We start from the raw sequence: 72,089 nt of genomic DNA, 5'->3' as shown, positions 1-72,089 counted from the left end.
TCTCAAATGGTAATCCGTGAAGGGAAACACTATTGAGAAAGTTTAGAGAAACAACGTTTGCTATAAGCTGCAGGACGCGTCTACTGTCATCGTTGTACATCTTGAATGAGGGCCGCGAAGATGAGATAAGCGAAATCAGGACTCGTAAAAAAGTATACAGACAGTCGTTTTTCACTATGCCCATATGGCAGTTGAACACGAAAAGGAATGAGTAGCCGTGGTACGATGTGCTCTCCAACATGCACCGTTTCTAGGCTTGAGGAGCATGTAACAGTAGTTTTAAACTAAAATAAGAATTTAATTCGTAACCCACGTAATCCTCTGACTGAAGAGTGGTTTTATCCATCGCCGGCCACCATTGGCAATGAATTCAAGCATTATAGAGAAAAAAAATCCTTTCTGGTTTTGTTGTCAGGCAGGGCGTTTCAGTCTGTCAGAACCTACCACTTCACGACTTTAAAAATACGTTGTTCCTCTAGAAGCATTAAAGGAGGAACTACAGTGTGATCTTCCTGTGTGAAACGGGTTTGGAAAAAGGCGATTAATATTTGGGTCTCTTCTGTGTCACGTTCTATTTCAGTTGAAGTATGGTCACTGAGAGTCTGGACACATGTTTTCGATCCGTTTAACGATTTAACGTAAGACCAGAACTTCTTAGGATTTGCTGTCAAGTTCGTACCCATAATTTTACTTTCGTTTCGTTTAACGCTTCACGTATAGCCCTACTTATGCTAATTTTGGTTAAGTTAATTTTTTTGAAGCTTCTCTCTACGTTTAAATGAAGTTCTCTTTGCTTCCGTAGCAGCTTCCTAAAGTGTGCAGTCTTAGCTTGGTGACCATTAGTGACGTTTAAAATTGTATTAAACCTCAAGTTCGAATAACTGCTGCTCATTTACTGTTCCTGTCCAATTTCAATTTATTGCATAAACCAATTATCACTTGTGAGACGTTAAATGTAAATTTCCAGCAAAGGGGCACTTTAAATTGCACATCATTTAGAACTATGATGGGGTGGGATTACCTAATAAATTGGAAAAGTGTATCAGAAATTCTGAAAAAGACATAATGCTTCAAATTAATATGTGATAAGCAAACTGTGATAGGTAGTTTTTGTAATTTGAACTAAGAGATTGTCTGTTTAAGAATCGATGAACCTTTTATTCTCTTTGTTCTTCATAAATGATACGAAAGAGCAAGAAATATGAAGTACGAAGAGCCGTTTGTAATTAAAACATTAACCACACAGAAAAAAGAAATTTTATTATATACATTTTAAAGGTACACTTTTAAACTATTTTTCTACCCGACTGCCGGCCGCGGTGGTCTCGCGGTTCTAGGCGCGCAGTCCGGAACCGCGCGACTACTGCGGTCGCAGGTTCGAATCCTGCCTCGGGCATGGATGTGTGTGATGTCCTTAGGTTAGTTAGGTTTAAGTATTTCTAAGTTCTAGGGGCCTGATGACCACAGCTGTTGAGTCCCATAGTGCTCAGAGCCATTTGAACCATTTTTTTTCTACCCGACTGCCATTAAAATTAAGACACTTATCACATCATGCCACAACTATTCCGATACCATCTCTGTACAGATCTGCACCTGCGATTGCATCCAATGATTTACACCGGCATGCAGTTCGGTGTCAGTAGCAAAGCGTCGAGTAGCGAGACGTGTCTTAATTCTTGGGAAGAGACGGTAGCCGCTGGGGGACAAATCCGGGATGTTTTCTGGATGATAAAACACTTCCCATCCGAAAACCCGTAGGTGCTCTCGCGTACGACTGGCCATGTGTGCACGTGCTTTGTTGTGAAAAAGCAAAACTTTTATGCTAAGTTTTCACCGAAGCTTGTTTTTTATCGCCCGCATTGAACTTGTCAGTGTTTTATGGTACGTCTCTGATTTAATTGCTACAGCAAGTTCAAGGAAATCAAAGAGAATCACTCCCTGAGAGTCCCAAAACCCAGTAGCCATGATCTTTCTTGCTGACCGCGTTTGCAAATATTTCCAAAGTTTCGTGGGAGACTCTGTGTGTCCCCATACCATCGACTATATTATTATTTCACAATTGACATGCTTCACCCAAGTCTCCTCCCCAGCTACGATACGATTGGTAATTTTCTTAACATTTTTCTCGTAATCAGAATGTCAATGCTGCATTTGGTCTTGTTTTCTGTGGTCGTTCGTCTGGATTTTTGGATCACATTTAGCACGAAATTTGTGGTAAACAAGCTACTCCGCCACTGTTTCAGCACCATCTTCCGTTAAATTTGGGGGAAATGTTCCGAAAGTTATGCAGTCGTGAAACGACGATTTTAGTAAATTTGTCGATTTTCGCCTTCAGTTCGTCAACCACAAGGCTAGGCCTACAACTGCGTTCCTTATCGTGAACATAGGTACGATCATTTTTAAAATTAACGCACCGTTGCCTCACTTGGGTTTCTGTCATTATTCCTTTACTGTACACATCACAAAGGTCGCGATAAATTTCATTTGGCATGCAGTTTTTTGCTAGCAAGAACTTAATCATAGAACGCACGTCAGAAGTGGTGGGCTTCTATATTGCAGTGCACATTTTAAAACGTCACAGACATTAGAAAGACAGACCACACGCTACCATTGCTGAATGCGTATGGATTGTAAGAACGTTATGGCAGCAAGTGGTAGCCACGCCCTCCGCCGCGATTGACCACAAAGTCTGTTACTTTCTGGATTGCCCTCGTATTAATCTGCCGAGACAAATACAAGTGTTGTATAGCTGACAGGGGTTAGTGTTTACTTAAGTACGCGACCATTCGGATAAATAAAGTAGATTATTTTGAACAACGTCGAAATTAAATGAAACAGTTAATGGCATTTTGGGATAAGTATATTTAAAGGTAAACTTTTGAGATCCCACACTGAAACGATTGTAGTGAAAATTAAGGAGTACAGTTGCTTCCTTCAAAGAATGCGCTATTGATGACAACCAGTTTATATCTTTTTATTCTATATTTAGATTTCGTACGATGGTCTCTCCCGCACAGACAGTGTGGTACATCCTAACTATTATTATTTATCATTGTTGTTACTTTCTATACACGTGCAAGTATCTAACTTGGTTTAAAAGATGAAGAGGGAAAGGAGGAGAAAGAGGCGAGCAGCTGCACTTCATCATAAGTTCCCGTTTCTCGGATGTGTTTTCGATTCCTTTTGCTTCTCGAGAGCAAGAGTTCTCGATTCCTTGAAGTTCTCGTTTCTATTCATCTCTACCCAGCGCAGGCCGAAAAGGCAATGGCTGTACTTGGCAGCCCCGCCGTGTGCAAACGTGACGCTTACGACGTTAATTTTGTTTCCCGCCCAGGTGTAGCGGTGTTTGCCGCCCGCTCAAAAGCTCATTTTCCGTCCAGATCAATTGTAGCGCCAGTGACGTCACAGCGCCCTGGCTAATGGGTCAACAGGCGTGACGCATTAATGACCGCCCGCCAAGCTGATCGGATTACAATTATCCGCGGGTCGCGCCGGAATGCCCACGAGGGATGTTTCTCACCCCTTCACTCCCCTTACCCAATCAACCCTCCCCCCACCCACACCCCTTATCCCACCAACAGCCTGCGGCGCTGGCCATCGCCTATTGTTGTTGATTTATGCCGAAACCGTTGCCCGGAACGCAACTTTGTTAGTTCAAGTTCCGGTCCGGGAGAGTATGGTCGGTATTTAACGGTTCACAGCTATGCGAGCTGCGGCGGTTGTAAATTGAATAAAAGGTCTTTTTGCGAGAGCTAATGTGTTTGGCCGCAGCGTTTCTCGCGGTATTTGTCCGGCATTCCTCTGTATTCACTGCAAAGCGAAGTAAACCGTAATCGGAATATCGTTATTGCGATTTATCGCCCGCGGCTCTGTTTGAAATAATGGGCGTTGATTCGATTCCGCTCCCTCCCGTCGTATACGGTACTACCTCGCAAGTCAAATTTTGTTCTGGTGCTGTACTTTATGCGGTCATACATGGAAAGAAATACCTACATTTCACAAGGTCGTCTCTTTCTGCTTCACAGTCAATTTACTGTGTTCATAAATACTGTTTGCAGACGGAACATGAAAAGTTTCTGTAACGCAGTTAATTTATTCTCGTGTCATAGCACAGGGACAAACAAAGCTGCTTTGATTATCAGAGTTGCTGTACAATCTTATTACGCATATCATATACCTGACAGAGAAAGTGCAGGTACAGGGAAGCAAGCAATCCAGTGATCGCTTTAAGCACTATTTCATGTGTTTAATAATTTTCCAAAACGTAACTATTGCTAATTACAATCTCACATAAATGCAATTACATGATGATCTTGTCGAAATGTGGAATACACTTAGTTTATTTCAGCATTGCGCAGTAATATACTACCGTTCTTTTTTTGTTCCAGCTTGCTAAAGTCCTGTAAATGATTATGCTTTTACCAACTGCTTGTTATTTACTTCATTTGACAAGAACATCCTATTTAATATTTGAATTTTCAGGTATCGTCATGTTCATGCGTCTTACGAGACTTGTTAGAGTACGAAGTGAATGTATTATCTAAATGTCATATGTTTTACATGTAATACGAAAAGAAATATTAATTTTAAGAGGATAATGATGAATGGTTTAGAAACAGCAACTATGTGGAAATTACAAAAGTATGTCTAGAAGGAAATGAAATAACAGAGCATGGCATGGTAATTCTACATGACTATCGTTCAAAATAATAAGAAAATCATCTTTCAGTTGTGACGCTATAAAGTGCTTGATATCTATCTACTTCCTGTAAACGTAACTCTATCAACATTTATTAAGCCCAAACCCTTCCCCACCAAAAACCCATAAGATAAATCAAAGCAAATTCTGGAAACAACACCTGGAGAATTTCTGCGCCCCGCTGACGCGTTCCCAAACACACACACACACACACACACACACACACACACACACACACACACAGGCTGTGTTTTCCATCTTGTGGCAGCAAATGTACAATATTCACTCCTCGACTTTAATTACGGACGTGAGAGTGAGGCTGGAATAACAGCCAGAGGGCTTACAAGAGAGGTGCCCTTAGACCTGCACAACGCTAGGCACACATCGCCAGAGATGTAATTGCTCACCTTGTGACTTCTGAAGCTGAGTCCCTGTCGCAGAAAGTAACGCATCGTCGTGGTACCGTTTATGGTATAGTACAATGAATATATCATAGTGATATGCAGTTCTACGTTCCGGTAATGAGTAGGTAAATTCTTTCAAGGGATGTGATTAATTTAAACAGGCTACGATGCCTGTCATAATATTTTTCATAAACATTCACCATTATCTCTTGGTAAGAACATGTAAATGACTGCACAACTCTTATATCTTCATATAAATAACTGCTTCGTACTACCTTCTAACCGGAACGTAAGCCACGAACTAACCGAGATAATACAACTCTGAATGACAAAGTATTGAATTGAACTACCCTGAGAACTGAACACACTTCTACTCTGGCCATAAACAGTCACTCTTGACACACATTTCTCTGTTGTCAGTCGGTAGCAAAGTATTTGGCTTCATACGAGTACTTCTGGCCATCTACGCGCCAGTAAAAGCAAAGCTCGTGTATAAGTCCATTCAACGTTGTATTATCGAGACATTCCCGCTATATCTCGTGACCATACGCAATATGCTACGTAGTAGATGTGGCGTGTGGTGTGTTGTGTTATACAGGTTCAGCAAGATTACAATAAAACTAGTTACTTATTATTAATGTAACATGAGGTTTTACTTAATGGATGCTTTTCCCGGCTAATGAGCGTTAATTTGTTAAAGAAATCGCCACCTGGGAACGTGTAGCAATGTTATCTGTCAAGCAGTCTAAATGTCACTAAGTTCATTCACAAAAGTAATCATTTATAACCAGCAAACAAGCTAAATGTATGATAAGTGGTCTGAACAAAAACAAGATTAATTATTTTTAGTAATTTTAGTAATGTTGTTTAAAAGACTCATTGCTATTTGCAGATCGTATATCGAATTTAACGCTACTGCTACTCTAGGTGGCAACACTTTTCTTTAAGGAAAATTAAGTTTTGTCACACTATACAACACGTATTCACTAATGTATTTTCCTGTCAAAATATTTCATGTTGTTATAAAATAACCAGGCTTCATATATCAGCGGATAAGAATTTATATGTAAAATGCTGTTTGCATTCATAGAAATTCATATATTCACATTCTAACTGGAATTTATTACCTTAGAGTGGGTCCTCGGCCACCAAGACACGATTATTATCGCAATTATGACCAACAACATTTTAAGCCTGTATAGAAAATCGGTTTGAAACTGCCGCTGCAATATTTCACTAAGATGGTGGCCAACATAAGGCTATCACTTACCGATTCTGGTTCAGGCTGTGTATTACTCCCAAGAAATAATATATATGTATATTATATCGTTTCGCATCTTCACTATATGCATTACCATCTGAAAATATTTCTCAAAGTTAATGGTTAATATTCACCATTTACTAATAAACTGCGCTGTAGATCAATAGCGCTAATGGCTGCGCTTTTTTGTAGCTGAGCAGAAAACTTAACATTTACATAGGTGAGAATTAGAATGAAATAAAACTCCAAACAAAGAGGATTGATTTCAACAACGCAAAAACTCTAGTTTCAAATATTGGTTAGCTACAGAATATAGTTTTTTACAGACCTCCGTGTTACGAAACATCAATGACATCTTATGAGTACAACAGTTCGAACAAGAAGATGGATTTTTCTACAAAAATCATAGATAACAAAACATTGAGATTTTCTTTACCTTTCTACATGGGTATCGCCTGAGATATAATTTTTTATAAAATATTAAATTATGTCGTTGACAATAATTATTTATTATTTTATTAATGATGAAGTCCTTTTTTATAGGATCAAATTTCAGTCACATTACACATTCAATGCTGTTGTGATTATTATTTTGAATAAAATATAGGTGTGGATATTATACATAGAGAGACTTTAGCCATGTTCCACAACATTACAATTTGCACCGTATCACTTAGCCATAAATGTTACATCCAGATGAAAATTTTCTTTCGATTTCTTCTGCCCGATAGGGATTCTATTGATATGTGAACACCTTTATTACTCACGAAACGAAGTGGAGATTAATGAGGAAGCTGTTCAGACGTGATGGTAACATTTTGTTAATTTATTTCCATCGAGAGCAAGATTATTAGAGATGAAGTAGCAGTTTATGTTAATAGTTACTCAGCCATGAATTGACCGCGACGACCGTGAAGGAACCAGCATAGTAATTGTAAGAAAACTAAGGTCTGTTCGTCATGACGTCGGAAACCAGAGAAAATGTACACTGCGAAACGCAGGCAAGCACACTCTTATTACCACATTCACTTCAAAACATGGTTATAAATGGGACTTGATACAAATAATACTGTTGGCTGCCATTTCACTGTTTTCTCCAGGGTATCAGTTGTATTAGCTGCAATTCCTGTAACAAACAAAAGGGTGGACATCTAGTACACATACGATAAAGGGTAATGCAAATAAGTACGTTGCACAGAACAAAGTTTTGGAAATAAGGCAGAGAGGAAAAGATCAGAAACTATCGATGGAAATAGATCACTGAAGATGAAGAGCTGCTACAGCAAGGTTACACCACATAAGGATAAAGTAAGCAAAAAAATTATGGTAGCAGAGGCAAATATCTTGGATGCTGCTGAAACAAGGCTTTCATTATAGCACGGCTAGATGATAACAGACGGCCGAAGAAGCTATAGAAGAGGCTGCCAATGGAAGACAGAGAAGACGTCCAGCGCCTAAATGACGGATGACTGACGTCAAAGGAGCTGTGGACTTTAGGAATGTCCAAGACAGTTATTGCGGAGAACGTAAACTTTTATAAACCACCTGCCTCAGGAGCCATAGTGGCCTTGCGCTTTCACGATCAGCTTGCGTCCGGAACCGAGCGACTGCTACGGTCGCAGGTTCTAATCCTGCCTCCGGCATGGATGTATGTGATGTCCTTAAGTTAGTTAGGTTTAAGTAGTTCTAAGTTCTAGGGGACTGATGACCCTTGTTGCTCAGAGCCATTTGAAACATTTTTTTTTTCACGATCAGCCAACTGAAATAAGGAGGAACATCAGGTTGCCAGCCTTACAACGGGACAGTCACACTGTTAAAACTGGTGCCAGAGGCAGGGATTCATGTGAGATTATTTTGAACATTCTACCTGAAAATTACTTCTATCAGATAGAAAACTGCTCGTGAGGCTAATATCCTAGCTCCCATAGTAACAAACAGACCCGAGCTTTTCGAAACAGTTCATGTGGTCATAACGCTGTTATAGAATCAATGACTATAAGTGCTAAAGGAAACGTTAAGAAATGTAGGGAATTATTTTTGCTTAGAAAATGTGAAACGAAACGTACAGAAAAGTATCTGAATTTTCAGCTTTGATTATTCAGATCTGAAGCCGAAGACGTGAAGGAAAAATATAAGAAATTCCGAAGCGTAGCTAATAAACAGAAGCTTAATGAGGCCGATATAAGGATTAGGAGACCGACGCTATAGGCGTTTAATGTTCTTTGAAATAAAAGTTTGACAACCTATCTAAATGGAAATCCTAAGATGTTTAGGTCTTACGCAAAGATAGTAGCAGGTCGAAATCATCTGTTCAGTCGCTCAGTGGCCGCATTGGCACTGAAACGGAAGAGGACAGACAGAATGCTGAAATACTGAATTACGTCACCCAAAATAGTTTCATCGTAATATGGTTCCTCCTCTCTTTCATCACATGAATGTTAAAATGGCAGATATTAAGATAAGAGGTCGCCAAGTATAAAATGAACTTACCGCGGAATAGAATATTAAAATCAATATTGGAAAGGTATCTGGACCGAATGAGATGCTTATGACATTCTGCAGAGATTATAGCAAAGAACTTGCACCCCTTCTAGCATTAGTTTACAGTACGTCACTGTAACAACAAAGGTTACCAAGCGATTGAAAAAGAAACGTAATTCCTGTTTTCAAGAAGCGTTGTCTAATCGATGTACGTAGTTGTGGATTTACATCACTGTTGTCAATGTGTTATGGAATACATTCTACGCTTACGCATTATGCCTATTCTGGAGAACGGAGCTTTCCAAATTAACAAGCAGTACGGAGTCCATAAACAAAGATCTCGCTATGTTCGTTCATGAAATCCTGAGCGCCGTAGACAAAGGCGCCGAAGTCGATGTCTTGTTTCTTGACTGCCGTAAGACATTCGATGCAGTTCAGGACTGTCGTTTAGTGAACCAACTACGAGGCTGTTGAGTGTCGAACCACCTTTGTGACTGGATGCAGGACATTCTATGACTTACGAATCAATATGTCACTCTTAAGGAGGCGAAGTCAGCAGATGTAATGGCAATCTCTGGAGTGTTATAGAACCATTATTTGTTTACTGTACATACAAATCGTCCTGTGGATAACGTAGGCATCTCCTGAAGCGTTTTGCATACGATGCTGTTCCCCTTAGGAAAGGTTGCAATTGCAGAAGATTGTCGCGAATTGTAAGAAGGCATGCGGATTGGTGCAGGAACTAGCAGTTGGCCTCGAACGTAAACAGTGCGGTAAACAAGGGAAGACATCCGTTACTGGTACTATTGGTAAAAGCTCACTTCAAAAAGTGAGAACAATAAAACATTCATGAATAATCGTCCGGGGCGACCTAAAACAGAACGACCACTGAAAAGAACTGCGGTAAAAGCAGGTACCAGGCTGAGATTCTTTGGAAAAATCTTATGGAATTGTAATTCATCCACGAAAGACGTGACTTACGAACACTTATCGATCACTTCGTATCTATTGTTCATGAATTTGGGACCTTTACCAAGTAGGATTAGCAGAAGAGATCTCTACCACTGAACGGCTAATTGGTCTCAGCTGCATTTCGCCTAACGGGGGCTTCGTGAGGTAATAAAAATTTTGTTTTCAGTATTTAATGTTTTTAATGAGCGAATGAGAAATGCTGTCACGATCTATTCATTAAGAGTTATAACGTAACAAACTTTTAACACAGCAAGTAAAGTTTTAAAACTATAAATTATGTGTATGATTTTAGACAATGTAACTCACAGCGCGTAAGTTACCCAGTCCACGTTCATAAAGAATTTGAGAATGATAGTGACTTCGAACAAAGTTTACACGTAATTTTAAATCTTTCAGAAGCTTTTTCGCGCTGAGAACCCTCAAAAATTAATGGTTCAAATGGTTCAAATGGCTCTGAGCACTATGGGACTTAACTTCTAAGGTCATCAGTCCCCTAGAACTTAGAACTACTTAAACCTAACTAACCTAAGGACATCACACACATCCATGCCCGAGGCACGATTCGAACCTGCGACCGTAGCAGTCGCGCGGTTCCGGACTGTAGCGCCAGAGCCGCTCGGCCACCCCGGCCGGTCAAAAATTAATGGAAGGAAAGAAGTTTTATCGCTTGCTGTATTTTTGCTGTTTCATACAGTAAAGCTTCAGCGTCAGGAAAGAGGTTTTACTTTGTTACTCATTTACTAAAGCTCTATTTTTGCAACCAGTATACAGGTATGCCGTTGAGAGAACTTGCAAAATTGTAGCGTTGTACGACTCATAGGTCAGTAGAAATGACGGTATAAACCTCAGTTGACCTCTACACCGAGATGACAAAATCATGGGACAGTGATATGCATATATACAGATGGCGGTAATAGCGAGTACTCAAGGTAAAAAGGGCAGTGCGTTGATGGAGCTGTCGTTTGTACTTAGGTGATTCATGTGAAAATGTTTCTGACTGATTATGGCTGCACTACGGGAATTAACAAACTCTGAACGCGGAATGGTAGTTGGAGACAGACGCATGAAATATTCTGTTTCGGAATTCGTTAGGGAATCCAATTTTAGGAGATCCACAATGTAAGCAGCGTGCCGCAAATACTAAGTATCAGGAATTACCTCTCAGCACGTACTACACAATTTCCAAGGCCTTCATTTAACGAGGGAGAGCAGCGGTATTTGCGTAGAGTTGTCACTGGTAACAGACAAGCAACATTGTGGAAACGACGGAAAGGCTTCGTCCCGCCGTAGCCCTGAGCGGTTGACAATTCCACAACAGGCCACAGCAGTCCACCCACCTCACCGCCGCTCCACACCGAACCCAGGGTTATTGTGCGGTTCGGTCCCCGGTGGACCCCTCCGGGAGCGTCTCATACCAGACGAGTATAACCCCAAATGTTAGCGTGATAATTGTGGTGTACACGTACGTGGAGACAGTGTTTGCACAGCAAGTGCCGACATAGTGTAACTGAGGCGGAATAAGGGGAACCAGCCCCAATTCGCCGAGTTAGATGGAAAACTGCCTTAAAAACCATCCACAGGCAGGCTGGTACACCCCCTAGACACTAATCCGCAGGGAGGATTCGTGCCGGGGACCGGCACGCCTTTCCGCTGGTGAAGCAGCGCGTTAGACCGTGCGGCTAGCCGAGAGGGCAGTGTGGGACGTACTAGCAACATATCCATTAGGACAGTGTGGCGAAACATGGCGTTATGACAACAGACGGCCGACGCGTGGGCCTTTGTGAACAGTACGACGTACCCTGCAGCACCTTTCCTGGGCTCGTGAGCACATCGTTTCGACACGAGGCTAATCAAAAGCTGTGGCCTGGTGAGGTGAGTCCCTGTTTCAGCTGGTAAGAGCTGATGATAGGGTTAGAGTGTGGCGTAGACCCCACGATTCCAAGGACCCTAATTGTCAATAAGGGACTACGCAAACAGGTCGTGGCTATACAAGGGTGTGGGTTATTTTTATATGGCATGCAGCGGGACCTCTGGTCCAACTCAACCGATAGTTGACTGAATATGTTTATTTTCGGCTACATAGAGGCCATTAGCAGCCATTCATATATTTCATGTTACCAAACAACGATGTCCAGCCAGTTGGCCACAATTGTTCACGACTGGCGTGAAGAATGTTTCGAAGAATTCGAGCGGATGAATTGGCCACCCATATCGCCCAACATGAATCTCTGGCGCTGACTTTATGTTTAGCGCTTGACAATGCCACTATGGCTCTAGTGCATTAGGACTGTTTTTACAAAACAGATCTGAAGACGGTCATTATAGACCGAAACTGGTAGTGTGGGGAAAAAAAAGTTTGTGACCGTAGACGTAAAGTAAAAGAATATTTTTACTGGACTGTGCCCGTAGTAACGAACCGTTAAACTGTACCACAGCCTGGCGGAACGTACATATGGGAAAGCCGAGGTCGCGTGCAAGACAGAAGCTGGTGGACCACACAAGAAGACGTTGCAGAGTGTCTCGCAGCAATGGAGCTCAGGGGTTTTGTGAGCGGCCGGCACCTCACATTACTGTGCCTACAGCTGAAAAATATAGTTCTGATATCAAAATCCTGCATTGTCAAGCAGCTCGTTGCCGCTGGGCCATAGAGGTGGCTGTTTCCTTTTTGCCCCAGAGTTTTCCTAACTTAGTGCGCCTCGGCCGTTGGAATAGTGGGCTTTTCTGTACTCGTGCGCACACATGAAAGTTTTTAACGGCCATCTCATATTGAACAATTTATTAATTGCTTTAAAAATGATGGCAGCTGAAATCTGTTTACGGATTTCGCTTCCTCTATATCTGTAAAATATTGTTATAAGGCTATTTTCCGTTTCGTAATAATTTTGACACTTTAAGAAATAAAAATACAGTCTTGTTTTCGGAGGCTTTTATTTTCAAATTCCTGTGACATATTTCACCAGTAATAGACTTTTTCAGATTATAGAAGTTGGTCACGGAGCTCGCCGTCCATAAAATGATTACACGACGCTAATGCATCCGCAAAATCGTGTTATCATTTTTATGGACGGTGTGCACCGTGAACAGTTTCTATAACATGAAAATGTCTACTACAGACGAAACGCGCCATTGAAATTTCAAAATAAAAACCTCCGCAACCAAGACTGTATTTTTATCTCAAACCCTACACTCGTTTTATCAGCCGAAACGACAGAATGAAAGATATTTTGACACTTTAATTCGCGGCTGAATGGTTACATAAGTCGAAGTTATGGTTCAAATGGCTCTGAGCACTATACGACTTAACTTCTGAGGTTATCAGTCGCGTAGAATTTAGAACTGAGTAAACCTAACTAACCTAAGGACATCACACACATCCATGCCCGAGGCAGAACTCGAACCTGCGACCGCAGCGGTCACGCGGTTCCAGACTGAAGCGCCTTTAACCGCACGGCCACACCGGCCGGCGTCGAAGTTACATTGATACGCAAATCATGCCTACAATACCAGTTTTGTCCTCATAAAATGGTCCCGAAACTGTCACCTGATTTGACATTCATTAATCACGTCTCCACTGATCCTTTGTTTCTGGCCTTGCGCGGCGACAACGTGTTCTAAGATTTTCCAGCGATGAGGACGGTCACACAGCGGTTGTCTGATGGTTCTGTGATTTAGACGTGGATTTTTATCGTCAAGGAATTGAACAAATGGTACAACGTCCCGACCATTGTTTACAGATACTTGGTGACTGTGTTGAAAAATAATGCATTGTACTCGTGTCTTTTTTGAGTGTAGCATTCAATAAAAGCATTCACTAAAAAGGTTCATGGCCTTGTATGACGATCTGTAACTTCATTTTTGAAGTCCACTCATATAATGAGGACAGCACACAACAATTACTAATACATGCACTTACGGGCTTAACCTGTCTGCTGATAGCACCGTTGAAATGATCCATCTTCCATTACTTTCCTTTTTATGCTCATAACACATCCTTAAGACAGCGTATCCAGATGCCGAGCAGTTCAGGGTGTTGAATGAGCCTATATTGCCCCCGTGGACAGTGTCGTGAAACTAAAATGTCATCTTAGTGAAATGCTGACTCTGCCCTCCCAAAAGAAACTGTGTACTCGGTGAGAACTATTTAACTGAAAGCCAATACTGAAGTGCGTTACGGAAGTTACGTATCATGAAGCACAATGTCTTACTTAAAATATCCACAAAATAAAATACTTCTCAAAATAAAATACTGTCAATTAATCTGCTTACTTAGAATAACACCTCAAAATTCTGATTTCGTACTGTTTGCTCTCAATAATGCATAGGGAGATCTGCTCAGAAAAGAAAGTGGTTTATCCCATGCTCTGCATGCTATTTTGTGCCTGATTTACTGACGTTCTCTAAAGTAAGTTGAAGTCAGCAAATGCAGCAGCTAAGGAAAAAGACCCTACTCACTGCAAATTTTCTTTGCTTCTCAGAAGCAATCTGTAGTTGTGTGTGGCGCAAGGAGCAATGTTGACACGGTAAGATATTTATAACTTGTAAGAATGATGTAGGAGAGATTTACTTTAAAAGAAAACGTTCTTGAAAAATTAAACAATGACAAGAAATTCGCCATGCCAATGAAGCGAGTGACATATTTCTTATTTTGGGGAGGGGGAAAATCCCGTAAGGGCTTGGTTCCATCCTGGACGATGCTTACGCCTTTTGCAGATACCGCATGGCCTAAGAAAGAAATCTGTTGTTTACACATGGTGATCTTAGATGGTTGACGGTGAGGCCATTCGAACGCAACCTTAGGAAAACCTGCTCCAGGTGAACAAGGTGTTCCTCAAAGGTGCGACTGTAGATAACTTTTTTTATTTTGGTCATCAGTGTACTGAGTCTACTGACTGGTCTGATGCGGCCCGCCACGAATTCCTTTCCTGTGCTAACCTCTTCATCTCAGAGTAGCACTAGCAACCTACGTCCTCAATTATTTGCTTGACGTATTCCAATCTCTGTCTTCCTCTACAGTTTTCGCCCTCTACAGCTCCCTCTAGTACCATGGAAGTCATCCCCTCATGTCTTAGCAGATGTCCTATCATCCTGTCCATTCTCCTTATCAGTGTTTTCCACATATTCCTTTCCTCTCCGATTCTGCGTAGAACCTCCTCATTCCTTACCTTACTAGTCCACCTAATTTTCAACATTCATCTGTAGCACCACATCTCAAATGCTTCGATTCTCTTCTGTTCCGGTTTTTCCACAGCCCATGTTTCACTACCATACAATGCTGTACTCCAGACGTACATCCTCAGAAATTTCTTCCTCAAATTAAGGCCGGTATTTGATATTACTAGACTTCTCTTGGCCAGAAATGCCTTTTTTGCCATAGCGAGTCTGCTTTTGATGTCCTCCTTGCTCCGTCCGTCATTGGTTATTTTACTGCCTAGGTAGCAGAATTCCTTAACTTCATTGACTTCATGACCATCAATCCTGATGTCAAGTTTCTCGCTGTTCTCATTTCTACGACTTCTCATTACCTTCGTCTTTTTCCGATTTACTCTCAAACCATACTGTGTACTCATTAGACTGTTCATTCCGTTCAGCAGATCATTTAATTCTTCTTCACTTTCACTCAGGATAGCAATGTCATCAGCGAATCGTATCATTGATATCCTTTCACCTTGTATTTAAATTCCACTCCTGAACCTTTCTTTTATTTCCATCATTGCTTCCTCGATGTACAGATTGAAGAGTATGGGCGAAAGGCTACAGCCTTGTCTTACACCCTTCTTAATACGAGCACTTCGTTCTTGATCGTCCACTCTTATTATTCCCTCTTGGTTGTTGTACATATTGTATATGACCCGTCTCTCCCTATAGCTTACCCCTACTTTTTTCAGAATCTCGAACAGCTTGCACCATTTTATATTGTCGAACGCTTTTTCCAGGTCGACAAATCCTATGAAAGTGTCTTGATTTTTCTTTGGTCTCGCTTCCATTATTAGCCGTAACGTCAGAATTGCCTCTCTCATCCCTTTACTTTTCCTAAAGCCAAACTGATCGTCACCTAGCGCATTCTCAATTTTCTTTTCCATTCTTCTGTATGTTATTCTTGTAAGCAGCTTCGATGCATGAGCTGTTAAGCTGATTGTGCGATAATTCTCGCACTTGTCTGCTCTTGCCGTCTTCGGAATTGTGTGGATGATGCTTTTCCGAAAGTCAGATGGTATATCGCCAGACTCATATATTCTACACACCAACGTGAATAGTCGTTTTGTTGCCACTTCCCCCAATGATATTAGAAATTCTGATGGAATGTTATCTATCCCTTCTGCCTTATTTGACCGTAAGTCCTCCAAAGCTCTTTTAAATTCCGATTCTAATACTGGATCCCCTATCTCTTCTAATAGATAACTACGTCATCTAAATAGTTGTAGACACAGACGAACTTCAGGTCCCCTAAGACAACATCCAACAAACGGGACAACACAGCCGCACCAGTGGCCAACCCAAAACCGAGCCGGTTGAACTCAAATAAATTCCACACTCTGCAAAACCCTGTCACTGGCTTGGATGACTCGGCAAGGGGGACCTGGTAACATCCCTGATTGAGATCTAAGATGGTGAACACACTAGCACGAGCAAACCAGGTAAAGCAATTGTGCAAATCGGACAAGGGAACCGGTAATCAACTACCATACGAAAATCGCTACCCTGGTCTTTTGGCACTAGAAATGCAGGCGAAGCATAGGGCGCAGTTGGTGGTCTAATCACTCCCTCTTGTAGCATCTTACTGATTTTAGCTCTCAAAATCTTCATCTTCGGTGGAGACAGCCTATAAGGGGCCTGACGGACGGGCACACTATGAGTTAATTGGATGGCATACTTAAGAATCTCTGTCTCCCCCAACTTATCCGATAAGACCTGAGGAAAGCGCTCCAAGACCTGGTTGAGAGCCTGCACTTGATGCGCCATAAGACAACTCGCGTCAACCTGTACATTGCACACATATCTCACATTTCCTGCACAAGACCGCTGGCACGAACACAAAGAAAAACGGCGATGAGGCGCAAACTTAAAATAAAAGACACTCCTGGCATAATCGAATACCAAACCAGCTGAATGAAATCACACCCGAGCAAAAAGGGACCCTCAGATTCTTAGCTATGAAAAATCTATGAGGCCATGAGAATTAATCAACTTGCAACCACCCCCGCATCTCCTCTACCAAAAGTAACTCTTAGCCATAGGCTACCCAACATCTCTGAATCAGAGACTGCGGCGACGAAAACCTGCACAAGTGTCTATATGCTATGCACCAGTCATAATCAACTTAGGAGACGGAAATTCCCGAATCCAGCAAACCACTGGTTGGTGCCTTTTCTACCCTAGCACAGACAAAAGGGAGCGCCGGAACATGCATCTCCTGAACGGCTTTAAAATTCATTGGCTAGTTAATTCACTGGCCAATTAGTACTCTCGCCCCCTCTTCCCGTCCTCGGGCGTCAGCTATTTGAACGAGGGATCCTAAGTACCGGACAATCCCGTACTAAGCGGTTAACCACATGGCAACCGTAGCAACGCCGAACTACTGAATTAGAACTATTATTAATAGAGTTACTACACGTTGCTGCCTCAGATATCACTTTCCCTTGTGCTGCGGAACGCTGTTCATCGGCCCAAGAAATAGCATGAATCGAATCAACCAAATGTTGAAACTGTTCCATAGTGAAAGGGTGCTGTACACGGTTCAACCTGGCGCGATCTTGTACCCGCATGCCTTCCAACATATGTTCGATACAATCCATGTCGGACATACGCATATCGAACGCCACTACGGCCGTGCGAACCCTCTAAAAATACTGTGCTAAGGTTTCGTTACACGCTTGGACCTTCCAACAACATTCCCGCTCTAATTCGACGCGCATGCGGGCCGAGAACCTTCTATTAATAATACACTGACGGAGCTGAACTAAGGTACCCTGTTGTTCCAGCCTGCCGGGGTGGCCGAGCGGTTCTAGGCGCTACAGTCTGGAACCGCGCGACCGCTACGGTCACAGGTTCGAATCCTGCCTCGGGCATGGATGTGTGTGATGTTCTTAGGTTAGTTGGGTTTAAGTAGTTCTAAGTTCTAGGGGACTGATAACCTCAGAAGTTAAGTCCCGTAGTGCTCAGAGCCATTTTTTGAACCTGTTGTTCCAGTTCCTCGGCTATCTTGCTACTAAGTACACCCTTAACCATCGGATATAATAATGCTAATACGACAGACTGTGGAACATGCAGCGCATGAGCGTGAATCTGGAGACGGACTAACAACCACAGGAACGACTGAATCTTTCTCAAATTTTCGATATACAAGGCAGACATATCTTTCAAGACATTCATAACTGGAACTGGTAACTTGGAAAATAAACTCAAATACTCATCGTTACCCTTAACGCGTTCGACCTCACTAACATTTTCAGGTTCAGAATTAGTATTTAAACCTCCCCCGCTTAGAGCAAGCGCTACAGCTCGTGACTGCAAACCTCCGGCAACACCAAGCAACTTATGAAGGAGAGCACCCATTGAATCATTGACATCGATCGAAGCGATATCCGATATACAATTACAGTAATGTGCTAAATTCGCCTGCACGCGACAAATTTGTTTATGCGTCGGCTGAGCAGACGCCAGAAATTCAATTGTCCGACCTACATCACTTAAAGCTGTTTCGATATTCGACAACAAGCCATCTACCTTGCTAACGATGTCTGTCGATAGGGTAATGGGAGTGTCAACCTCTGCACGAAGCTAGCCTGGCCACAAATCACACACATTTCCGTCTACTGGCAGCTCCCGCACACTAAGTTCATGTATCAACTGCTCTTTCCGTAAATACACTACTGGCCATTAAAATTGCTACACCAGGAAGAAATGCAGATGATAAACGGGTATTCATTGGACAAATATATTATACTATAAATCACATGTGATTACATTTTCAAGCAATTTGGGCGCATAGATCCTGAGAAATCAGTACACAGAACAACCACCTCTGGCCGTAATAACGGCCTTGATACGCCTGGGCATTGAGTCAAACAGAGCTTCGATGACGTGTACAGGTACAGCTACCCGTGCAGCTTCAAAACGATACCACAGTTCATCAAGAGCAGTGACTGGCGTATTGTGACGAGCCAGTTGATCGGCCACCATTGACGAGGCATCACATTGGTGAGAGATCTGGAGAATGTGGTGGCCAGGTCAGCAGTCGAACGTTTTCTGTATCCATAAAGGCCCGTACAGGACCTGCAACATGCGGTCGTGCATTATCCTGCTGAAATGTAGGGTTTCGCAGGGATCGAATGAATGCTAGAGCCACGGGTCGTAACACATCTGAAAATTAACGTCCGTTGTTCAAAGTGCCGTCAATGCGAACAAGAGGTAATCGAGACGTGTAACCAATGGCACCATTACGGTGGATGATAGCCAGTATGGCTATGACGAATACACGCTTCCTATGTGCGTTCATCGCGATGTCGCCAAACACGGATGCGACAATCATGATGCTGTAAACAGAACCTGGATTCATCCGAAAAAAATGACGTTTTGCCATTCCTGCACCCAGGTTCGTCGTTGAGTACACCATCGCATACGCTCCTGTCTGTGATTCAGCGTCAATGGTAACCGCAGCCATGGTCTCCAAGCTGATAGTCCATGCTGCTACAAAAGACGTCGAACTGTTCGTGCAGATGGTTGTTGCCTTGCAAACGTCCCCATCTGTTGACTCAGGGATCGAGACGTGGCTGCACCATCCGTTACATCCATGAGGGTAAAATGCCTGTCATCTTGACTGCTAGTGATACGAAGCCGTTGGGATCCAGCACGGCGTTGCGTATTACCCTCCTGAATCCACCGATTCCATATTCTGCTAACAGTCATTGGACTCGACCAACGCAAGCAGCAATGTCGCGATACGATAAACCACAATCGCGGTAGGCAACAATCTGACCTTACACGAGGCATCACAACAACGTTTCACCAGGCAACGCCGGTCAACTGCTGTTCGTGTATGAGAAATCGGTTGGAAACTTTCCTCATGTCAGCACGTTGTAGGTGTCGCCACCGGCGCCAGCCTTGTGTGAATGCTCTGAAAAGCTAATCATTTGCGTATCACAGCATTTTTTTCCTGTCGGTTAAAATTCACGTCTGTAGCACGTCATCTTCGTGGTGTAGCAATTTTAATGGCCACTAGCGTAAGCTATGCCGGGGCAAGCTGGGAGACTCATGTTTCGTAACTTCCTGATACAGGCAGACAAATCTCATAACACAGCAATGACAGTTTTACAACTTACAGAGCAACGACTACCAACCACAGGAGAGGATAGGAAAAGCAAGACCACCTCCCTTTTGTCTCTGCTACCAAGTGGTATGTGGTTCTCTTTTCGTAATATATTAAATACCATAAAAGAGGAAGCAAGATGGAATCATGGTTGGCATTCAGAATTTGTAATTAAGACAATTTATTGACATTACCCCTGTAAAAAATTGACAATTACAAATTTTGGACGAGCAACTAGATAAAACTTTGCAAATATAGATAGAAACCCAACGTACTCAGTCTCTAACAAACAATTCCAAATTAAGAGAACAGGTTTACTGACAAACTTGAGAACTTCAAACTCCCGTATAGGACTTGCCTCAAAATAGATATAATGAGAACAACTACAGGTAAAGGGTGACTTAATAACACTTGAACACTAGAGCCAAGCTAAGATGCCATTTTATAATATGATAGAACCACTGAAATAAAAAAAAATTACAACAGAAACACTGATCTTAAAAAAATAAATTTTCACGTGCTCAGACGTGTTAACATGAAACAATTACTAGAAAAGTTCCACAAGGAACTCAGCAGCTGCTATGCAGTTTAAGATTTAGCCAGTTGCCAGTCCATAATATTTAAGGAAACAAGTTCATATACAAAGAGCCTATGTATATACCAGATAATGATACATGAACAACTTTGGTAGTGGACAGGTTCTTAAACACTGCCAGGCCTAGACCTCGGATGACAAGTCACTCTCCGCCAAGGCGCTGGCACAATCAAAAGTTTCTGCGTGAATCACAAAGACATTCCAATAACTTCCATAACAGTTACACAATACGCTGGAGCAGGTTCCACAGCTTCACCGCTTCCCTTCAAATTCTGTTCCCAGCGAAGTCACAGAACTTGTATCTCCAAGCTCCTCATGTCAGCAAAACGCCCAACCGATTTGACATCACAACTTGTAACAGTCGTCACGCTCGTTCGGCAGCTGTCGACACTCTCTCCCCGCGAATGTCACCAGATCTCGAGGGTTACCCGTCGAAGGCTGACAACCAACTCGCTTCGCCCGCCAACGAGGAAGGTAAGACCTGCGAAAGCAAAGAGAACTTACCTCAACCACAATCGATCTCAACGATACATGAACAAAATAACACTGGCGCCAGCTCGCCAAGGCTCAGATAGAAGGTTGCGACCGCTGGTTAAAGAGATTTGGTGACTATGGTGAAAAAAAGAATCTTGTGTGTGTGTCTCAGTGCAGCATTTAATAAAAAGATTGTAGTCCTCCGTGATAATCTTGATTTTCTTTGTGATACCCCTCGCATAATCGGGGAAGTCCAAACACATGCTCTTATGTGATTAACCTAGCAACTGATATCAACGTTAAATTTTTCGATCTATTATTTTTCATGTTACACACGTGCAGTATGAGCTTAATATGCACTGTTCAAAAGAATTAGGGGAATATGACTTTGGGCGTCTGCCGTACTCCACTTTATCTTCCACAAATTAAGTAGCCAACATAACGCCACTGCATGGTTTGCGTAAAGGGAAATGAAACGTCTGATAGTTGTGTGAAGAAAAGTTGAAACTGTCATTCATCCCGTCATCCCGTGGGCTTTTCATTGGACTTCGAGGTTTTCAACAACTTTATGCCCTGCATAAGCGTTTGTAACTACCTGACGCCTACGTGGCATGCTCTATGTAAGTCTACAGACGTCACCCAGTAATATCCGTTCCATTTCTGCAACGAGAGCCCATGGTAGTTCACGGAGAGTCTGTGGTGGAACAGGGCAATCAAGAACGTGTCTGTCAAACAGGCCCCACATATATATGATCGGGCTTGGGCCGGGGCTCATCGCTGGCCATTCCATTACTTCCACATTCAGCCTGCGCAAGACATCCCTATTGACGCCCTCAACATCTGCCGTGGCATTGCAAGGAGTTCAGGATTATCACAGTACGTAGCAGTCACCAAATGGTCCAACAGGATATGTTCGATGTACTGCCTGACGGTAAGGCGCCCATGGACAACGACAAGATCCGTATGGCTGTCAACACTGAAACCCCCCCCCCCATGACGTCACAGAATCATGGAAATTTGTCGATTTGAAGGACATTTGGCATGTACCGCTCACCACGGATCTCCGCTCACGAATGCGGACATCACCTTGCGTCGTAGGATATCTACACTCGCCTGTGAATAGCACATTTGGCCAGTGTCGAAGTTGCCTGTTGACACAGGAACTACGGAAATGAAGGCGAGCCGAAATATTTTCTCGTGTCAAGCGGGGTACTGGTACAGGAGTCTGGGTCGCGCGGTCACTTCTCGTAAGCTATTTACTACAATGTCATCGAGCACAGCGGCTCAATTGGCTCTTCTCAGATCGTCTTGCAATGCTCTGGCGGCATCCGTTCGATGCCGAAACGCACAGATGATCAGAAATCGGTCTTCACTATGGGCTATAACACATCCGTGGCATGGCCCAACTCGCCTTGTGTACTGAACTGTAGTGTGTCTACAACATGTGATGAAGCATGGAGAAGCATTGCCATCCGTAGCAAGCCGAGCGGAAGTCCATCCTTCTTGGGTAAAACAGAGCGCCCTTGCAACTTCCAGTGCATTAAGATGTTGCGCTGTGTGTGCCTGGTTGAATTCAGTGTCCACAAATAACGACTATCACCTGTGTACCTCAACGGGAATGCAACATCGCTGATCAGTTCCTTCTGGGACGTCACCTGACACTGCAGCCCATAACACAGCTAATAGATGGCGAATGGTTTTAATTGTTGCTTACATTGAAAGCGAAGATATCAAACCAAGCAATAACACAAAAAAACATGGTTCAAATGGCTCTGAGCACTATGAGACTTAAGTTCTGAGGTCATCAGTCCCCTAGAACTTAGAACTACTTAAACCAAACTAACCTAAGGACATCACACACATCCATGCCCGAGGCAGGATTCGAACCTGCGACCGTAGCGGTTCCAGACTGTAGTAGCGCCTAGAACCACTCGGCCACCCCGGCCAGCCAATAAGACCACAGGCGTTCCCTGTATCAAAATACGTTTAACATACCGGACGTTGATACACATGTTTCCCTAATTATTTTGAACAGAGTACATTCGCACAGGTCAAAAGTGCACCCCTGACGTGGTGGGTGCGTTTACGTAGCTAGTTGTGCAAAATTGCATGAAGGGCAGCGGCGAAAGTGATAGCTTAGGGGAGTTCTATTGGTTCCCAGTCACGTCATACCATTCCGGAGGGAGTTCATGAATCACGCAATACGTCAACGCCCGGCCGACCTGATTAAGACGTGGAGGGAGCAGCGGCGTTTCCCCCCAATTGTGGCGGCACGCTCCGGCGGCAGGTGGGGGCGGAGGCCTGGGGTACCCGGGGGACCCCCCAGCACGTGAAGACGGCGCCCGTAACGAGGATGGATGTCGGCCGGCGCCTAATAGCGAGCGACGCCTAGCCGTGACGTCACGCGACGCACGGTAGGCGGCGCCAGACACCGACATGTTGCTGCCCGCTCGCACGCTCTATTGCACGTCGCTGGCTGCGAGGTTATCGCGCACGTAGACGACCGACGGCGCAACAGCCGGTCGTCAGAAATAGTCCAGGGCGCTGATAAACATGCAAATATGAGTTAGCTCACTTCTGTATCTAGGGAATGCTGCGTGCAGCGACACAGACAAATATAGCACAGCAACCGAGCACAGGAATATCTCAGCTGCTGGGTTTCTGACTCGTTACTTTTTTATATTAATCTACCCACGAGTTCCTAGGAGGCTTCGTTATCTTTCCCTGACTGCATTATGCATTACCCTTTCGTTTTAGCACCGACAATTGGGTTTCTCTTTCTCTCACGTTCTGTGTTCTAACTGCAGAACCGGCTATTCGGGTATGTTATGATTTCAGGCATACCGCATACAACCTTTCCCCGTCTCTCCGTATTCATTTTTTACCCAGCAGTACATAAAATAGCTCCGCAGTTTCAATGCTAATAATTCCATAAAGAGTAGTTGTTCTTTACATTCTTAAATCAGGGAAGACTTATTGCTCGCCTACCATAAAAATTACGTTAGTATGGATATAAATAATTGAAAGTGAAATTACTGTTTTGAAGACATGCAATTCTAATTTGTGATTGCACTAACTGTTACCCAGTGATAAAAGTTTACTTTTTATTCTCAGTCTTACTTTACTTAGCGTAAGAAATGAAATAACGGTATTGTGAACTATTAGTTTATCAGCATGTTTTTAAAGTATAAAGACTATGGATAAATTACGAAGTATAATATTCTACAAGTTCATTGTAATGTTTCAGCTTCATGTCTTCCAACAACCACTTCCATCCCTAGTGCTTAACATGCCAGTGGCGTAACTACTTAGCTCAACAAAACTAAAACTATGTGTACCACACTTAATATAGTTGTAAGATGGTCATGTCATTTTGGTTTTTGTATGTTATCGACGTATACGTAAGAGAGAGAGCAAATTATGTTTCTGTTAAACAATATTTGGTCTTGTCGTGACACGGTCTTTGCCTCTGCGCCGTCTGATAATTCTTAGTTGAAGTGTGGTAGATGAGGGATGTATTTAGTAGTTCTGTGTGGACATGTGTTTGTATATGTTAGATGAAGGGCAACAAGGATGAGCGCATTTAATACAAAGCCAAGCAGCATTCAGATCAGTTACAGGTGAGTTCATATTAGGTTCTGTAAAGATGGGCTAAATTTCAGACAGAAACAAAATATAGTGGGGGGGTTACATAGTCAAAATGGTTCAAATGGCTCTGAGCACTATGGGATTTAACTTCTGAGGTCATTAGTCCCCTAGAACTTAGAACTACTTAAACCTAACTAACCTAAGAACATCACACACATCCATGCACGAGGCCGGATTCGAACCTGCGACCGTAGCGGTCGCGCGGTTCCAGACTGTAGTGCCTAGAACCGCTCGGCCACTCCGGCCGGCGTTACATAGTCAGTTTTCGATTACTCCTACCTGAAATCCTTTTCAAAAACTTCTAAGATGAGAGGTGATGAACCAGTACTCCACCGACGTTTAGACGTTATTCTACTAGGGAATAGGGAAACAAATAGGAAGGTTCAAATGGTTCAAATGGCTCTGAGCACTATGGGACTTAACATCTGGGGTCATCAGTCGCCTAGAACTTAGAACTACTTAAACCTAACTAACCTAAGGACATCACACACACCCATGCCCGAGGCAGAATTCGAACCTGCGACCGTAGAGGTCACGCGGTTCCAGACTGTAGCGCGTAGAACCGCACGGCCACTCCGGCCGGCTAAATAGGAAGGACTGGACCCCTTTGTTATCACTCGTTTTATTTAACAATCATATAAACAAATTTCTTTAAAACAGCAATATTTTAATCCTGATTACTTTAGGTAATAAGAATAGTAAGGCACAATAATTCGATGAATGTGCTATCAATGTCCTTTTATTAAACAAAGTCTATCTCATACATAAGGAAATTTTTAAACAACTAACAATTATGTGCCTGGCGGCTTAAATTAATTCACCATTGTATGTTGCACTATAGACAAAGTTTAATAAATTTAATAAATATAATAAACACCCAAGTAAACATAATTAGCACCAGAATTAATTAGCGAGGAGTGACGCCAGGTCGCTCGAAGGCAGAACGAAAACTTAACTTGGAGAAACCAAGGCGGAAGGCGGAAGTCGGCAGTTCGTACAAGACCCACTTCTCGAGCCTCGACCCGGAAGCACCTCCTTCACAGTCCCAGGCCTCGTAAGTGGAAAGGTAGCACTTACTCCAAAACGCCAGCCAGCCAGCTGTAACATTTACCAAGCGCACAGAATAGGTCCGCAGGGACAATGGAAACAACCGCCAGAAGATATTAAATAACAGGTTAAATTATTCACTAATAAAATGGCTCACTGCCTTTGTCCCACTACGAATGAACTACACAGCCAACAGCGCAAATCTTATCAATAACATTAAGGAAAATTGCCGGCTATTAACATATTTTAAAAAAACTTACAATTACTAGCAAGGCCAGCGGGCACTCCAGTCTTAATCACAATTAAACTACGCCGGCCGTTGTGGCCGAGTGGTTCTAGGCGCTTCAGTCCGGAACCGCGCGACTGCTATGGTCACAGGTTCGAATCCTGCCTCGGGCACGGATGTGTGTGATGTCCTTAGGTTAGTTAGGTTTAAGTAGTTCTAAGTCTAGGGTACTGATGACGTCAGATGTTAAGTCCCATAGTGCTCAGAGCCATTTGAACCATTTGAATTAAACTACGTGAACTCTTTTGCTCCACTGTTCAGTGAAAACCGTAACGAGCACAATCCTGAAAATTTCATTATACGTTTTACTGGGGCTCACTACGCTAAGGCTACCAAACACTCGAATGTAGTATATTTGATAAACAGATTGCGGCCTTGCAGCTCATTACATATTACATCACACAACTATTTCCCACGAACTGGAAGAGGCACGCTCGTGCACTATATTAATATTTAACATCTGTCTTAAGCACAATGAACTCTTTATAGGCACACATTTACTTCCATGGTAACACCCGTGCGCTTACAGTTACTAGAAGTGAGGTAGCAGTCCTCAACACCCTGACACACATGCCGTAAGTACAGTTTCACTTTTCGCTGGACGTCCGTTATGGCTTGCGTCGGGCTCAGCAGGCAGCAACAATGCAGCGGACGACTGTAGACAGCAGCGTCCGGAACTAGCAGCACGCAACAGAAGGCAGTAACAAACCTCCTCACAGGCGGCAGGAAAGGCTTTCCACCAAGCTGCCCCATGCACGTGGTCGGTTCCCGCTGAACTACCAGAGCACTCCGGCCTCAGGTAACATCGAACGCCAACTGTCCACGTTCTTCGCGAGAGCCTCCAGTTAATTCATCTGGTAAAGATAAGGCAGTCAAGACTCAGTGCACGTCACAAGCAAAGATAAGGGCGCTAAGGCGAGGTACTTGCAAATACGCTGGCGCGCCAGTAAAACACCACGGCTCAGACGTATTTTCAGATTTGATAGTATGGACCAAAACAAGACAAAAATGTCAAGTACACATGGGCACTAAAGTGCATAACTTAAGAGTTATGAGTATTTGTTCATCTTCGTTACTGCGAACTACATTTATACTACTGAACATGTGCTTACAACTCTTAACGTGTACACTTTAGAGCCCATGTTAACTGGACCTTTTTCTTTTTGTCCGTACTACCTCCTCCAAAAATATCGAAAGCAAACATCTTTCAACAGAAGAGATATGATTCACTGTATAGGAGAAGTGCTCATGGCTCTTAAGGTATGTATTTTAAGCTCCATGTTTAGCGGGCATATTTTTTTTTGTATGTATGAATACATAAAGTTTCGCCTCGCGTCCACACGTCTTTGTTTTTATTCAGGGGTCAGTGTGTGGGATAATCTCTGCAACAACTCTTCTCTTCTTCAAAACATTCTGGAGAACAACTTGAATAATTGATTCAGAGATGATGCTTCATTGTGACCTGTCGCACAACGTTGATACACTACGGCAGCAAGTCCGCTACTTAACACTACCTGTTCGCTGTTCTCTTTTAGAATGCACACTGTAGTTTTCACTTGATAGTTCATGTTGTCACCATAGTTACCGCATTGAAGTCGCGTGTACGCCAAGAATAAAATAAGTCTGCCAACTTTTTGGACGACAGTGTTTCTTAAAATTATAGCCACCTTCTTACAAGCACTTCAGTTACACACTGAGTGTAGTTGTAGACAAAGTTGTAGACTTAGATTATTCAGAGGTCTCTGCAATTTATTTTTTAATATCTTTAACCGCGAACTTTGCGATTCTGTCGTCAGTGAAATTCACAGATTACAATCACAAATTAGAAATTGGCGACAAAGTAAAATAAAATACACTGTTTCTCGGTAATGATGGAAATTAGGGAAATAAGATATTATAAATATAAAACACTTACTGATTTTCACCTAACTCTTCTCTAAATATTGTTTCTTATTGTTTCAGGTAAGCCACACCATCAACGTGACGCCTTCCCATGCCAAAACGCAATACTGAAAACCCGTCATTATTCCGGGGGCAGCTGTTCAACATGGACTCACAGTAAACTGCTGTCCGGTTACGCCGAAAGACGTCGAACTTAAGTAATGATACTCTTCTGTTTTGTGGTATCTGAAAGCAAACTTATTTGTGGGAAACATTTGTAGATCAGTCTACCATGTGCTTTTGCCTAAACCAGATTATGACAATCTTCTTACCCAAACATTTCCAGCACGACTCTTCATTGACAGGACATTGCTGTAAAGGTAAAACGAAACGATGGACACACACACACACACACACACACACACACACACACACACACACACACACATATATATATATATATATATATATATATATATATATATATATATATACAGGGCTATTACAAATGATTGAAGCGATTTCGTAAATTCACTGTAGCTCCATTCATTGACATATGGTCACGACACACTACAGATACGTATAAAAACTCATAAAGTTTTATTCGGCTGAAGCCGCACTTCAGGTTTCTGCCGTCAGAGCGGTCGAGAGCGCAGTGAGACAAAATGGCGACAGGAGCCGAGAAAGCGTATGTCGTGCTTGAAATGCACTCACATCATTCAGTCATAACAGTGCAACGACACTTCAGGACGAAGTTCAACAAAGATCCACCAACTGCTAACTCCATTCGGCGATGGTATGCGCAGTTTAAAGCTTCTGGATGCCTCTGTAAGGGGAAATCAACGGGTCGGCCTGCAGTGAGCGAAGAAACGGTTGAACGCGTGCGGACAAGTTTCACGCGTAGCCCGCGGAAAATTGGCTCATGCCACAATTGGAGACCGACAGCGCCGACTTCATCTTTCAACAGGATGGTGCTCCACCGCACTTCCATCATGATGTTCGGCATTTCTTAAACAGGAGATTCGAAAACCGATGGATCGGTCGTGGTGGAGATCATGATCAGCAATTCATGTCATGGCCTCCACGCTCTCCCGACTTAACCCCATGCGATTTCTTTCTGTGGGGTTATGTGAAAGATTCAGTGTTTAAACCTCCTCTACCAAGAAACGTGCCAGAACTGCGAGCTCGCATCAACGATGCTTTCGAACTCATTGATGGGGACATGCTGCGCCGAGTGTGGGAGGAACTTGATTATCGGCTTCATGTCTCCCGAATCACTAAAGGGGCACATATCGAACATTTGTGAATGCCTAAAAAAACTTTTTGAGTTTTTGTATGTGTGTGCAAAGTATTGTGAAAATATCTCAAATAATAAAGTTATTGTAGAGCTGTGAAATCGCTTCAATCATTTGTAATAACCCTGTATATATATATATATATATATATATATATATATATATATATATATATATATATATATATATACGGTTTCAATGTCTGGTTAGGGACTGTGTTTAGGGGAACAACGACGTGGATGTAATAGTTTTCAGTTCCCATCGGGATGTTTGATATCAATTAAGCCCCCTTGCCTCTCTCCATGGTACTTGTTTGTCTAAGCAGTATAATATGGTTAGCTGTTTCAATGTCTGGTTGGGAACTGTGTTTAGAAGAAGAACGACGTGATTGTAATAGTTTTCAGCAATCAAGCAGAATCATTCGCAGTGAAAAACGACAGTATGATAAACGGCGACTGACGGAGATCGAATCGGACTTCGTGAAGAACAATACAAGAAACTACTGCAGAACGTTCAATGAAAATATGACTGGATATCAACCACCCAACTTGTGCTTCAGAAGACCGGATGGAACCCTAGAAACCAATACCAAAAACAATTGTGACATTCTGGCAAAGTACTTTGAAAAACTGCTCAACACGGACCCCCCTATGGAAGAAATGATGACAGAAACGAGCACGTACAATCCAGATAGTGAACCTCCAACTCTAGAAGAAGTTAAAGAAATAATCAAGTCACTCAAGAATCGTAGAGCACCAGGAGAAGACAGCATCATCGCGGAAATCTGGAAGTTACAAGGCCCAGAACTCACCAAAGATATCCACAGGATTTTGGAAGATATCTGGAAGACCGTGAAAATTCCTGACGACTGGGAAACTGCCCTGATACACCCACTACACAAAAAAGGTGACAAGACTGACCCGAACAACTATAGAAGAATATCCCTACTACCGGTCACATACAAGATCGTCTCTATAGCTTTACTAAACAAACTAGAATGCCAGACCGACCACTTGATTGGGGAATACCAAGCAGGCTTCCGTAAAGGGCGGTCTTGTGCGGAACAAATTTGGAACCCGAGAATGATTTTACAACACGAACAGAACCTGATCATTAACTTTGTCGACTTCAAAAAGGCGTACGACTCTATCGATCGCAAAATTCTCTTCAAAATTCTAGCAGAATACAAAGCAAACAACAAAACACGGGCTATCATAGAGCAAACTTTAACCAACACGACCTCCAAAGTAAAGCTCTGTGGGGGAACTATCAGAGCCCTTTGAAATTCGCACAGGTGTCCGACAGGGCTATGGCCTCTCACCTCTCCTTTTCAATCTGGTGTTAGATAAGGTAATAAAAGAATGGGAAACATCACAACAGGGGATAACCTTAGGAAACCTACAGATTAAATGCCTGGCTTTTGCAGACGATTTGGCGATTGTCACGAAAGGTATAAAAGAAACAAAAGACGCTATTGAAAAACAGCACGAAATCTCTTCCAAAACTGGACTACAGATCTCTTACGAAAAGACACATTTTATGAGCACAAAAAAACTCTCATCTCTAAACACAAAGTATGGCACGATTTACAAAACGGCAAACTTCAAATACCTTGGTGAAACACTACAAATGAGTGGACATAACAGAGACTCAAACGAAGAAAGAAAAACTAAACTGGACAAGGCATACGAAGTCGTGTGGAATTATTACAACAAGAAGTCTATCTCACAAAAAGCCAAATTACGTCACTACGACACGGTGGTGCTCCCCAAGGCACTATATGCAGCAGAGACCACACTAATCCAAGGGCGTACACGTATCAGACAACTAGAAAAAGTAGAACGGAAAATTCTTAGGAAAATATTTGGCGCAACTACCAACAATGGAATATGGATCAAGAAACCTGCAGAGGAACTATACAAACATACGGAGACAATCACAGAAAAGATTAGAAAATGCAGACTACAATTCTGTGGACACCTATACAGAATGCCATCACGCAGACTGACCAAACAGATCTTTGACTGGGTAACCACTAAAAACAACAAATGGGTGGCAGAGGTAAAAAACGACCTGAACCAACTCAGCATAACAGCAGACACAATTTTTAAACGACGGAATAAACTTCAGAAACATCATTAAGAAAAGTAAACTACATGAGATACAATGTGACAAACGAACAGGCGTAAAATGGACCGAAGAACGCAAGCAAGATCACAGCCGGAAGATGAAAGAAATATGGGCAATCAAAAAGGCAATCAGGACGAAGCCGAAGACACAAAGCCGACAAGAAGCATGGACAGAGGACCGGAAACAGAAACACAGCGAGCGAATGACGGAAGTTTGGGCAGCAAGGAAAACAGCAAAAGGAACTGGCCATGTAATTTAGTCCAAATGCGCTCTTTAAGGGCAAAATCCCAATAATATATACTGTGTTGTGTGTGTGTGTGTGTGTGTGTGTGTGTGTGTGTGTGTGAGAGAGAGAGAGACTCTCTCTCTCTCTCTCTCTCTCTCTCTCTCTCTCACTCTCTCTCCTCTCTGTTATGAATAAATGTATCGGGTGTTTGCTTTAATTTGAGACAACAAAATATCTCGAAAACCGCATATTAAAAAATCATTGAATGAGAAAAGTTAATATTCGTAATGGAGACAACTGTCCACCTAACTACCCCTCCGGAGTGGAATCCTCCCATTTTTACTGCACACTCATATTCTACACCAAACAATACATACCGTTTACTCAAACCATTGCTTGCAATTCGTGGTAGATGGCTCTGCAGTCGATGTATGTCAAGTGTGCCTTTTTTTGTAATTAAGAGCGGACGCATTTGATTCTAAATTCCTTATCATTAATTTAAATACATTTGTATTCTAACAGTTGATATTTAAGTTCGTAATCCATGGTTGCGAATTTGACTATGCGGTATAATATGGTTAGCTGTTTCAATGTCTGGTTGGGAACTGTGTTTAGGAGAACAACGACGTGGATGTAATAGTTTTCAGTTCAAATCGGGATGTTTGATATCGGTTAAGCCTCCTTGCCTCTCTCCATGGGACTTGTTTTCCTCTCACCATAATTGTAATTCATAAATGTTTTGTCTATATGCATTCTAGGCACGAATTAATAAAATGCGTCGAAACCGAAAGTCGTTAATCTCAGCATTTATTGTGAATTACAATTATTGTGAGATGCAAGGGGATTCACCGAAATCAGGCACCCCCAAAGGTGAAAGGCAGTGGGACTCACCGATATCAAGCATCTCGATGGGAACAGAAAACTGTTACAACCCCCTCGTTGTTCCTATATCGGGCTAAACGTAGTTTCTAACCAGAAACTGAAACGGCTAACCATATTACACGGCACAATTAAACTTCCCACACTAAAACAATAAGTTTCAAACGTAAGTATCAACCGTTGGAACCCAAAGTTTTACATTTACACGTTAAATGAAGTGTAGAGTCAGATGGGTCTGTTCTTAATACCAAAACAATCTCACTGATATCTGCCGAATACAGTGCCTTCTGCCACGAATGGGAAAAATTGTTTGAGTCAGCCGCATGCATGTTTTGGCGTAGAATCAAAGTATGCAAAAATTTGACCCTTTTCTCGCAGGTGGGGTGGTTAGAGAGTGACTAGTATAGCACAGACAGGCATTCCTTTCCCTGGTATGAACTTTCAACCTAGAACATATGTTTCATACGATGCGTCGTTTTCGAGAGATTTAGTTGACTCAGGTTAAGCAACCTGTATACACAGGATGGCCAGAAACAGTCTGAAAAAATTACAAGGACGTTGAAGGGTAGGTCGCGCTGAGAAACTATTTCTAAGTAAAGATTTCGATACGTTGTGCAGTTTCGCATTAGATTAACGTTGAAATTAGCCAGTCAGGATGTTTAGCGCACAAATTCAAGTGGTCTGTCAGATACAATTAATGTCAGTTGTTCTCACAGCGTAGTTGATATCGTACGAGATGCTCAGTCATTGGCCAGGGTTCGGTACTTACCACCGTCTCATGTCCAATTTTTGTATCGCTCTCTTGTTCGGTTTTAGTAAACCAAAATCACCATCTTTGGTGACGTCGTCTCTGGAGAGCCGCTTGAATATGGGCGTGCAACGGTCTATTTTCGACCAACATATACATATTCTATTCGCAACACTCATATGCTCGTATATATATGCATACATACATATAGAGGAAAAGAGAGAAAATGACGCTGTAGTATCGCGCTAAACAGAGGGGAGAAGCGATCGGGTATCGGTCGAAGTCATGCGAGTAATGCACCAACATCTACATCCACATGATCACTCTGCAGTTCATTCTTAAATGAAAACAGGGAGCCGGCCGCTGTGGCCAAGCGGTTCTAGGTGCTTCAGTCACGAACCGCGCGACCGCTACGGTCGCAGGTTCGAATCCTGCCTCGGACATGGATGTGTGTGATGTCCTTAGGTTAGTTAGGTTTAAGTAGTTCTAAGTTCTAGTGGGCTGATGACCTCAGATGTTAAGTAACGTAATGCTCAGGTATGCAAGGCACCACTTTCAAACTATTTAGCGTCCACTTTAGAATAACACTTGGAGTACATGAACACCTGAATCTTTTTTATTACTTTATCGTGTATCTGTTTCTCCCTACCTAAGTAGTGGGAGGCAATGAACTACCGGAGAAGAAGTGAAATTTCGTAAAGAGATTCTGCATAAATGAAATGCTCATTTTTAAAATGTTTGTCTTCCCAAATTCCTTATCATAATTATCTTTTCTTTATATCTTGACACCAAACCTAGAGGTCCTATTTTGCAAATAGTGCATAGTTTTATTCTTGGAAAAGTGCACATTTGGTGCACTTGTTGCGCCTCCAAAAAGTCCTGCGAATAAAAGAGTCTTCGGTTCGCCTTCCATATAACATTTTTCTGTGTGATTGTTGCAATTTATGTAGTTCCTTGCTGAATCCCCTAAATATTTTGTTGAATCAACCACAGCCTAAAATTTGTCATTTTTGGTGTAAATGAGGTCGTGAGGAGAACCTCACACTTTGTTTTTCAGGGTCAACTGGCACTATTACCATCATACAGATAGCATACTTACATCAGTTTGTAACTATGTTTGGAAATCCTGACGTCGTAATACAGAAAACGACGGCAGCATCTACGAACAAACTGAGAGAGTTGCTCAGATTGTCACTTAACTATTTCATATAGACCAAGAACGGTAAAGGACCTATCATATGTCCTTATGGAATATTAGGTATTACTTTCATTTTCATTAGACGAGTTCTCGTCGGTTACTACATACTGTGAGTTAACTGACAAGAAATCACTAATCCAGTAACATAACTGGGACGGTATCCTAAAAGCACGCAAAGCCATTAGAAGTCGCTTTTGAGGAACGATGTCAAACTCCCTCTGCAAATATAGGAATATGGGAATAGGGAAACAACTGAAGGTACCTTGTCGATAACTGTCAAAAAAAATGTTCAAATGGCTCTTAGCACTATCAGTCCCCTAGAACTTAGAACTACTTAAACTTAACTAACCTAAGGACATCACACATCCACGCCCGAGGCAGGATTCGAACCTGCGACCGTAGCGGTCGCGCGGTTCCAGACTGAAGCTCCTCGAACCGTTCGGTCACACAGTCAGACGATAACTCTCATACTTCCTGCAAATGAAGAGACAGTTTTGTTTCATATGAACGATATTTCATGCATCCTAACTGGTTATGTGTCAACAGGTACCACATAATATAAGAAAAAATATATGTCCACGTGGCTACTATGATCGATACGTTTCAGATGGATGTATCATTTTGCAGTTTGCTTCTATTTTACCTTTTCTTTATTGATTTGATCTGAACGTCAGTATAGTCTTTTGGCACTTATCTTTCGTAGAATGAGCAGTTGTATATGACTGTTGAAAATGCAGCTACTTCGTCAGCTTATTCTCAAAGGAACCTAATTGTCGTACATTAAGGACCACAGTACTTTCATTTGTTAAGTTTCTTAACTTGATTGGCGTTACCAAGCTGATTTCAATTGATTGTTGTTGCAGTTTTTTTTCAAATTCCTGAATTATACTGCTTCCTTTCTGGTGACAGAAATTCGGGAACTATGTCAAATAACTTTACTTTTAATGGCAATCTTCTCTGAGAACCTTAGAATGTGGGTGCGATTTCGGCTCATTTCGTTCGTTAGCAGAGATTGTTACCCATGATGAAATTTCTCAATATGCGCTAATAACTGAACTAGTGTCCGGCCCTAGGCGACAGTGGGGTTGTTCGGAGCGGCGGCCAACACAGCTTAGGCGACTAAAGTGTGACAGGGTCAGATTTTATATATATATATATATATACAGGGCGTTTCAAAAAGAAAGAGCAGATTTCAAACATTTATTTCTCAAAAACTACAAATGATAGAAACACAATTCCAACGGTCCTTCACTCAATATGAGTACCAAATGTTACACAACAAATATCAAAACTGTACCTCAATATGAGCACCATTTGTTACACGACAAATATCAAACCGGTATCTCATTTCTTGCCACACACGACGCAACTGGTCTTTAGTTACCGAATTCACGGCCGCAACAATTCGATGTCGTACCTCTTGAAGAGTAGCGGGCATAGGTGGGACATAAACACAGTCCTTTATGTACCCCCACAAATAAAAATCGCAGGGAGTAAGGTCTGGTGACCTGGGAGGCCACAGACGATGACATTGATCTTGTGCTCCTGCTCTTCCAATCCACCGTCCTGGAATGGTGTTATTTAGGTACCGTCGTACAGGTTCAGAGAAGTGTGGTGGGGCGCCATCTTGCATGAAGATGAAGTGATTTGAATCTTCCTGAAGTTGAGGAAATAGCCAGTTTTCTAACATGTCCAGGTAAATGGTTCCTGTGATAGTTTTCTCCATGAAAAAGAAAGGTCCATAAACTTTGTTTACCGAAATTGCACAAAAGACGTTAACCTTTGGTGAGTCTCTTTCATGTTGAATAACGTCCCTCGGAGTTTCACTCGCCCAAATTCGTACGTTATGCCGATTAACTTTACCAGAAATGTGAAACGTTGATTCATCTGAAAAAATTAATCGTTCGGCAAAATTGTCCTCTTCCATGTCCTGTAGAATTGCAGTTGAAAATTCGAACCTTTTGTTGTGGTCGTCAGGACGCAATGCTTGCAATAACTGCAGTTTGTACGGCTTCATGTGCAGACGGTTACTCAGAACGCGCCATACCGTTGTTTTAGACATGTTTAGTTCGTGACTTGCCCGTGTCGTGGATTTTCTAGGGCTCCTTTCGTAAGCTGCACGGACACGCTCGACATTTTCATCCGATGTGCGTGGACGACCCGTGCTTTTTCGCTTGCAGATGCAACCATCTTCTACGAATCTGTGATGCCACTCATAAATTTGCTTATGACGAGGCGGCTGTTTGTTGAATTGACGGCGGAATGCACGTTGCACACCAACAATGGACTCTAACTTTGCAAATTGCAGCACACAAAATGATCGTTCCTGTGGTGTCGTCGCCATTTTCCTACAAACAAACGCCAGCGCCACTGCGGATTTGCATGGAACTTCTGCGCGGACCATTGAAAAACTTTGAACCTTTCTCTGACAAGAAACGTTTGAATTGTGTTTCTATCATTTGTAGTTTTTGAGAAATAAATGTTTGAAATCTGCTCTTTCTTTTTGAAACGCCCTGTATATATATATATATATATATATATATATATATATATATATATTTTTTTTTTTTTTTTTTTTTTTTTTTTTTTGCGGTAATTGTGGTCGCGTGGTAGAACTTCTAGACTGACTGGACACAGATCTATATGAAGCCACATGTTGTTTTAATTGGTGAGATAGCTAGAAGCTCTCGCATGGAGAAATACATTGCCGTTTTAGCCTTCTATATCTGCGCGTGGATTTGAGTTTCACACTCATTGGGCGAAAGATCTCAATCTTTGTCCATCCGTTGTTGTGCAATTCATACGAAGTCTCCCTCGTTTCGGAGCAAACCAGTTAATTATTTCGGTAGCTTCCTTTTATGGATCTCCTTCGAGTTCTGGGAAAAGATTTCTTTGCTACTTGTCTTTCTTCGTGGAACTGAAGACCACACTTGTGGATAGTGGGTGCTGTTATTTCCTTCTCCTCTGCATTAATTTTCCTTGAGTTTCATATGTTGTTACCCCTTAATATTTCCATTAATACTGGACTTTCACACTCTTTTTATGGATGCATCTACTACTTCTTGGCGAGTCCACTTTCTATGCAAATTTTGTTTTGTAAAATGTCATGGGATAAATGGTGGGGGCTAAAACAGACATCGTCTAGGTGTCAAAAATTTTCTGCGAGATTTTCTTCCGTCTTCCTCACGTACCACCTATCCCAGACCATCATAAGCCTGCAATATGAGGTGCTATGCGCGCGCCTTCTGTAACTGATCTCCAGACGCTTTGCATGGATGATAGCTATAAGGGAAAATCCATTACATTCACAGTGTTCTGTTGCATATTACACATACTCAGCGCCTAACCATTCATCCCTGTTGTAGGTTCACTTTGTCTATAACACGACACTTGGTGAGGTAATTTAATAAGAAACATGTTCGGTAGCTCTTCCCTGTGAGGAAGGGAATTTACAATAATGAGGTGAATTCAGATAAGTAGTAACTGGACTGGTCTTAAAGATAACTACAGTAACGTCACCAACGACCATTGCTGTGTTGAAGTGAAGGTAATAACTTTTCTTATTACCTGCGTATTCTTCGGAATTTCTGCCAGATTTCGAAACAGGATTTCGTTATAGAATTGTTAAAAGTGTCTCTCATTAGAGACCGTACTAAATTACGAAATTCCGTAATCCGTTAACAGTGTTAGAGTTTTTGTGTTCTGTTACATCCAACACCAAGCTTTTGTTGATTGTGTAACGTTGTTCTAGACTGTTTTGCATAACCTTGAGGGTTTGTTGTGTCATATTAAACGTACTTTGTACAAAAACCCTCGATCGCTTGCTTTTTGGATGAGAGCCACAAATGTTCACTGGTTACGTCAGCAGTTATCAAACTCCTTTGGCAACGGAACCCTTTTGAAATACTGATTCCTTGTATTTCATGGAGCCATAAAGTAAACAAACTTGGTTTTGAGATCATTCTTCAACTATTATCTTATAATGGAAATCATACAACAATAAGTATATTTTACACTACTGTCTTCTGCAACAATGTACGAAACAGCACAAGATAATGCAGTGCACAAAATAGCACCGTATTGATTCTACGGTAAATTGATAAAATTGTTTCCATTTAATGGCAGGTAAGAAGTTCTTTTTGACAAACTGTTTAATGTCAGGTTAGATAAAAGAGAGCTGAAGACGCGTGTCAGACACAGCATCCAGCCTGCTGCGGTATTTTGTCTTTCTAGCTGCACGTGCTGAAAATCTAGTTTCACGTAAATATGTTTCTGCGAACGAGATAAGAACAATCAGAGACTATGTGGCAAATTTTGGAGATTTGTCACAAAATCTGCACCAAAAACCTCCAAGTGACACTGTCTTGAATAATGAATCCATGCTTTAATCTGATGAAATTTCTAAGATGGATTCATAAATTTGTTTTGACATATTTTCTGGCTTCTGCAAATTCGGTACAAAAATAGACCCATGAATTCGTTCTCAGTTCTGAATTCTGCTTTTCAGGAAAATACGCCTCAAAAGATGTACGTATATCATGCAGATACTGGACCATCCTACAAATACTTCATTTGATAATTCTTCTGTCTCACCAATGAACACACTCAGTGCTAAAAAGCTTCTTATTTCTCCCTTGCTTAGCCGTACCATAGGTGCAACTATAAGGATGCGATGAGCCTCACCAGCCTTTGTTACCCGAAGACAGTTTTCAGTAACTGCGTGGGCAACTATCTGGATGACTGACTGATCTGGCCTTGTAACAGTAACTGGTACCTTGGTACTGCGAAATACCCAAGCAAGGGGAAATTACAGTCCTTATTTTTCACGAAGGTGCAGAGCTCTGCTGTATGGTACCACAGAAAAATGCTAAAGTTTAGATGAAACGCGGAGCTACTGAATCGAACTGTGAAAAAAATAAACCTGTGGGACAACGTCCCAAAAGATTGAAGGGGTCGTCTATTACGACGCATCTTGAGCAATCAAGTAATTTTCACAAATCTTTAACATATTGCAGCGTGTCAGCTACTGTGAAATGTACAGCAAATAAACAATGTTTTCAGCCTTCAGTTGCAAGGTAATTTTATTCGTTTACCTAGGTTTCGATTCCAGTAATGGAATCTTCTTCAGAACCTATAAATTAAACCACATATGGACATATATTACTCACTAAAATGCATTATCAGTCTAATGATTGAATAATGAAGAAATTGTGATACTTACAACAATGAAATTATTTTGTGAGCCAAACACTGGCCATGTCACAGATTAAAAATTAAAACATTAAAGACGCATAATCATAAGATTATGTCAGTCAAAATTAAAACCATTAGGGTGAATGTAGACGGAGCTGCGCCGGCCATAAATCAGGACCACACGTAAGCGGCTCGAAAACTAGGCGTCGTGAGCCGTTACGCGCCGAGGCTCGGCCGCGGCCAAGCGCATGCGCATGCGCGAGAGACAAACTGTCTCAAAATTACTTAGAGCAAATATACATATAAACAAAATGTAACTGAAAGCTGTCTTACAATTGGACATACCTATCTATTGGTATAGCAACATTAAACAATTTACCTGAGAACAAACTACAAAGCCAAGGTATAATTTTTTTTTTTTTTTTTTTTTTTTAAATATTATAGTAAGAGGGGGTAGCCCCACTACAGTAACTAACAATTAGTGTCAAAACCATGCGTGCTGAGCATAAAATGTCTTTAACATAAAAAGGCCTTAGCAACTATGTGTCATTACCAAGCATATAAGGAAATACAAAGACACACATGTACAATCACATTATAATAAAGGGACAAAGCAGATAGGGAAACAGCATCGGCCATTCGAGGCAGACTGTGGGTCAACTTCACTGAAGTAAAGGTTGAAATCCTTCGAAATAACTTCTATTCTTTAATTGCAGCTGATCATTAAGTAAGTTGTCCCTATCAATACTAAGATGTTTAAAAATTTGCAATTCTTCGAGGGTGTCTAGCCTGCATCCCTTTACTTCATTATGCAAAAGCTCTGCGTCTTTTAGAGGCTTAGGAGCATGCGCCTTTTGGACCAGATGTTCAGCAAATGTAGATCCTCGAGTTCCATCACCGCTTTTTGTCGGCAGGTGCTCTTTAAACCTAACAGACAGGGCCCTTCCTGTCTGGCCAATGTAATAAGAAGGACATTCAGCACACGTTATTTTATATACACCTGACAGCGATGATTTATCATTACCTTTATCCAGAGAATGAACTAGGTTCTTTTTGAGGTTGTTAGTGGTAGAGTATGAAACTTTACACCCTAGGTTTTTTAATAAACGACCTACCTTATAGGATATGTTACCTATAAAGGGAACTGATATGTATTTCGTTGCCTGGTGTTGATTGTGAGTATCTGAACTGGAAAGGGTGGTAGTCTTCTTTCGTGTTTTTTTATTGAACAACTGTCTCACTATACTGGGATTATATCCATTATTCTGAGCGATGTTTTCGAGGACTTTTAATTCGTTTTGTAAGTTGATTGGCGAAAGCGGAATGGAAAGAGCTCGATGGATACTCGAGTGAAAAAAGGCCATTTTTTGGGCCTGAGGATGGGTGGAATCAGCTGGGATGATGATGTCGGAATAGGTTGCTTTCCGAAAAATTTTGAAATCTATTTTGTTGCCAATAATGGATAGCGTCAGATCGAGATAGTCTAAGGTCCTATCAGCTGTCTGATTTTCTTGTGTGAAACTGATTTTTTCATGTAGGTTATTGAAAGTGGTAAATAACAGTTCTAGCTCTTCATGGGAACCTTCAAACACAAACAGCAAGTCATCTACATATCTCGCATAGAATATTATATTATTTGCCAAATCTGGATAATTCCGAAAAAACATCTGCTCTATTGAGTTTATAAAAATATCTGACATGATACCAGCTAACGGGCTGCCCATAGCTAGACCACAGGGTTGCGAATATATTTTATTATTGAAAGAGAAATAATTGTACTTGAGGGTGGTGCGTAACAGAACCATTAGTTCATCGATCTCAGGGGCCGATAATTTTTTATGGTATCGCAAATTGGTTTCTATAATGTCCATCGTCTGTTCAACAGGCACATTGGTGTATAAATTTTTAATATCAAATGATACGAGTTTTGTGATGTCAGAACAGGCTAAAGTTTTAAGTTTGTTGGCCACGTCTACCGAATTTTTGAAGTAATTTTCAGTTTGGTAATGAAGGGGAGGGCAGCGTCTATGTGTGTGTGTGTGTGTCTGGGAGGGGGTCACATGGTAGAGAGGGAGAACAAGGCAGGAATACAATAAGCATGTTCAAATGAATGTCGACTTAATTAGTTTTCCAGACATGGAGGGGTTTGCATAGGATAGACCAGCGTCGAGAGTAGTATCAGACCACTCTTCGGATTGAACAAAACTCCGCAAGTACCAACCACCAACAACAACATACGCATTCATGCAGACCAATACTCTAAAATAACTGTTGTTGTAGACATACGATATATGTATCAGTGCAGTCTTTTATCTACAGTGTAACTATTAGGTAGGTGAATAAGTTCGTAGCTTGCTTGTATTCCAGTTTTTGTGGAATTATTTATCGATTGTCATTTCTTTTCGTAGCTCACAGTTGCTATTTGAGTTTACATTTGTCATTTTGTCATTTGGATATAGTGAGTGGAGCTGCGAACGCTAGAAACTGGAGTGCCAAGTGGAGAATTACCTACATATTGTTCTGTTTGAGCTGAATAGAACGGTGACAGCCGGGAAGCAGCCAGAAACCTTTGCGCCTTGGATGGAGATAATGCCATTGGAGAGAGCACGGCAAGAAAATAGTTTTCTCGTTTCCAAAGGGATCGTTTTGGCAGTGACCCTCCTAGTTCAGAAAGACCTTCGCGGATTGTTGAAGGTAGTTTAAACGTATTAATCCACCTCAGTGGGTGATGTAATGAAATGTGATCATTAAATCATCGTGCGAAATTTGAATGCAGTGGCGAACGTTCAAAAATCGGGTTAAGGTGTACCGCACGTTCTAAGCCAAAATCACAAAAATCAGCGGATGGCCGTATGCGGATCTCTGCTTGCTCGTCGTCGATTGGCTCGTGAACAACACAGCCGGTTTCTATCCTGTATCCTTACTGGTGACAATAAATGGTGACTTTATGCTAACGTAACGAAAAGAAAGGAATGGTTGAGTCCAAACAAAGCAGCAACTCCTCGTCCAAAGACCTGCGCGCATCCACATAAGATGGAGTGATTCATCTGGCGGAATAGCGACGGTGTGGTGCATTACGAACTGCTTCCCAAGGTATAGCCATCACTGCTGGCATTCATTGTCAACAACTGAGCCGTCTTGCAGACGTAGTCCAAGAACAACGACCAGGAAGACTGCGTGAAGTGATGCAACTCCACCGTAACGGCAGTCCACGTTGTGCTAGACTGAGGAAAAACAATATACAGGAATTTGGTTGGGATGTCATTCCGCATCGAACTCATTCACCTGAGTTTGCGCCCTCAGATTTTCACCATTTCCGCTGTCCGGATCCAAATGCGCTCCAAACGTGGCTCGATGAGCTATTCGCCTCGAAACCACGTGGTTTCTACAGTCACGGAATAGAGAAGTTACCCCAACGTTGGTAGACTGTTGGAAAAATAGTGAAAGAGAATATACGTTCCTGGAAATGGAAAAAAGTACACATTGACACCGGTGTGTCAGACCCACCATACTTGCTCCGGACACTGCGAGAGGGCTGTACAAGCAATGATCACACGCACGGCACAGCGGACACACCAGGAACCGCGGTGTTGGCCGTCGAATGGCGCTAGCTGCGCAGCATTTGTGCACCGCCGCCGTCAGTGTCAGCCAGTTTGCCGTGGCATACGGAGCTCCATCGCAGTCTTTAACACTGGTAGCATGCCGCGACAGCGTGGACGTGAACCGTATGTGCAGTTGACGGACTTTGAGCGAGGGCGTATAGTGGGCATGCGGGAGGCCGGGTGGACGTACCGCCGAATTGCTCAACACGTGGGGCGTGAGGTCTCCACAGTACATCGATGTTGTCGCCAGTGGTCGGCGGAAGGTGCACGTGCCCGTCGACCTGGGACCGGACCGCAGCGACGCACGGATGCACGCCAAGACCGTAGGATCCTACGCAGTGCCGTAGGGGACCGCACCGCCACTTCCCAGCAAATTAGGGACACTGTTGCTCCTGGGGTATCGGCGAGGACCATTCGCAACCATCTCCATGAAGCTGGGCTACGGTCCCGCACCGCACACCGTTAGGCCGTCTTCCGCTCACGCCCTAACATCGTGCAGCCCGCCTCCAGTGGTGTCGCGACAGGCGTGAATGGAGGGACGAATGGAGACGTGTCGTCTTCAGCGATGAGAGTCGCTTCTGCCTTGGTGCCAATGATGGTCGTATGCGTGTTTGGCGCCGTGCTGGTGAGCGCCACAATCAGGACTGCATACGACCGAGGCACACAGGGCCAACACCCGGCATCATGGTGTGGGGAGCGATCTCCTACACTGGCCGTACACCACTGGTGATCGTCGAGGGGACACTGAATAGTGCACGGTACATCCAAACCGTCATCGAACCCATCGTTCTACCACTCCCAGACCGGCAAGGGAACTTGCTGTTCCAACAGGACAATGCACGTCCGCATGTATCCCGTGCCACCTAACGTGCTCTAGAAGGTGTAAGTCAACTACCCTGGCCAGCAAGATCTCCGGATCTGTCCCCCATTGAGAATGTTTGGGACTGGATGAAGCGTCGTCTCACGCGGTCTGCACGTCCAGCACGAACGCTGGTCCAACTGAGGCGCCAGGTGGAAATGGCATGGCAAGCCGTTCCACAGGACTACATCCAGCATCTCTACGATCGTCTCCATGGGAGAATAGCAGCCTGCATTGCTGTGAAAGGTGGATATACACTGTACTAGTGCCGACATTGTGCATGCTCTGTTGCCTGTGTCTATGTGCCTGTGGTTCTGTCAGTGTGATCATGTGATGTATCTGACCCCAGGAATGTGTCAATAAAGTTTCCCCTTCCTGGGACAATGAATTCACGGTGTTCTTATTTCAATTTCCAGGAGTGTATATTGATGACCAAAGTCTCTGGTATGTGTACCTGTTGCGTTTATTAAACTTACGGAAAACCGGTACGAACTTATGCACCAAGCTAATATTATTGTGGGTATTGTCATCGGCTTACACGCCTTCTTTGCGTATCAAGAAAGTTTTTTTTTTTTTTTTTTTTTTTTTTCCGCGGGCGCCAACTGCGAATGCCTGTGGTCACACAAGTCTGGCGCAGAATTCAGCTGAACGTTCGTCGCGTCGTCAGCGCGGTCTGTGTGTTCTGAATTCTCGCCGCAGCAGCTGCAGCGACCTTCATTGTCCAGCGTGACAAGACGAGTGGAGCGGCCATTAGCCGCTGCGTAGGGCACAGTAGCATGGTGGGGTGTCGCGCATCGCATTGGGAGCGCCAGCAATTATGGCGAGGCGCTGAGTCTGGCCTGAGTAAGCAGACGTCCCTGCCAAGCTGATCATACGTGTGTGTGTGTGTGTGTGTGTGTGTGTGTGTGTGTGTGTGTGTGTGGCCGCGGTAAACGGGCGGCGAGTTGCAGGCGTCGCGACGGCGCCGTCAGCCCTGAGCGCGCAGACGACGCTGTGGTGGCAGTGCTACTATACTGCCGCATGCTGCTGATCTCCTGCACTTACTGCCGCAGAGCGTTACTCGCTGTTAGACATATGCCATTTCACGAAGTTACATACGCTACAGCGAGTAATGCGGTCATCTTTCCAATTAATGAATATCGCACACCAAACGTCTTGTTACAACAGAAATTTAAAGCACACAAAGCACGAATACTCTTTATCTTTACCTGTTTATTCTGAAACGAAACAATTCAATGAAATCATGTAATGTAATGGAGGTTGACGAAGCAGTGGTCATCGATTTGAAACAAACAACCACCACTGCATTGTCCGCCCTCGGTAGCCGGCACGGTAGCTCAGCGTGTTCGGTCAGAGGGTTAGCTACCCTCTGTAATAAAAAACTGAGTTAACGCATCAACGAAAAACCTGAACGGGCGTCATCGAACGTCCGCCTTGAACAAATGCAACGAACAATATAGAACAAAATGAGATCAACTAAAAATAAAAAATAAAAGTTGTCAGCGCGACAGAATGTCAATCCTAAGGGCCCGGGTTCGATTCCCGGCTGGGTCGGAGATTTTTCTCCTCTAAGGGACTGGGTGTTGTGTTGTCCTAATCATCATCATTTCATCCTCATCGACGTGCAAGTCGCCGAAGTGGCGTCAAATCGAAAGACCCGGCGAATGGTCTACCCGACGGGAGACCCTAGTCACACGACATCTACATTTTACCACTGCATTTACGTAAGAAGTAAATATAGCCACAGAAAAGCAGTGACAGTCACACTAATCACACTAATGCACACTACGTTACTTTTTTGCATACACATAAATAATACTGTAAATAGTGAAAACAACGTAAATTCCAAAATTTCAGAGCAGTTGGTACAGTTCTGAGAAATGACTGCTATGCGTTTTCAATACGTAATGCCATCAAAGTAATTACAAAGTGAAAACATGGTCGTTTAAAATGTTTTTTTTGTTTAAAGTACCATTAATGCATTTAAATTATGCTACACACTGTTTTCATTTCATATCAATGAAACAAAGAGTTATTTCATATACTTTCTCAATAGTTCATCACAGATATAAATTTCTCATAGTGTGAAAACTAGTCATTAAAACCCCGACAGCACTCACAACAGCTTCTACAGGAAATTAAATTCGTTTCAACCTTACAAGGTTTCGATCACTGACTTGTACTGCTGGACATATTGTCTCAGTATATCGTCCAAGTTGGTGTAGTGATTTTGATGGAGCTTTGCCATTTCCTCCCCCCCCCCTCTCTCTAAATATCTCTCTCTCTCTCTCTCTCTCTCTCTCTCTCTCTTTGTCGCCTTCTCGCCGTTCCTACACTGTAATTTTGTAGCTAATAATCTCTGGAATTAAACGCCATCTTCCACCACACACAGCCCATTTACCCACAAACTTACGTACACCAGTTTTAATTTTCGTAAACTGTGTCCCAGAAATAGAGACAAGCGAAATTCCGCGGTTACGACCAAGGCTTTTCGGAGGATTCTCTTGGTTATCTGGCCAATGCTGGAAATGGAAGCCCATCCCAAAATATTCCCAATTGGGACTCCCTCTTCCTCGCTTCTAGCTCTCTGCGACATTTACCTGAAAACAATGAAACTCCGAAAATGGACCAAATCTGAAACGGCCCACTCTGCCTTTAGCGGCAGGGGAAGAGAAGTAGTAAGAAATGAAAAACATTCTCCCAGTACATAATCAGTTTTAACGAGTGTAATAAAATGGAATACCAGCAGCCGTATTTTAGACGTTATTTATTATGTAGCTACCACTTTTGGAGATTCAATACACCATCTTCAGGCCTTAGCAGAAGCTGAGATCGAAGAACGTCTCTTCTGCAGGGCATTACTACTGCACACGCTGACGTCCACAGACGCTAGCAACCATCGACCCACTGTTCGTCTCTTTGCATAACAACAAATAACCTCTTTGCTCTATGTAGTGCAGCTCTCTATGGAACGTTAACAAATTGTTTAGAAAATAATACTGTCTTTCATACAATATATTCTGCTATTTGTGTATCATTGAAATCAATTATTGCGATGTATTAAAAAAATTAAAAATCGATTTTTCACAGTCAATGCAGAAACATAAATTTTTCCATAAGCCATTAACAGGTCATACTGGTTGTTGCTTTTATAATCGATTGTCGTGTGTACCGACATGATTCAAAGTAAATTACACTGTCTAATCACCTGTCAAAACCTGACTAAGCGCCTTTCGCAGTGCGAGACGTGCAGGAAGAGAATTAATGAGGTTCCTGAAGCTACCTTCAGGGATGGGAGCCATGACGACCCCAGTGCCGTAGCCACGTGCGTCGGGTTTCTCAGTCGAGGATCCACGGCGCGAACAACCCGATCGAGGTAGTCCCACAGATTCTCGACTGTAATTCTCGACTGTATTTAACAATGAAAGTCACCAACAGCTTTCAGTTGAGATGTTATTTAACATTATTTTTACTACCGGTTTCGGCATCTCATTAATTCGTCTTCAGGTCCCACATGCATCTCTCACAAATAAACGATATTGGCAAAATGGGCTATGTGTTCCTGGCTGTCGTGAATCCTAAACCGTACCCCAAGTGCTTCCTTCGAAGACGCAATTGCAATCAGTGGCGGCCACAATTCTCTGATGCCATATCAATATTTTCAATTACAATACTGCCCATTACGATTGCTACACCAAGAAGAAATTCAGATGATAAACGGGTATTCATTGGACAAATATATTATACTAGAACTGACATGTGACTACGTTTTCACGCAATTTGGTGCATAGATCCTGAGAAATAAGTACCCACAACAACCATCTCTGGCCATAATAACGGCCTTGAGACGTTTGGGAATTGAGTGAAACAGAACTTGGGTGGCGTGTACAGGTACAGCTGCCCATGCAGCTTCAACACGATACCACAGTTCATCAAGAGTAGTGATCGGCGTATTGTGACGAGCCAGTTGCTCGGCCTTCATTGACCAGACGTTTTCAATTAGTGAGAGATCTGGAGAATGTGCTGGCCAGGGCAGCAGTCGAGTATTTTCTGTATCTAGAAAGGCCCGTACAGGACCTGCAACATGCGGTCGTGCATTATCCTGCTGAAATGTAGAGTATCGCAGGGATCGAATGAAGGGTAAAGCCCCGGAACGTAACACATCTGAAATGTAACGTCCACTGTTCAAAGTGCGGTCAATGCGAACAAGAGGTGACCGAGACGTGTAACCAATGGCACCCCATACCATCACACCGGGTGATAACGCCAGTATGGCGATGACGAATACACGCTTCCAATGTGCGTTCAACGCAATGTCGCCAAAAACGGATGCGACCATCATGATGCTGTAAACAGAACCCGGATTCATCCGAAAAAATGACGTTTTGCCATTTGTGCACCCAGGTTCGTCGTTGAGTACACCATTACAGGCGCTCCTCTCTGTGATGCAGCGTCAAGGGTAACCGCAGCCATGGTCTCCGAGCTGATAGTCCATGCTGCTGAAAACGTTGTCGAACTGTTCGTGCAGATGGTTGTTGTCTTGCAACGTCCCCATCTGTTGACTCAGGGATCGAGACGTGGCTGCACGATCCGTTACAGCCATGCGGATAAGATGCTTGTCATCTCGACTGCTAGTGTTACGAGGCCGTTGGGATCCAGCACGGTGTACCGTATTACTCTCCTGAACCCACCGATTCCATATTCTGCTAACAGTCATTGGATCTAGACTAACACTGTCAACAATGTCGCGATACGATAAACCGCAATCGCGATAGGCTACAATCCGACCTTTATCAAAGTCGGAAACGTGATGGTACGCATTTCTCCTCTTTGCACGAGGCATCACAACAACGTTTCACCAGGCAACGCCGGTCAACTGCTGTTTGTGTATGAGAAATCGGTTGGAAACTTTCCTCATGTCAGCACGTTGTAGTGTCGCTACCGGCGCCAACCTTGTGTGAATGCTCTGAAAAGCTAATCATTTGCATATCACAGCATCTTCTTCCAGTTGGTAAAATTTCGCGTCTGTAGCACGTCATCTTCGTGGTGTAGAAATTTTAATGGCCAGTAGTGTATATATGAGTAAAAGTGCAAAAGGTTTGCGTAAATTACTTCCACTCACACATCAGAGCAATAAATTTCAGTGGTGCATTAATTAATAGATTTTCAGGGATCTCACTCTGAAATGGATTGGTGTTATGTAAATTTGTATTAAATTGCTGCTAATATTCACTTTGCTAGCAGCCTGTATTTTTAATTAATTTTCTGGGATCGGTTAGATGACGAATACTTTAAGCTAAATTACTGGGCAACATTATGTCCGGTACGACCATTGTTTTTGCACAAAACCAAGATTTTGTTATGAAACATTAACCTTTAAACTTGGATAAAGATTAAATCAACTTTTTCAGAAGTAACTATCCTTGAAGAGCCGTAACTGACAAAATTTGGCTGTGTTGGCTTGGCAAAAGAAGGAAGGAATAGTAATTATTAACGTCTTTTGTGGTAAGAATCAGAGATTACACAGTCTGTAATTGTTCATCAGCACAGCTGATCACCTTTTATCATTAGCTGTATGCGATCTCTTTCGTGTTCTAAAGTACCTTCAGATTGTCACACAGAACAAAAATTATTCTCTCCGTTTTTCAGTATATCCTAACCAGTACGTTGCCTTGACGTCTGTTAATGTTATTAACGTGATATGTTCATGGCTTAACAGTGCTCTACTTGTCGACTATTTTTAGAGGTTCGGTAATTTCACAAATATTTTTTGTAAATAAGTATATAAACCGTTAAGTAATTCATCATTACATGGATTTATGGATACATGAGAGAATTTATACCCCGCTATAAAAGAAATGTCTTCATATTATTTCGCAGCTCGAGATGTTCTGTTATTTAGCAAAAGATTTGAGTTATTCCTTGTGTTCTGTTGAACGTTCTACTGTGTATCTGTAATCGAAGTATAGTCCAGGATAAGCTTTGTAGACTTCCCGGGACAATGATCTTTGCTCTCCCGTTTGGTTTCACAGGCTTGGTAAACCGGGAAGAAAACCACCGCAGAGCCTTCACACTACTTCGTACATGGTTGTTAATTTTCATTGTGTTATCGCATTCGGGTATACAGTTTAACTGGTATGCCTACAGAACAGATTTAAGAAACACAGAGAAATATTGGTACAGTTATACAGTTTCATACAATTTTTTTTAGTTCTTTCGTCGAAAATGTCTTTGAGGTTATCACGTTTTGCGTTTTTTGCAACTGCGATCATGTCTTGATTAGAAGTTTACAATTAAGTTTTGCTTTTGTACATTCTTCTTTCTTGATTACAAATGTGGTCCTCATGGTCTTCAGCTCACGTCGTGTGGTGGTCTGCAACACTTCTGCAGCAGGTAACGGCGCGTTTCGGCGGTGAGATGGCCGTCAGGAATGCATACCGTTTGAAGTTCTATGCGGTTCACGCAGCAGCTTCTCCTACGTCTCATGTTGCTGGATAATCGAGAAATAACAACAGCATTAGTCCACACAGCTTATACTGAACTACCCTCAAGGAAGGGAAATAGTATTTCTGTTTAACACTTCACTCGCTCTTGTCTGTAGTTTCTAAGTCTGTATGTGGCTGTATTGACAACGTATATTCCAGCTTACTTTCTGCAGATATGGCTATTTTCATATAGTCATTTTATGGGACCAAAAGACACTGCATTACTTTATTGCACTATGGTGAGCGTCCATCAGTGAGGCGCATGCCGATATTTGTTTATTTACTCTGTTCGTCGTTTGTCGTAGCGCTCGTAGCAGCTTCGCGATGATGTTAATATTGTTGAGCTCTGAATCAGTACAGTCTTCTTCACAAACTTGTGTCATCGCGTTTAATTCGGCTTATAAATTTGTCATAGTCCAGGTCTGACTTATAATTTAACGTACACAATTCATTAGCACTTGAACGTCTTTTCTCCCAGGTGAGATGTTCATGTCACTCGAGATGTTCATGTCACTCACACATTGTTTTTCAACTCACTGACTCCATTCCATTATACGGCTAATAAGTCCACTTACACTTCTCACTGACGACGCTGTTCGGAACAGCTGCATCTTCCAGCATACGTAAGAACTTTTTTATCACTGTACTTTCCGTCATAAAATCTACACGCAAGTACTACTCGTTACGTTTGAACATTATTAATCTTTTTAAACTTTGTGCTGTGAATACATCTCATGAAATTTTGAACACTGATGCATTTCTTCATGGTCTTTTTCATTACAACCAACCACGTCTCATTATTGTATAGCATCCACTGCTAATAATAGGATCACTTGATCAACCGATTTACATTTGCCGAGTATATTGCACTTGCTCTTTTCCATTCATTCCGACTAATTCCAAAGGGGTAGTTATGCTCATTATCACTTGAAATTGGGGTTCATATGCGAGCATTTACCCTGTTACGGTACCAAAATATAAGAAAAAATATGACCACACGATTGTAATATGGTACCACAGAATTTGCTCGTCACAAATGGGCGAAAATCATGCCGGTAGCATTAAATAAAGTCGCGGTACTAGTCTGATCGCTACCTGCGGGTATACCGCTCGTACGCATCCTTACAGGATACTTAAGCCATCATGATTATGTTAGTGGTTATGCCACGTCATGACTTCATACATACAAATTAGTGGCTCCTGCATGTTTACACATGACGTACATAGTCTTATATAAGTACACAAGTAAATAATGACATAAATATTGAAACGAAGAGAAAAATACCTTTTACTCAAAACACTTGATGGACTTGTGATTTTTCACAGTCAAATTACTATTCATTTATAGTCTCTTGGACTCAAAATTATTTCTTGACACGCCATCAGATGTGCATGTAGACTTATAACTAATTTATTTCCAAGAGAAAACATATAAATCTTATTTACTAAGTAACAGAAAATAAATCATTCAATAACTGTCCCATTGCTTATTCAACAAATTATTTACGTTACAGTCTTTTTCATATCTACATGAGGGTACAACTCTTTAATTTTCAAGGTATCTGGGATGGGTCAGAGTGAAACATCCTTTGTGAGGAATACTCATTCTTTTGAGTGGCGCTGAGTAGAGTAGGTGCCACGTTTAATACTGCTTGTTTAATAATGAAGCTGTATAGTGTGAACTAGATAATAACAGCTCACCTATCTGATAAGACTGTTGTTAATAACTCTTCTATCAAACTTTATTTTGCAAATACGAGGAAGACTGTTAATCCATTCATTTGACTCTACTGCCCCTAGTATTAGTTCATTAGGCGAAAGCCAGTAGAAATGTGGGGTAATTTATTGTAGATGGTCTCAAAAGAAGCAACATAGTCTATTCATCTACTCTCTTTGCCAGAAGCGTATGTTCTAATAAAATGATTAAGTTCTCTGAAGATTCTTTAAACTGGATTATCGCTCGGACAAAAGCGTGATGTTAGGCTATGCTTAATGTCATTCACTTGCATGAAATCTTTCCATTTCCTACTGGTGAACAATGAAGTGTTACCCGACACGATGGCAGCAGATTTACCAATAGACATCAAATAATCAGAAGCAATTTTCCTCTTTATACATGTAGAGGTTGCACATCTAATAGTTCATAATTTAATGCACTTGGTTAGGAGAGTGTACAAAGAAACCAAATATTTCACTCCTCCTCTAGCTGTCAATAGAAGTCTAGTGATATCTCAGGTGGTTAACTGAAGAACGTTAGTAGGTAGGATAAGGTGCAGTTCAGTTTGACAACATACATCGGTGGTTTTAGCTGTTTAGCAAATAGTTCATGTCCTAATTACCTGTTACCCACACTTCTATAAATTTGGATAGCGGCAATAGGTAGTTACCTTATTCATACATTTAACTATACCAAAATGACTCTATAAGTTGTGGGTACACCAGATGAAGTTTTCGAGACTATCTTCTGGTCTGCAGACACGCCACTTCGCCTGTGTTATGTCCTGCCTGTTAAACAGTACTTTTTCAGTAACTGATAATGTTGATTAAACTTACTTGTGAGGTATGTCTTTATGATTTTCTTAACATTCCTCCACAAGGATCTGAAGCTTGCAGTTCGTCAATATCTTCGGACATATTTCAAAATCGTTGCCTGTACTTAGCGTTATTTATCAGCAACACTCTAAATTCAGTCGATTTTTCGACCGAGTCTGCGAATTCTGGAAGACCTTGTGGCAAGCGAGACAATGTGTCTGCGACAACATTATCCTGCCCACTGATGTGTCGAAATTCAAAGCTACACTACTGCAGAGCTATCGGCCATCTAGATAGTCTAGCACGTAATAACCTGCACGACAATAAGAAGCTTAACGTCTGCTGGTCACAAAAGACTTTTGTATGCTTGCCGTACACGTAATAGTGGAACTGTTTTAATTCCCTCACAATGGCTAAAGATTCCAGCTCAGTGACTGTATATGCTATGTCACAGCCTGCTAATATTCTACTTGGGAAGCGAATAGTATGCACTTCTACTTTTTCTGACACTTCTGAGGTCTGTTATTTGACACAACTGCCACCAGACAGAAATCTTTTGTCATATCACGATGCTGTAAATATCTGATTTCACTAAAGCTTGCTTGATATTACCAAACACTTCTTTACAAGAATCATTCAAATGGCTCTGAGCACTATGGGACTTAACATCTATGGTCATCAGTCCCCTAGAACTTAGAACTACTTAAACCTAACTACCCTAAGGACAGCACACAACACCCAGCCATCACGAGGCAGAGAAAATCCCGGACCCCGCCGGGAATCGAACCCGGGAACCCGGGCGTGGGAAGCGAGAACGCTACCGCACGACCACGAGATGCGGGCAAGAATCATTCAAGCAGTGGGGCATTTTTCCTTTGTAGGTTCAAAAGCGCATCACTGATAAGTAATTGTGCTGGCACAAAACGACTAAAAAAGGAAGCGAGTCCAATGAATGCCTTTAATTGTTTTCTTGTTCTTGGGTACAGGAAATTCTCTATTGCTTCCGTCTTCCCCAGCGCGGGTACGATACCATTTGGAAAAATTGAATGGCCCAGGAACTTTATCTCCTGACGCCCAAACTTAGATTTCTTTAAATCTGCAGTCATTCCTGCAATCGCAAATTTCCTCAAAACTTTTTTCTATTAGTTCCACATGCTCGTCCCAGGTAGCATTGGCTATAAGCAGATCATCTACATATACTGTGACCTGATCTAGCAATTCTTGCCGTAGCTCTTGTCAAGCGCTGCAATGAATGTGCCTGCGATTACATTCAAACAAAATGATAAAACTTTAAACTGGTAACTCCCACCAGCGCAGTTTAATGCAGTGCATCTACGTGAGGGCTCAGACAACATTGTGTACCAGTAACAAGAGCACAGATGCAACGGCCTTGTCGCAGAGGTAACACCGGCTCCCATCAGATCACCGAAGTTAAGCGCTGCCCGGGCTGGGCTAGCACTTGGATGGGTGACCATCCGTTCTGCTGAGCGATGTTGGCTAGCGGGGTGCACTCAGCCTTTGTAAGGCAAACCTAGACTGAAAAGTGGCGGCTTCGGTCTCTTAAACTGAGATACGGCTGGAAGAGCGGTGTGCTGACCTTATCCCCCTCGACATCCGCGTCCAGTGACGCTTATGCGCTGCGGTTAACACGGCGATTGGTCAGTAGCGTTGGGTTTTCATGGCCTGTTCGGGAGAAGTTTAGTTTAGTTTTGAGAACACAGATCGATCGGGTTTAAGTCCCGTGTGTCAAGAAACTTTCGGATCTGTTCATCCATGTGCGGTCGGGTTATCACCGGTGCAATGAACTTATTGATGTCTCATGCATCGAGCACCAAACGTATGGTACCATCCGCTTTAGCTATTGCTAGTAGATGACTACTGTAGGGTGAGCAATGTGTCTCTATTACCACACTTTAACATTTTGCGAATTTCATGAGGGATTCTTTCCGCGTCAACGGCACCGACTATGCGGCGCGGTTGTAAATCTGATCACAGACTTGCATGTCATAAATATATTCTCTGATAACCACTGGCTCCTCTGTGAATACTTCAGCACATCTGTATAGTAGCTCAGCTAATCCTTTTCGCTGCATAGCACTCAGGTACTCAGATTGCGATACCTTGTCTTCTGTTAGAATATTAAGGATTTTTGTTTCTCTGGTTTGGTCAGCCACATAGTTACAATGACTATCTTGCGGTTGATGTTCGTACAACAACAAAATTTTTGTTCGATCAAACACTGTTCTAAGAGCATGACAATATTTGCCACGGATGTCTACATTCTTAACTGATTCCAGTTTCTTCTACACAGTTCATCACTCGAAAAGCCCCACGTCATTTGTCTATTTGTGCGTTCTTCTCCCTTATGAACTCCCAGCCCAGGATCACAGGAACCGATAGATGATGCACTAACAAAATAAAATTGCAACTGATAGCTCCTTTTCCAGATAATAGCTCTGCTTGCACCTGGTGTTTAATGATTTGGCTTTTCGTCTTTTCATACCGAATGCACCTACCACTTTGCAGTTCTGCACTGAATATACACTCCTGGAAATTGAAATAAGAACACCGTGATTTCATTGTCCCAGGAAGGGGAAACTTTATTGACACATTCCTGGGGTCAGATACATCACATGATCACACTGACAGAACCACAGGCACATAGACACAGGCAACAGAGCATGCACAATGTCGGCACTAGTACAGTGTATATCCACCTTTCGTAGCAATGCAGGCTGCTATTCTCCCATGCAGACGATCGTAGAGATGCTGGATGTAGTCCTGTGGAACGGCTTGCCATGCCATTTCCACCTGGCGCCTCAGTTGGACCAGCGTTCGTGCTGGACGTGCAGACCGCGTGAGACGACGCTTCATCCAGTCCCAAACATGCTCAATGGGAGACAGATCCGGAGATCTTGCTGGCCAGGGTAGTTGACTTACACCTTCTAGAGCACGTTGGGTGGCACGGGATACATGCGGACATGCATTGTCCTGTTGGAACAGCAAGTTCCATTGCCGGTCTAGGAATGGTAGAACGATGGGTTCGATGACGGTTTGGATGTACCGTGCACTATTCAGTGTCCCCTCGACGATCACCAGTGGTGTACGGCCAGTGTAGGAGATCGCTCCCCACACCATGATGCCGGGTGTTGGCCCTGTGTGCCTCGGTCGTATGCAGTCCTGATTGTGGCGCTCACCTGCACGGCGCCAAACACGCATACGACCATCATTGGCACCAAGGCAGAAGCGACTCTCATCGCTGAAGACGACACGTCTCCATTCGTCCCTCCATTCACGCCTGTCGCGACACCACTGGAGGCGGGCTGCACGATGTTGGGGCGTGAGCGGAAGACGGCCTAACGGTGTGCGGGACCGTAGCCCAGCTTCATGGAGACGGTTGCGAATGGTCCTCGCCGATACCCCAGGAGCAACAGTGTCCCTAATTTGCTGGGAAGTGGCGGTGCGGTCCCCTACGGCACTGCGTAGGATCCTACGGTCTTGGCGTGCATCCGTGCGTCGCTGCGGTCCGGTCCCAGGTCGACGGGCACGTGCACTTTCCGCCGACCACTGGCGACAACATCGATGTACTGTGGAGACCTCACGCCCCACGTGTTGAGCAATTCGGCGGTACGTCCACCCGGCCTCCCGCATGCCCACTATACGCCCTCGCTCAAAGTCCGTCAACTGCACATACGGTTCACGTCCACGCTGTCGCGGCATGCTACCAGTGTTAAAGACTGCGATGGAGCTCCGTATGCCACGGCAAACTGGCTGACACTGACGGCGGCGGTGCACAAATGCTGCGCAGCTAGCGCCATTCGACGGCCAACACCGCGGTTCCTGGTGTGTCCGCTGTGCCGTGCGTGTGATCATTGCTTGTACAGCCCTCTCGCAGTGTCCGGAGCAAGTATGGTGGGTCTGACACACCGGTGTCAATGTGTTCTTTTTTCCATTTCCAGGAGTGTATAAGTAAACATTTTACCTGGACGCCTATACCGTTTATCGAATCATTAAATGCAACTTGTACTACCCCGACTTTCTGCCTAGTGTAATTATAGGTTTCTTCTGATAGCTCCTGGTGCAAAGCCTTCCCGTCACTGTAACGTAACATGCATAGATTTTCTTGTTTGCCAGCGCCTTCAATTAGTGCTGCTACCGTCTGACAAAGACCTGCAGAGGTCGCGTAATGTTTGACGCCTGCTGTTGAGCTTTCTTATCGGCGTCTATCAAATCTGTAATACCCACGCTGTGTGTCAGGTTTTGGCTTAGTTACACATTCTGTTGCGCCGATTGCCATTGTTACTGATAATTTCCATCAGGCAACGCTGAGACATGGTTTATATGTTGTTGCTGTGGTGGTAGTCCTGCACTCCTGCACTCCTTCAATCCTTCCCATCCACTCTGCTCTGGGTTCTGTCACGACCCATTCGTTGTTGATATGTGTCTATCACAGTTACTGTTGTTACAGCCGTTGTCATTCCTTCTTTTTCTGTTAAACCCATTGCTACTACCGTTTTGATAGTCACCATTATTGTTGTGATTATTACGGTAACTATTACCATTGCGACGGAACTGTGGCCTATTATTGTGATTCGGACTACGATTACCTGTATTCTGTGATCGAAAACCACCATTTCTTGTACTACCAACATTCCGATGATTAGCTTGATTCCAATTATTCTTATTAGGCGGGTTTGAACCAGTATTGTCACACGGCTTCTTGGCATCTTCCAGTATTAAATCTGGTGAGTCTATATGACACATTAGAAATTTTCTTACATCTTGTCAGGAATATTCACCAATTTCTATCTAATATTTATTGGCAAACGTGCCTTAAGTATTCGCAGTGCATCCATATGCGAGATAGGCTCGTCCCTCTATCTCGTAAGGTTGATGTGTTTCTCAAAATACCGTCTGAGGTTTCCTGTCTTGCGATTGTATGGTTATGGGCTGTAAAGCAAATTTCCTAGACGTTCTTGTACCCAAGGTGACCAAAAACGTTCCAAGGAAGCTCTTTCAAATTCCGTGAATGTATCACACGTTTCCGCTGCGGATAGCGCCCACAATGAAGTATCTTGAACGAAATGCGACATTGCAAACTCTGTCTTCTGACGTTCTGTCGATGACTGCGATAGTACAATTCTAAAATTGTTTGTGAAAACTCCTGGATGTATATTTTTCTCACTGTCTTTATTATATGTTCGAAATCGTGTGTTTTATAAGTCTTTCTTAAGTCAATGCAATCACCCTTCGGTCAGGGCTAGCTACATTCCTAAGTACTTTGTGGTATTAAGAGTTGTATAACCTCATGCCATTTCCATGTAAGGGTTTATAAACCCATTGTAACAAAGGTGTGTTTCTGCTCTTCGATGCATCCTTGGATAAATTCCCTTGTTCAACATTGTTATGATTATACATTTTCTGTTCAGGTTCTAATACCCGATTACTTTTCCACGCTGGGAAATCAGATTGTAACATACTTCGAATGTTGGCTAACTCCTCCCGCAAACCTTGGCAGGCTTCTCCCTGACCATAGGTAACTTTCACGTTAGCGTTGTATATTGCCTGCATACAATATTCTCCTTCATACCTGAAGATATTTCTTCCACGGTAGAAGTAACTTCCGTAACTCACTGTTCAAGCTTACTACATGCGAGCTGTATGTTAACTACATCGGTACGCAGTTTTTCAACCTATTGTGGTAAGCCCTGGTAGCTTTGCTCAGTTCGCACCTTACCCAATCTTCCATTTAGAGCATCAGCGATATCTTTATCTCTGGTGTCTAACACCATATTTAATTACTTCTCCATTTCTTCGTTCCGGGTAGTCAGAGGCACATTTAATTGCCTAATTAACTCCTTCTCTCTTAATTCCTGTCTCATTTTCCCTTTATTATTCCATATAGTCGTATTTCTTATCGCTTTCCTTTTCCGTAAGTTCTAGTTTCTTTATAAGATTAGCCTACCTCTCTTCACGTTCTCGTTCTATTAAAGCTTGCTTCCGTTCATGTTCTTTTTCAAGCCTAGTTTGCTTTCCTATGCACTCTCTTTCCCTTGTTTCTAACTTTTGAAATAAGAGCGTAATTACAAATAGACAACCCAATATGAAATGAAAATACGCATACAGAAATGATCAGCATAACCACTTTCTACCGTTTGTCAGAACAGTATAACAGCTTATTTGTTCTCTTGCAGTTTTGGCACTCTGGTTTTCAACAATTCAAAAACTTTTAAATGTGCATGCGCCGAAGTACCGTTGGTAAATGACCTGAAACGACATACACATACCCATTTATCCTTACATGTGTCAGCTTCTGCAGTATACTACAATGCCATGTAATTTTTACGACGAACTAATCCACAGCGTTATTTGTACTAGCCAAAGATTTGTTTCTTGGTCCTTGCGTCCCAGTGAAGATTGTTTAATATTGTATATGAAGGTGAAAACATATATTCATCACCGAGCGAGGTGGCGCAGTGGTTAGACACTGGATTCGCATTCGGGAGGATGACGGTTCAATCCCGCGTCCGGCCATCCTGATTTAGGTTTTCCGTGATTTCCCTAAATCAGTCCAGGCAAATCCCTGGATGGTTCCTCTGAAAGGGCACGGCCGACTTCCTTCCTCATCCTTTCCTAATTCGATGAGAGCGACGACCACGCTGTCTGGTCTCCTTCCCCAAACAACCAAACCAAACCAACCATATATTCATCAGCACAAAATACATCACATACCTTTACATACATTTATAGATAAATTCTTTCATCGAGCTCTAACTGCATCTACGTCTACGTCTACATCTACATCTACGTGATTACTCTGCTATACATAACAAAGTGCCTGGCAGAGGGCCCAATGAACCACCTTCAAGATGTCTCTCCACCGTTCCACTCTCGAACGGCACGCGGGAAAACGAGCACTTAAATTTTTCTGTGCTAGCCCTGATTTCTCTTATTTTATCGTGATGATCATTTCATGTAGGTGAGTGCCAACAGAATGTTTTCGTAATCGGAGGAGAAAACTGATATTTCACGAGAAGATCCTGTCGCAACGAAAAACGCCTTTGTTTTAATGATTGCCACTCCAATTCACGTATCATGTCTGTGACACTATCTACCCTATTTCACGATAATACAAAACGAGCTGCCCTTCTTTGTACTTTTTCAATGTCATCCGTAAATCCCACCTGATGCGGATCCCACATCGCACAGCAATACTCCAGAATAGGGCGGTCAAGCGTCGTGTAAGCAGTCTCTTTAGTAGACCAGTTGCACTTTCTAAGTGTTCTGCCAATGAATCGCAGTCCTTGGTTTGTGCTACCCACAATATTATCTATGTGATCGTTCCAGTGTAGGTTATTTGTAATTGTAATCCCTAAGTATTTAGTAGAATTTATAGCCTTCAGATTTGTGTGAATTATCGCGTAATCGAAATTTAGCTGACTTCCTTTAGTACTCATGTGAATAACTGCACACTTTTCCTTATTCAGGGTCAATTGCCACTTTTCGCAACAAACAGATATCTTATCTAAATCATTTAGCAAGTCGCATTGATCATAGTGATGACTTTACAAGACGGTAAATGACAGCATCATCTGCAAACAATCTAAGACGGCTACTTAGATTGTCTACTATGTCGTTTATATAGATCAGGAACAATAGAGGGCCTATAACACTTCCTTGGGTAACGCCGGATATTACTTATGTTTTACTCTATGACTTTCCGTCTATTACTACGAACTGTGACCTTTCTGACAGGAAATCACGAATCCAGTCGCACAACTGAGGCGATACTCCGTAGGCACGCAGTTTGGTTAGAAGACGCTTGTGAGGAACGGTGTCGAAAGCCTTCTGGAAATCTAAAAATATGGAATCGGTTTGGCATCCCTTGTCGATAGCACTTATAACTTCATGAGTATAAAGAACTAGTTGTGTTTCACAAAAACGATATTTTCTGAAACCGTGCTGACTATGTGTCAATAAATCGTTTTCTTCGAGGTACAGATTATGGAATGCCAGTGTGACGTGTCGTATCGTGTTTGCGTGGTGTTTTGCTTTTTGTTTATAATGATCTTTAAATATGCTTCAAATGCAAATGGAAGTTATCATCGTCAGTCCTTGCATTAAAAACTGATATTATTTCCAGGAAACCACATTAACACCCAAACATAATTGTGACGCCAACAACACACTGATGCTGTGTCAATATTTTTAAGTATTTGTGGCCAAAAAAAGTGCAAAAGGTTTGCGTAAATTATTTCCACGCACATCAGAGCAATAATTTTCAGTATGAATTAATGAATTAATAAATTTCTCAGGAATATCGCTCGGAAATGGGTTCGTTTGCATGTGAAGGTGTATTACACTGATGGTAATATTCACTTTGCAAGCAGTCTGTATTTTTAATTAATATTCCGTGGTCGCTGTCACGGTGAATACGGTACGCTGAACGTACTCGGCAGCGTATATCCGGTACGACCACCGTTTTGATAAAAAAACAGGAAATTTTGTTATTAAACATTTACCATAAAAATTGAATTTACTTTTTCATGAGTAAGTAGGCTTGAAGAGCCGTAACTGAAAAATTAGTATAGTTCGATAGCAATTGCGGCCAATAGAAGACTAAAGCTGCATAAAAATAAATGTCTCAGATGAGGGCACTATATTATCAATGAAAGAAGCTTTTTTTTATAATTAGCAAGCATGCTACTGTATTCTGAAAGCGCTTAAGTAAATAATTCATACAACTGTCGTTAACAAACCTGCATTTTAATAAGAGATATTATGCACAATCACATCCGTCTAAGCCAGCGGTAATCTAAGGAGAGCTAGAGCCCGTCTTCGTTCGCTGTACAAAGAAAGGAAGGAATAGAACTTATTAATGTGTTTTTTAGCCCGAATGAGAGATCACACAAACATGTGTAATTGTTCATCAGCATCGCTGATCACCTTTTATCACTCGCTTCACACGATTTCTTCCGTCACCTTCAACCAAAGGTTGGCAGAATATCATGTGAGAAAAGGGCAAGTCGATTGCGCACGAGTGATTTGTGGACAGATGCTCTTTCTCCTCAAGCAAAATCATTATCTTCGATTTGAGAATGCGTTCAATAATTCTGCAGCAAACCTATCATAAGGAAATTAGTCTGTAAATCTGTGCGTCCATTCTTTTACTGGTAATTTAATTCATATTAACGATAATACCAGTCCCCTTGAATATTACACAGCCGCACTTTGCGTGACTTTCAACAGATAAGGCTGGTCTTGACTCTGAAGCAGATTGCACAGAAGCTGTGCTATGCCCTACAAAAATCATGTATGTTCGATACAGTAATTTTAAGTGTTAATATAGCAGCTCGAGGCACACAGCCCCATTGCATTACAAGTGGCTAAAGGCCGTGTTGTTTAAATAGTTCATGCTTGATAGATGATAATATTTCCCATGTCCACTTAAGTTCAGTTTCCCTTTCTTTTTACCAATATAAATCATTACTGAGCGATTCTCTGGCATTGTAAATTTCTACAACTTCTTTCCAGTCATCTCTTGCTAAACTCGACTCACAGGTCAAAACTTTGTATATGAGAGGACATAAGTTTCAAATGAGGGCAAAATGGGATTTAGTTTCACAGGTGATCAGACTATTAAGCTTGACTGGAATGTAAAGTATTACCTTTCATTTTACAGACCGCATACGATATCTATTACGAATTTATGGGAAATGTTTGGTTCAAAACAATAGCATTCAGTTACCTGTAAGATGATTTAGCAAGTGAAAAAGTATGGGCAACTCTATTGTCACATCGTTGCTCTACATAGTTTTGTAACGTGTTAAGAATAGTATATTTAACACACTGATCTACACCGAAGCGCCAAAGAAATTGGTGTAGGAATGTGTATTCAAATATACAGAGATATGTAAACAGGCAATGCCTATATAAGATGACAAGTGTCTGACGCAGTTGTTGGTCGGTTACTGCTGCTACAATCGAAGCTTACAAGGTTTAAGTGAGTTTGAACATGATGTTATAGTCAGAGCATGAGCTATGGGACACAGCATCTCCGAGGTAGCGATGAAGTGGAGATTTTCCCGTACGACCATTTCACGAGTGTACGGCGAATATCAGGAATCGGGTGAAACATCAAATCCCCGACATCAATGAGACCAGGAAAAGATACTGCAAGATCGGAAACAACGACGACTGAAGATAATCATTCAACGTGACTGAGGGGCCACCTTTCCGCAAATTGGTGCAGATTTCGGCGCTGGGCCATCAACAAGTGTGAGCGTGCGAACCATTCAAGGACACGTCATCAATGTGGCCTTTTGGAGCCGAAAGACCATCGTGTACATTTGATAACTGCACGACACAAAGCCTTACGCCTCGCCTGCGCTCGTCAACACCAACATTTGCCTGTTGATGACTGGAAACATGTTGCCTGGTTGGACGAGACTCGTTACAAATTACATCGAGCGGGTGGATGTGTACGGGTATGGAGACAACCTCATGTATGAGTGAACCCTGCATGTCAGCAGGGGACCGTTCAGGCTGGTGGATGCTCTGTAACTGTGTGGACGTGCAGTTGGAGTGGTATGGGACCCCCGATATATGTCTAGACACGACTCTGACAGGTGACACGTACGTCAGCATCCTGTCTGATCACCTGCATCCACTTATGTCCTTTGTGCGTTCCGACAGACTTGGGCAAATCCGGCAGGACGATGCGACTCCCCACACATCCAGAATTGCTAGATAGTAGATCCAGGAACACTGTTCTGAGCTTCGACACTTCCGCTGGCCTCCAAACTCTCTAGGCATGAACATTATTGAGCAAATCTGGGATTTCTTGCAACTAGCTGTTAAGATGAGATCTCTTCTGAACAGCAAGTTTGACTCTTTAGTGTATATCAGCCAATGCACGAGGTCAAAACAGATCAATTCAGACGTGCAACGTCAGTCAAGAGTTACTGCCCAAACTGAAGCAAATGATACAACTGGCGAAACACAAAAACTTTGGAACGAGGAATAATGATTTTGGAAGTACTCCTGGCCAGTCAAAGGTTTGGCTTCTCAGGAAGACAAGGAAAATCAATGCCCAATCGCCTCAAGTTCGCCCAAGATATTGCGGTGTTTACTGAACAATGTTGCCATTATAGATTTTGAAAACGACGAATAGCACATTCCATACATAACACCTCCATAGAAAATTCTGACGCACTGTGCCAAGTACACGAGGCATCGCACTATCTAAACAGACGCTGCAAGAAGTGTTGTGGCGAAAGTAATTCTTCATCGGCAGGTGACGAGGCTTTTGATATGCCGTAGAAAAAGAAGAATGAGGAGGCCATGTAGTTGGACTTTCCTATATGATCTCAGAGCGAACGAATGAAAAACAGATGTACCTACACAGCAATTGCTGCTAAACAGCGTGGAAATACACTCCTGGAAATGGAAAAAAGAACACATTGACACCGGTGTGTCAGACCCACCATACTTGCTCCGGACACTGCGAGAGGGCTGTACAAGCAATGATCACACGCACGGCACAGCGGACACACCAGGAACCGCGGTGTTGGCCGTCGAATGGCGCTAGCTGCGCAGCATTTGTGCACCGCCGCCGTCAGTGTCAGCCAGTTTGCCGTGGCATACGGAGCTCCATCGCAGTCTTTAACACTGGTAGCATGCCGCGACAGCGTGGACGTGAACCGTATGTGCAGTTGACGGACTTTGAGCGAGGGCGTATAGTGGGCATGCGGGAGGCCGGGTGGACGTACCGCCGAATTGCTCAACACGTGGAGCGTGAGGTCTCCACAGTACATCGATGTTGTCGCCAGTGGTCGGCGGAAGGTGCACGTGCCCGTCGACCTGGGACCGGACCGCAGCGACGCACGGATGCACGCCAAGACCGTAGGATCCTACGCAGTGCCGTAGGGGACCGCACCGCCACTTCCCAGCAAATTAGGGACACTGTTGCTCCTGGGGTATCGGCGAGGACCATTCGCAACCGTCTCCATGAAGCTGGGCTACGGTCCCGCACACCGTTAGGCCGTCTTCCGCTCACGCCCCAACATCGTGCAGCCCGCCTCCAGTGGTGTCGCGACAGGCGTGAATGGAGGGACGAATGGAGACGTGTCGTCTTCAGCGATGAGAGTCGCTTCTGCCTTGGTGCCAATGATGGTCGTATGCGTGTTTGGCGCCGTGCAGGTGAGCGCCACAATCAGGACTGCATACGACCGAGGCACACAGGGCCAACACCCGGCATCATGGTGTGGGGAGCGATCTCCTACACTGGCCGTACACCACTGGTGATCGTCGAGGGGACACTGAATAGTGCACGGTACATCCAAACGGTCATCGAACCCATCGTTCTACCATTCCTAGACCGGCAAGGGAACTTGCTGTTCCAACAGGACAATGCACGTCCGCATGTATCCCGTGCCACCCAACGTGCTCTAGAAGGTGTAAGTCAACTACCCTGGCCAGCAAGATCTCCGGATCTGTCCCCCATTGAGCATGTTTGGGACTGGATGAAGCGTCGTCTCACGCGGTCTGCACGTCCAGCACGAACGCTGGTCCAACTGAGGCGCCAGGTGGAAATGGCATGGCAAGCCGTTCCACAGGACTACATCCAGCATCTCTACGATCGTCTCCATGGGAGAATAGCAGCCTGCATTGCTGCGAAAGGTGGATATACACTGTACTAGTGCCGACATTGTGCATGCTCTGTTGCCTGTGTCTATGTGCCTGTGGTTCTGTCAGTGTGATCATGTGATGTATCTGACCCCAGGAATGTGTCAATAAAGTTTCCCCTTCCTGGGACAATGAATTCACGGTGTTCTTATTTCAATTTCCAGGAGTGTAGATAGAACGCGCTTGAACGAGTGTAACTGTTTCACGTATAAAGATAAGGCACATTACCTTCGCTGGACTTACGGCGAGTGTGCATTGCGTCTTCAATTCAGCGAGTGATGTGGCGCCAACCTTAGCACTGTGAACTCACATTCGGAAGAACGATGGTTCAAGTCTGCGTCCTGTCATGCAAATTCATGTTCTCCGTGACTTCCCTAATCGGGCCAGGCAAGCGCTGGGATGGTTTCTTTGAAAGATTACTGCCGATTTCAATAGACATTCTTGAAATATTCCGAGCTTTTGCTCCTCCTCTAATTACCTCTCTGGCGACGTGTCGTTATATGCTGAACTTGCATCCTTACTTCTCCCTCCTTGAGTTTGGGCGGAAAATTTTAAATTGCCCTGTGTATTTATAAAGTAAAATTCCACTCCAGTTGTGGTTTATTGGCCGTGCGGTTCTAGGCGCTTCAGTCTGGAACCGCGGGACCGCTACGGTCGCAGGTTCGAATCCTGCCTCGGGCATGGATGTGTGTGATGTCCTTAGGTTAGTTAGGTTTCAGTAGTTCTAAGTTCTAGGGGACTGATGACCTCAGATGTTAAGTCCCAAAATTTGAACCATTTTTTGTGTTTCATTAATTTATTCTACGTCCGCTATTTAAGCATAAAGTTTTATCTTCAGATGCCACCAGATAATTATGGGAACATACACTAATCAAATATAACATCGTGACCACTGACCCACTATCGATATAAACCAGTCCAGGCGATAGAAACGTCACCTGGTGAGGATTGACTGCTAGTCAGACAAACGCACGTTGCATGTAGCATCAGTGGGCGTGCTGTACGTGTGTACAATGGGGAAGGCACGCGATCTATCTGAGTTTCACTGAGGTCAGATTGTGATGGCCCGGAAGCTCGGCACGAGCACTTCGGAAACTGGGTGTTCGAGGACTGCTGTGGTGAGTGTCTTCAACACGTGGTAAAACCAAGTTAAGGCGAAGTAGGTTTAAGCGGCCACCATTCGCAACAGATGTCGGACGTCATAGGCTGGGCAGACTGGTAAAACAGGGCAGGTGGCGAACATCAGACTTCAATACTGGGCAGAGTACAAGTGTGTCTGACATCACAGTGCTCCAAAAACTCCTAACTATGGGCCTCCGCAGCCGACGCCCCATGCATGTGCCAGTGTTAAAACCACGTCATCCGCAACTACGACTGAAATTGGTAAGTTACTATCGGCACAGGACGTTGGCGCAGTGACAGAGCGTTCTGAGTAATCCCTATACCTTCGTCACTATGCCGAAGGAAGGGAGCGAATCCGTCTTTTTCGAGGGGTAGAGCTCCTTGACACCTGTATTGCAGGACAGTGACGAGCTGGCGGTGGCTCCATTATACTCTGGAGACTATTCACGCGGGTATCGATGGGCCCCTTGGAGTTCGTGCAAGTCTCCATGACGCCCAAGAAGTATCGTACACTGCTTGCAAACCACGTACATCCCTTCATGACGATCATGTTTCCCGTCGGCAATGGCGTTTTTGGACAAGATAATGCGCCGTATCGTAAGACCAGGAGTGTGACGGAGTGGTTAGAGGAACACAGTGGCGAGTTACAATTGATTTGCTGGCCCCCACCTCGCCAGATCTGAACCCCATCGAACACATCAGGGATATGATTGAACTTGGTGTCAGAGCTCATCTCCTTCAGCCCGGAATTCAAGAAGTAGGTGATTTGCTTTTTTGGACAAGATAATGCGCCGTATCGTAAGACCAGGAGTGTGACGGAGTGGTTAGAGGAACACAGTGGCGAGTTACAATTGATTTGCTGGCCCCCACCTCGCCAGATCTGAACCCCATCGAACACATTAGGGATATGATTGAACTTGGTGTCAGAGCTCATCTCCTTCAGCCCGGAATTCAAGAAGTAGGTGATTTATGTGTGCAGATATATTGCCAGCTCCTCCAGCAACCAACCAAGGCCTCATTCCTTGCACGCCACGACACGTCGCCACTATTATCCGTGGCAAAGGTGAACGTACCTGCTATTAAGTAGGTGGTCATAACGTTCTGGCTGATCAGTGTATATCCCACTCACCGTCCCCCATCACCCCTCTCTTCCCCATGTGTGTGTGTGCGTGTGTGTGTGTGCGTGTGCGTGTGTGTGTGTGTGTGTGTGTGTGTGTGTGTGTCTGTGTCTGTGTGTGTCTGTGTCTGTGTGTGTGTGCATAAAAATTCATCTTCAGATGCCTCCATACAATTATGGGAGCGTAAATGTGTGGTGGTCTGGCCAGTCACTCATGGGAAATCATACCCACATGAAACAAACGCGTGGGAGAGTACGACGAGCAGCCACAGGAGCTGTACAGCAGTACAGCACCACATGGAAGTGTCACTTGCTGCGGCTATTGGTCCTACGCTCCCATTCGCTCATTTGGCGTGGATGTGACCCCTCGCGACTGACTGGCCCGAATGCGACACACTTATGTTCCCATAATTATTCGGTGGCATCTGAAGATGAAGCTTTATGCTTCGAAACCGGTCGTGGAATATATTAAGAAATTACTGGCAACTGAAGCAGACTTTTTATTTCATAAGTATGTTTCTCTTTTGCGGTTGTTCATCTGATCAAATATTTTGCGCCCTGTATATCTTCCAACAAAAGACCCCATTCTAAACAATATAAATAAAGAAAAAAATTGATACAAACGTGTGAATTACTTTTGTCTAGAGAGAATTCGTATCTAGTTTTAGGTACCTCAAATCAAATCCTACCCTGTGATATGCGTAATTGTTACATTCCATTCAATATCATTTTCATAATAATGTGCTAATTTTGTTATTTCAGTCCAGTTCTATTAATGTATTATAAACAAGATTTACATGCTAATAGAACCAGTGGTCCGTGAGGGACTCTCGTTTTTATTGAGAGACACCGAACCATATAGTAGCTGGCCTGAAGCCTAAAGCAACAATATGTGATATATCCAGTTATTTAACAATCTCGTCGTCACTACAACGTGTAGATAGCCTAACGCTCAAACAGACACCACGATACAGCGCGTTACTATATACTGCCTCTGTTGAAGAATATGTTCGGATGGTAGTTTTTTTATGTTTACAACACTAGTGTCTGCCGTATTTATTTTTCATGTCAGGTCACTGTGTGACGGATCGCCTATAGCGCAACCACTATTGATTTATTATTCACAAGTACGTTGCTAAATTACCAGGCTTTTGGGATGAGAGACTGCTGAGCGATTAACGCGCTATTGCGATGGGGAGACTTCTTAAATGGACATGAGTATGAAAAATGTAACAAAACGATTTATCAGTAGCGCAAGTTTTGCTACCATTACCGCGACGGTGGACTGAGTATTTTTTAAGAAGCACGTTGCCACTATAAAGTATAGATTGCTTGGCACTCAAACAATGACGCCACGACCCACTGAGTTACTAGAAGCTATCTCAATTGAAGGTAGGTAGTGTGTGACAGAAAAAAGAGACTATCGGCCCCTACGCGGCAGCGACGTGACAAAGGGACAGCCGTCAAGGATTCCCAGCTGCGGTCGCAGGAAAATGATACATGAAGATAATGTTGTACTAACACAGTCTTGTTTTGTCATGTATCAAGCCTTATTCTCAGAATATGTGCCCGGCCAGATTTGCTTTATGGGAACTTAACTGAAATAATACTTATTAATGATAGCCAGAGAATTATTGCCTGCGTGAGGAACGAAATAATACACGGTCCAGGCACATTCATGTGACCACCTGCTATGTTCAACGTTAGCGTGAAATAACCACTCACAGACGGCATGTGTCAGCACTAGCAGCAAACCCTATATAAAAAATGTCGATCAGGAGGCGGAGTGACTGGGGTTGGGGGGAATGGACCGTGAATAACAGTGCAGTCATTGCCACAATGAGGAAACGGAGCGATTTATGATTACAGGCTTTCGGGCGAAGGGCAACTGTGGTGCACCACAGGTCATAGAAAACGAGATGAACGACAGCTGCAGAGATGTGCAAAGGGGTATAGTCATGCATTTGGTGAGGTACTGACCTCCCAGATGAATCAAGGGCCTACCAGCAGTATGTCCTCAGCCACCGCCCTGCGAATGTTGCCTCGTTCATGCAGCCACGCTGACTGCTGGTCATTGGCGACGAAGACTGGAATTTGCAACCCCGTACCGCAGCAGGACTTTCACTTAGTGGTGACATGAGGCCTTTTCAGATGACTCACCTTTCATGCTCTGTTGGACAAATGGACAAACTCCCACAGGTCATAGAAAACGAGATGAACGACAGCTGCAGAGATGTGCAAAGGCGAATAGACATGCATTTGTTGAGGTACTGACCTCCCAGATGAATCAAGGGCCTACCAGTAGTATGTCCTCAGCCACCGTCCTGCGAATGTTGCCTCGTTCATGCAGCCACGCTGACTGCTGGTCATTGGCGACGAAGACTGGAATTTGCAACCCCGTACCGCAGCAGGACTTTCACTTAGTGGTGACATGAGGCCTTTTCAGATGACTCACCTTTCATGCTCTGTTGGACAAATGGACAAACTCCCTGCCACAGTCGCCTGAAGGGTCCAGGCCAGAGGAGGTAGCGCCATGGACTGGGGAATGTTTTTCCGGCATTGTCCGAGTGACATCGTCATTATGAAAGGCACGAAGGATCGACACAAGTAGGCATCTGTCCTTGGGACCAAGTTTACCCCTAGAAGTAACTGTTTTTCCCTCGACACGTGGCACTATGGCATCTGCCAGCAGGAGAATACAACATCTCACACACCTCGGAGTGTGCATGCGTGTTTCGAAGAGCTCCAGGATGAGTTTACTTTGCCGGAGCAAACTACCCGTGTTTAAACCTAATCCAGAATCTACGGTACCACCTCTATCAAGCTGGAGCCTCACCAGAGAAACCTCGCGCAGCTCGCCACGGTATGGCTCCATATACCTGCCGGTACCTCCCACAACCTCACTGACTCTCTCCCAGCACGTGTGGCATCGGTCTGCACTGCAAAATGTGTTGTTACTCAGGCTGTTGACAGGCGGTCTTACTGTCTCATTTACTGCAGTGCTTGATTCGTGTTTGTTGGTTTGAGTTCCCTGAAGTTTATTTTGTATTGTTTTGGATGGACTTGAAGTCTGCCATTGAAAATTTTCAATTTATTAGATATGGGCAAACATGTACGTGAGAGTGACAGTTTATGTATTCTTAGAAAGAGATGTACACTGCGAAACTGCATTAATTAGCAATCACGGTAGCTGTGATTTCTCTCTACGCTGATATTATGAAATCATATAACTGGAAGTACGAGTATATTTCAGGGCTTGTTAACCATTGCAGGTAGCAATTAACAGGGGTTTATTAAGTTGGTGTACAATCTCATAGCATTGCTGTTTTGTATGTTGCTATGAGTTTATTTACCGATTGTCAGTTTTTATTTGTAGTTCGTCCAAGTGTCAAATGATCAGGTGATTATGAACGCCTGGTTCTCACGTCTGTCCATTGGAGACTTCCATGTATACAGTCCTTTAGGTGGAAACCAAGTTGATTTCATACTAACAAATAAACGTTACAAGAAAAGTTGCGCATCAGCACAAACATACCCAGGATCTGACGTTAACACTGTTCACATACGGCTTGTAGGAGATTTTAAAGTCGAGTTAAGAGAGTGTAGAGAAAGATAAAGCTGATTTACAATTTGAGGAAGGTGAAAAACCCGATAGTAAAACAGAATACACAACCAGAACCCAACATGGCGATTAACACAGAAGACATAACAAGTAACGATATAAATTTAGAACTGAACCTACTACAAAATGTTGTACAGCAAATAAAAATAAAGTAAATGGAACTAGAGAGAACGAAGAGGAAGTCATGGACGACGGATAACATACTGAACCTAATGGAGGAAAGACAGGAAATAGAGAAACCCACACGAATACAAGAAGATAAATATGGACAGCAGAATGAAAATAAAGGGGGCAAAAGGAAATGAAAAAGTGGAGCAAGACTTGGAAATCGAATTTTATG

Source organism: Schistocerca cancellata, chromosome 5, assembly GCF_023864275.1.
Source record: "Schistocerca cancellata isolate TAMUIC-IGC-003103 chromosome 5, iqSchCanc2.1, whole genome shotgun sequence".
Lineage (NCBI taxonomy): Eukaryota > Metazoa > Arthropoda > Insecta > Orthoptera > Acrididae > Schistocerca > Schistocerca cancellata.
This window is presented reverse-complemented; position numbering follows the sequence as displayed.